Source organism: Pipra filicauda, unplaced genomic scaffold (genome assembly GCF_003945595.2).
Source record: "Pipra filicauda isolate LSUMZ 115617 unplaced genomic scaffold, ASM394559v2 scaffold356_size1356884_pilon, whole genome shotgun sequence".
Classification (NCBI taxonomy): Eukaryota; Metazoa; Chordata; class Aves; order Passeriformes; family Pipridae; genus Pipra; species Pipra filicauda.
Genome location: NW_024104483.1, coordinates 9,049 through 72,571, shown reverse-complemented (window position 1 = coordinate 72,571; position 63,523 = coordinate 9,049). Strand labels below are relative to the sequence as shown.

The following is a 63,523-nucleotide window of genomic DNA, read 5'->3' as shown; positions in this document are numbered from 1 at the left end:
GCTGGTGGTGGGGTTTTTTCAATGGTGTATTCTGTTGTTTCGATAAATGTTACACAATTCCATACTTTTCCTCTTGCTGAGTTCCTTGGTGAAAGTAATTAGTAAATATCTTGATGCACTGAATAGTTCTTAAAGAAATCCAACCAACGAACCAAGCAAATGTATAAAATTTAGCTCATTACCATGGACATACAATTATAAAAACTGCAAATGAAATTCTGCAACACCATTATATCTTCTTGCTCTAGCAGAAACTGTGCATATGTTGTTGTTGAGAGAAAGATTCATTAGAACTCTTTATTACCCTGATACAGTACCACTCACACTGAAAGACTAATGAAGCTTTTAGTCATCACCATTAATAATATTTCCTATCAAACCTCCATACATTTTTACTTTAAAAGCCAAAAAAATTATTTTTACTAGTTCCTGTTTTCCAAAGTAAATCAACCTGTAATGCCAGAACATTCATGTTCTTGATCTGTCTCAAAGACCAATCTATAGAACAAGTTGGTTTGTACAATTGTGTATCTCACCACTTGTCCCTTTCCAAAATTTCTTTTATTTTAATGCTCTATGTAGTTTCTTAGTATGTGGGGTTTTGCATTACAAAGTTCTGTTTGAACCTTTCATGTAGTTGCAATTATTTTGTTTTCCATCTCCCGGAAAAAAAACATAAGAAATATTCAAAAACTGACAATAATTCTTCCAAGAAATAAAACCAGCACTAAGTAAAAATTAATTATTTCACCCTCTCTCCCTATGAGCGCTGCACATGTTGTATGAATGTCACGTTCTAGTACAGAAGAAAGAAATTAATCAGTGTTTAAATTGCAGATATTCCCTGTGTAATAACCTGATTTAATCTAAAAAGCAAGGATTTTTAAAATAGGTCCAACCCCTTTGATGATTTAAACAAATCTTAAGAAACCAGAGAGTTTGCGTTTTCTGTGTAGTCTTTCTTTGTGTTCTACCTTGTATTAAAAAAAGTATGATTTTTGTTGCATATTCCTATAATTGGAATATAATTATGTTGTAAATTCATTAATTTGTGACATAAATGAGCCTAGGCAAAATGGGGGTTTAACCTGTTCTTCTAAATATATTTCCACTGACGACATTATTTCCATTTGCAGTAAGCACTGAGGACTGAAGTAACAAGTGCTCTGAAGGATTCCTTCACGGGCAATACTGAAGAACACTGTTTAGTACATCCAGTTAAAATGTCATAAACATACAATGGTGATGAATTGCTTTGTATTGAACTTTCATATTGAAAAATATGAAATTGTTTTTTCATGCTATTTTGGCAGAAAAAGGGTGAGCAATTATTGTAATTTTGTAAAATCTGAAATCACAGAATAGTTATCTTCTTCCTAAATAAAATGTCACTTTACAGAAAGGTATATCTTGGAAACTGTTCTACTGACTGCATCATTGTCTGTCTTAGCCTCATTTGCCCAACTAGCATGTTTGAGGATGAATGTAACTAGATGCAGTCATCAAGATCACCTTGTTTTCTTCGGACTGGTATTCAATTTGTTTGCAGACAAGAGGAGAAATTGATGATTTAAATCTTCTCAGGCCATCATCTTTATTTTGTAATTTTTCTTTAACCTCTCCATTTTGTAGAGAAAAAGAAAAAGACAATTTTGTTTCCAAACAGGACATGTAACATGAACTACTTTGCAACTCAACATATAAATCTAAGTACCTCTCATATAGCCCTCTTAAAAATGCCAGGTACTACCCACATGAGCAAACCTCCTGCTGCACTAAAAGCAGTCATGAAGCTAATATGAAGGAATGGGAAGACCTAAACGTTAGAAGAAGGGAATTGACTGCAGAAGTAACAGTGGGAGAAAGATGATGGAAAAACAGTGGGAGGAATCTTACAGTGATAAGGGGGAAGCTAATGGGGAAAGGTGCCAACAAGAACAAGACCCAATTGTGTACCAGAGACCTCTTAATATCAAGAGTCTGTATCCTAATCAGAATTTCTTAGGCCCTACTTTAATCAAGACCACAAGCTTTAGTCTTAAGAATCTGGAAATATGGAGTAGAAGCATAGCAAGAAAAGGGGATATTCTGGACATGCAGAACTCATTTCAGTAGCTTTGCTTCTGCCCCACATTTACTTTGGCTTTTAAATCTAATGTACACAAGATTACAGATAGATATCCAGGGACCAGGACACAGGATGACCTAATTTTAGGTATTTCTTCAGTATTGGTATTTACCTCATGCATGATATGAAAGATGAGTAAGGCCTGACAAAAAAAAAACCCAAACCATTTAATTTGTGGTGGCACTGTTCACTACTTGGAAGTGACTTGAATCTGTCTTAATTGGTGAGTTGTTATCTGCAAGTTATTGATTTATTTTATTCTTTCTATGGCTGGTAGCCAAACATCATTCAGGATGTTAATTCGGGATGCTCCCCACAGGACTGAACTGGGATCCCTGAAAAAAAACCTTCACCATGCTCTGCTTCCTGTTCTCTGCCTTCCTTCAGTGACATGGTCTGTGACCCTTCCTTAAATCCAGAAGATCTGTCACAGGGAAATGAATAGTGGATTTCTTTTTTTCCCTGAGCATATAATTTTCTTAACTTATAGTTTCAGTGCTCTATATGAATTTAAAAGGTGCCTTGGGATTTGAGCAATTCTAACAGTGTTTCAGTATTTCTTACTGATGCTAGCATATTTATTTGAGGATTAGCCCTCTAAGTAGTTCTACATATGGATAACTAAGAACCTGTTTGCCTGTTGTTGTCTGCTTCAGTAGTTCATTACTATGAATGAATCTATATCAAATCCAGACATTTAGTCCACCATCAGTCACAAAGTACATGTCACTATAATGTTATTTTGCAAGGGAAAATATAAATAGGATCTGTTTCTGTACAACAGTGATCGTTAGAGAGAGGGAATGAATTAAGAAAAATTTACCTCACTTCAAACAGTTAAGTTAGCAAGATTCTTACCGAGGTGAAGCGTACTGTAGGAGAAACAAGACTTTTAATAAAGGTAGTGTTGGCTGAACAACTGCAAGTAAAAAGGAGACAGGAGATCAGTGTGACATGGCAGTGAATGTGGTACTGGGAGGTTGCCGTGGAGGTTGCTGGCCTGAACACTATGAACTGAGAAGTCACCATCTGGCAGAGACAGTACACGCAAGTGACCGCAAGTAACATGGAAAAGTACCCATGACCTACGTGGCTTGGACTGTGATGGGAGGGTCACAAAGCAAGCAAAATAAGCAACAGAAGTAGTATAAACGCATATGCTGAGGGTCTCTGAACTGATTGACGATCTGAACGCAACAGTCAGTCAATGGAGCTGAGGAGTGCAGTGGATTCCCAGAGCAAGCAGATATCTGTGGGAGAGGGGTGACCTGATCCCAAGAGGGAAGAGGAGAGCCTCTCCTCCTGCTCTGCCACCCACGCTAAGCTAATAAAGCTGTGGATAAAAGTAACAACCTCAGTCCCGGTTATTTTCTTCACGGAGCGGATTCTAGTTGCCCCAGGTTATAAGATTCAAACAGCACCCCAGACAGGTATGTGGACTGCTCAAGTTCGTCTCCGATTCCCAGTTAACTCCTGCAGCGACGTACAGACTGTGCCATAAGCCGGGAGCTGCACACGGAGCCTGGAACCGCTCTTCCCTCACATGGTGACAAACCTTGCGGGCTCGACCCTGCGGCTCCTGGTGCTGCGGGAGGGCAACCCCTTCCTCCTGGATGGCGGAGCGGCCGCAGGACTGGCAGCGGGAGCGCCGGGCTGTCCCGTCAGAACGGGAGCGGGCATCTGCGCGGGGAACGAGCTGCCAGTGCCTCTGAGCCACAGCCACAGCCACAGCCACAGCCACAGCCACAGCCACAGTCACAGTCACAGTCACAGCCACAGCCACAGCCACAGCCACAGTCACAGCCACAGCCACAGCCACAGCCCGCGCAGGGAGCAGCCACGGGGCTCAGCACGCTGCCCCCTGCCCACCCGCAGCGCCTCCAAGAAGGGTAACTTAGTGGCTTTTCCTCCGCTCCCGAGGCAACCCAAGGGCTGCCCAGATCCTCCCGCACCTCCCCCTCCAGCGGTCCCCGCGGCTCCGGACCGCAGCGGTGCCAGCGAGTCCCTCCCCGCCGTCGGCAGCGCCACTAGCACCTCCTGGACGTGGGGGGAAGCTCCGTGCCCGCCACCGGCTGCTCTCCCGCCAGGACACCCTTGGTCGCTCCCCGCCGCCCGGGTGCATCCCGGAACCGCGCGGCGGGGACCGGCTGCTGTCCCGTCGGGACACTCCCGCTCCGACTCCCACTCCCCCCTCCCGCCCCCGCCATGAGGGGGCAACCCCCCCCCCACCGCGGGTCGCGCCCCGCTCGCGCCGCCTGTTGTTGTCCGGGCTCCCCGCGGCCGCCGGGGGGCGGGGCCGGGACGCGGCGGCCAATGAGGCGGCGCCGCCGGCGGCGCGTCGGTGGCAGTGGCGGCCGAAGCGGGCTGGGAGGGCGCACGCAGCGTGAGCGCCGCTCCGTTCCCCGCGCGGGCGGAGCGGAGCGGGCGGGGGGTGCGAAGCAGATCTCGGCTCCGGGGAGTCGCGGCCGGGACATGGCGGCGGCGGCGGCCGTTCGGCGGCGGCGTCCCTGGGCCCTGCTGTGCGTGCTGGCGGCCGCGCTGCTCTACCCCGTGACGGCCGGTGAGTGCGCGCGGGTGCGCGGAGAGGCGAGAGCGGAGAGAGGGAGCAGGCGCAGCGACGGCGCCCGGGGCGGGGAGGGGGGGGGCGGGTGGGGAGAGCGGTGGGGGACTGTGGGTCCCCGCCGGTTCCTTTCAACAACATGGCGGAGGGGCCGGCTGGGGCGGAGTCACCGCCCCCCCACCCCCGGTGTCCGAGCCCGGCGGGGACCGCTCGGCCCTTTGTTGGCCGAGCGCGGCGGCGGCGGCTTCGAGGGAGGAGGGGCGGTGGGAGCTCCCCGCCGCCCCCGCCTCGCCCCCGCCGGGCAGCGCTCCGGGCGGTGTCTGCCCGGGGCAACTTTCCCGCGGCCGCCCCGGCCCCTGCCCCCGTGGGGTCTGTGGCTGTGGCCCGCGAAGGGAACTTTGTTATCGCTGGCGGAACACCTCCGCCCCTCCGGCCCTCCCTGCGGACAGAGGAGCCCTTGAGAGCCCCCCAGCTCCGGCCCGGGGTGCGCCGGCAGCGGGAGGAGCAGCAGCCCCCGGACGCTCAGAGGCGGTGCCGCCGCGGAGCGGAGACAGAGGAGCGGGCGGTGCAGATACGTGTTGAATGTTCCACGTAGCGGGAGTGACAAGAGGCTGCCCCGGCTCCGGTCGCGACACAGCACAGCATGCCCAGCACCTCGCCAGGGTGCTCGGCGAACACCAAGCCGTGAAAATTAAATCCTTGGTGAATATTGTGTGGGGAAGCGGTTTTGTTCCTCTAGCCTTCTTTACCTATGCTCTTTTGCGAGAGGGATCTGATATCAGAGCTGTGCTGTTGCAGAGCTAATGCATGAAACAGGAGCGATTAACAGTATTCATAAGTGCCAGAATTAAAACCTTGTCATTTATTTTCTTTTTTTTTTCTTTTTTGTAAAGGCCACTTCATTCTGCAGTTTGGGACATATGTCCTAACAGGGCATACAACTGTTTGAGACATGAAACCTGATTTAGGTTTCAGTTTCATCTGTATTAAGTTAGATGATGACGACAGATACGCAAAATCTGCATTTTATAAACAATCCACTTATTAATTTCCTCTGTAGTTGGGTTATATATTGCTTTGAGTTTTTAAAGAGGAAGTGAGAAGCACCACAACTTCTTCAGTTACAGCTTCAATCTGGATCTTTACCATGCTGTTCATAATTCAAACTGGTACTCATGCTGTACCAGTTAAAAAAAAAGTTACTTAAATAAAGCATAACTTGCTATACTAAAATATGATTACACCCATATTCTTATTGAAGATAGTGGAGAATCTCTCATGTGGAAACAGTGAAATAAGCTTAAGTTACCCGTGTGTTCTTGAAAAGGTGCATCAGGATTTAATAATTTAAAGCTTTCTTATGGAACACATTCAATTTAGACGTTGACAGAAATTTTACTTCGATTTCAGCTTTGAACTTTTCCTTTCTAATGCCTCTCATCAATCAACAGTTTTCCCTTAATCTCAAGCATGAAATTAAGGTCTAAAAACTTTATGTGAAAACAAGGCAATAGACTCCCGTACAAAAGCTTAGGCATGGTAGTGGTGGTGTGCTACCTTTTGTTTAAAAAGGGAGAAATCCTTTCTGTCCAAGGGGAATGGGGAGGGATCCAGGATTCTTGATTCATAACTCATAGAGAGGCCCTGATACTGGTAAGGGGATTAATTTGCTGAACATTGTGTCTAAGTTGACAAAGTGAAAATAAGCTTTCTGGTTTTCACTGTGTAAGTCTTTATTCTTACCAAAATTCTGGGGAGTCACCTCTTGGAAACTCTTGCAATCATACAATTGCTTCTAACCTCAAATAAAGATAGCAATCTGATTCATATGGTGGAATGAATTTAAAAGTGCAAATGAAGATCTTTCCTATTTCTGTTTTTGTAACACTAGTAAAATTATAACCTAGCCTTTTAATTTTAACTTTGTTCTGGTTTTTTATTTATTTATTTATTTATTTGAACAAAACTCTTCTAGGAAAGATACACTAACAGTTGTTCTGGTATCCTGCTGTAAGAGGCATGAACATACCTGTGGGTAATGTTACCAATGAAAGGCAAAAAACCTGATAGTGCCATTTGGCACCTGCACTACAGAGAATATGATACCACTTTTTTGAAGCTCAGATTCTACATGAGGTTTTATCATTGCTTGCAAGTTGAGGGTAGGACCTTAATAAACTAGTTTGTTTTCTTGAGTGCATCGCTTTGGTTGGTAAAACCTGCTGTTTGCAGTGGAAGTTTTACTTAACAAAGATGGATGAAATGTATGTGAAAGTTTTCCTGCAAACTTGATATCCAGTGCTGTTACTTAATATGAGTTAAACTTAAGAAGTGCATTTGTGAGAAAAATGCATTAGTGAAGGTCGTGAACTATCATGATTTTAAAAACTGTACCTATGTCCCAGATATTTTAAGACCTAAACATTTTTGTATCTTGAGCTAGAAGAGTTCAGAACAGATGATTCAGGTGTATTGTTTGAGGAGATTGAACTAGAGACTCAGAAGCTGACAGCACTGTTCTGTATTATGCTTTTTTGCTTCTAGCAAATTTTATTGCAGAGGAAAAAACTACCAGTGAGCACTACAGCTGTCTTGCTCATCCTCCCAAAATCTATTAGTCTCTTGAACAGCACAGCCATGCTCCTTTATCCCTTGAAACTCTGCATCTTGTGGTACCAAGGGATCTAATTGTTCTTGTGAAGTTCTGCTTCTGGTGAAATTTTTGTTTCAAAAATTGTATTTTCCATGAAAGAAGAGTTAAATTCTTCTCTTGTGATGGAATTTTTTCACCTAATGTTGGTGTTGGGGTACTGAGAGTATTTGTCTTTTTTTGTAAATTTGTAAAACAAAGATATATTATTAAATAAAGTATTAATAACTTAAAATGTTAATTGCTTTTAATAAGTTGTGAGTTGGGTTGTTTGTCGATTTTTTTTTATTATTTTTTTTTTTTTTAGAGCACCTCACAAGTTTTAACTGCTGTAATGCCCCTTGTTAGCATCCTTCAAGAGACAATATTTCAACATATGACTTCCAATTAAAAATTCTTTGGCTGAAGGTGGTGTTGTATGCTAAACTGTCTGGTTGAAGTAGTTCTGCAGGATGTTAACAAACATTACACAGTGATTCACAGGGTATTATGTAATTCTAAACGTAAAGACTTTGTGCAATTTTCTTACTTTAGAAAGACAACAGATACAAAAAAGGCTGTTTCAATAGGTAACTAATGGTACAGACTTCTAAAAGTTAAGTGGATGGGGTGTACCTAATTCTCTTCACATTTTGTATATAGTATTAATATCTGAGCTCTTAGGAACCAGCTTATTTTAAGTCTTGTCAAGCTGTGTGGTTTCAGGGTCTCATTTATGCTGCTCATTTGCTTCACCCTCACCGGGGACTTTCCAAGCTGCAACACCCATGCAAGAGAGACTTCTTAAAGGGAAGACAAAACTGTCACACTCAGAGTCTGAGTAATTACACAAGTGATTGTGTTCATCATGAGAGGTTAATCCATTTTTAAATCAGATTGAGATATGAGAAATATGTTGTTGATAACTTCTATGACACGATATGTGTCATAAACCACACACACACCCACTTTCAGAACTCTGTTGTCTCACTGTTTGCTTTTATGGTAGTCAGTCATACAAAGTAGGAACGATTATGTAGAATAGTCCTAGTGCACTGAGAAAATGCAATAGGGAAGGAACTAGATCACTGTGTTGACCCAATTTTTGCTCTAGACTATGTCCCTGGTTGTCTGTATAACTTTCACTACATTTGTGTAGCTGTCTGTACTGTAGTTTCTCAAGCCTTATATCTCTTAAACAGATATGACCTTTCATTAGTTGGTAGTGGAGCCTCATGTTAGTGGTTCCATCCAAACACTGTTGTAATACTTAAAATAATTCTCTGACATGGAAGATATGGACTAAGTCTTAAGTAAAAACTTTTTTTTCCTCTTCTTTGAATTTAATAGTTTTGAAAGACCTCTAGAGTTCTTTGTAATAGTAGATTTAAAAGGTGTTTTCCAAATTTGTATTGAAATGCATTTTACCTGAAATATATTACTGGCTCTGGAAGATCAGCTTACATCAGAGTTGTCATTCTCTCATCCCATTCTATTATCAATCCATTCTAGAAATGTATGTATTCATTTAAGTGAACTTGGAGACCTGACTAATTTCTGTCTGAGTTCTTAAAATTACTATAGTGCTTCTCTGAGAAGAAGAGGGACTACTTGGAGACAAAGCAAAAATTCGTATCTCCAAGAGGACAACAGTATGCTATTTTTTTCTTTGATATTAGTTAAAAGTGAAAACTCTTCCTTAGAGGAATGATTTAATTACAATTGGTTTTTGACATCTCCTCATCCCATTGATGTTAAACGTCACCTACAATGTGTTCATGTGGTTGTAGTCTGTTGTTTTACCACAGATAACTGGAGAATGACACATGGGCAAAGATACTCCAATTCCATATTCCCTCGTCCTTGTATGGATTGTTGCTGAAGATGCTGAACTAGTTTTCCTGTTAGTAAAATATGGAAATTCTCCTTTTACCTACTTGAGTTGGAAGACATGAGGAGTCATAAGTGGCCAAAGTAGGAGGGGTCTAAAGCATTTTTAATTGTTTTGGGTTTTTTTTTTTAAGATATGCCCACTAGAGAGCAGCAAAAACCTGTATTCCTGGGAGCTTTGGCTTATTCAGCTGATTAGGCATTGTCTTCCCCTTCTGTGGGAGGGGGAGAGTAGCTTCAGAGGGAAGTAGTGATCTATTTGTGCGGAGGAAATCATTCTGTTGTGTGTGACAGTGTACCGTGCCTCGGCAGGAGACTAGAAGGTAGCGGCATCAAACAGGAACAAAAGTGTGTATTGTATCAAATTGCTCTAACTGGGAATTCTGTAGCAAAAGAGAGGTGGAAACCAAGCCAATGAGGAAGATAAGATGCCAATGTGTTACTTAGTCATGGTTGTAACAGTGTGTCTGTACAGCTTCAAGATCAGGAAGATGAATGAGTGTAACAAGGTCAACCCAAACCTAATTTTTTACTTCAAGTAACTTGGCCTCTGTACAGTGACTAAATGTAAATATATCTCACTGAATATCTGTCTTTTGCTGTAGGCATTCAGATACTACACATTCACATGTGTAGTTACGATGAGCCAAAAATACCATTTAGAAAGTAGAAAAAAAGGTCATGGATGAAGCAAGTGAGATAAAGGTGTGCTTGTTAAAAAAGTTGCAAGAAAGTGTGTGAATATTTTAGGAAACTTTTCAAGGTTTTAATGGGTTAAAAATAATTTCTTCAGGTGTAAATTGCCAAAGGCACGGCGACAGGAAAATAAATATTAAATGTTCTCATAGTTAAGCTCTGAATAATAACTTTCCTTGCTTCCTTGGTTAGTGGGAGGTAGAGATATGGGTGGGAAATTGCATCTTCAAAAAGTGATGCTGTTAAGATTCACCTTCCCATGTGCCAGTTCTCATTTCATCTACCTTATAATTACTTTTTTCAATAATCTTCATAATAAATAATTTTGCAATCCCATTTGCGGGTTTTTTCCCCCTCCCTTTTTCTGACTGGTCTATGTGCTGGTGAATCTCTGAAGTCAGGTTATCTTTCCATAGTGGGTCCTTAAAACTTGATCAAATCTTCAGTAACAGTAGAAGATGATTTGCAATTATTTGGTTTGATTCAAGACCTTGCAGGAAGGAGGTGTTTTTGGAAAATGTTTCTCAGAATCCACACTTCGAGATGACGTGTATATATTTGAGAGCAGATCACCATTTATTTAAATCCATGATATACAATGATAGAGAGGGATGTAAAATCCAAGGCAGTCCAGGTGGTTATATCAAACTCTTCCATTTAAGTGAATTGCCAGAGTTCAGATTTGTGGGACCTTTGATTTTGCCGGCTATTAATCCTCATGGTTTTGGTGGGAGTTTTGTATGTACCCTTGAAAGAGACTTTTTTTATGGCTCAGTACATTTTTTGGTATTTTGGTCATGAATGTTTAATGTTTTAAATCTTTCTAAATTTCTGTATTTCAGTCTTTCTTTATGCATGTACACAAGTCCCAGGCTAGCTTTTGGCCTCTACTGGTGAATAAGTGGAGGCAGAGTGTATTGATATTTTTGTTGTTGCCACTGCACTGTTTTCTGTCTGGCTTTGGTCTGGTAAATGCAGGAAAGAATAGAGAAAGAAATTAGAAGTAGTAGTCTTCCTTCTCCAAGAACTTCTGCAATGCAAAGAATGAAACCTGATCATCCTAGAGATGATTAGCCTGTCATTCCTGCTTCCCTCCCCTCCTTTACTACTGCAATTGATAGCTTTAGTAAATCACGAACTTGGGTAATGTAATACAGCATTTTCCTGTGGCTGCATAAATAACAAGTCTAAACCACCACATTCTGCTTCTGTGACAGGATGTGCTCTCAGGTCATGCAAGGTTTGGTTTTTAGTGAGGATTAAACTGTTATATGCCCTTTTGGCGCTAAATGAAAACCATCAAGTAATGTATAAGGTAATAATCTTGGGTAACCAGCAGCATCCTATTTGTCACTTAGAAAAGATGTACCTGTGGTTATTGTGGGAAAAAATGGCATTATTTGTATTTGGTTTGAAAATAGCAGAATAGCGTGCTGTAGAGAATACAGTGCTGTTTAGAAGTTTGATCTTTAGTGTGAGGAACTGTAATGGAACTTATTTCCCCGAAGGATAGGATTTCAACCTTTCTCTTTTACTACATCATTATATAAGGAGAGATGACTTCAGCTTTAAATTTTACTTTCTTCTGCTCGTCTCCTAATTTTTTTGTCCCTTGTAGTGTTGTCTTTCAGTGATTTGGCTCTGTGTCTATGTAACCAAAAAGATTACAGACCTCCTAGCATTTTGAATTTATATTTCCTTAGTCATTCAAGTTGTTTCTCAACTCAGAACGTGTACCAATACTAACATTAATGTTTTTTCTCAATACAGAATTAGAGTGTTACTGCCATCTATGTACAAAAGACAACTTTACGTGTGTGACAGATGGAGTATGTTTTGCCTCAGTAACACGAACTGCAGACAAAATAATACACAATAGTATGTGTATAGCAGAAGTTGATCTGATTCCCCGAGACAGACCGTTCGTTTGTTCCTCCTCCACCAGAGATGGAGTCTTTACTGTGCCTCATTGCTGTAACACGCCTCTCTGCAATAAAATAGAACTTCCAATTCCAACACCAGGTAATGGGGGTTTGGCTGTTTTTGTTTTTCCTTCGTTTTTTTCAAACAGAAAATTCTATAAGCATGGAAGTTTCAGTTTTGAAGTTTGTAGGTAAATTTGAAGGCCTAAAGTACATCTTATATTCTGCAAGTACAATTTCATGGTATTTGAATACGAATTGTAGTCTTCTGGGTAGGAATGTTAGGGCCAGTTTTGAAGACTTACATGCAAGTTAAATGGAAAGTGTAAGTAAGCACGTTGTTTTTTCCTTTGTAATACTTATTTTGATTCTTGAAATGGTTACTGTGCAAAAGTTTTAACAAATACCTTGAAATAATTTGAATACTATAAGTTTAGTTGCATGAAAGGAAAGAAATAGTTTTACCATTTTCTTTAATTTTTACTGTCAGGCCCTACTGCAGAAAAACCAGCTTCTAATCTAGGACCCGTGGAACTGGCTGCTGTCATTGCTGGACCTGTCTGCTTTGTCTGCATTTCACTAATGTTGATTCTGTATATTTGTCATAATCGTACTGTAATTCATCATCGTGTGCCAAGTGAAGAAGACCCTTCATTGGATCGTCCCTTTATATCAGAAGGAACTACCTTAAAGGATTTAATTTACGATATGACAACTTCAGGCTCTGGTTCAGGTAAAGGCACACTTCTGGTGGTTATTACCCTGTGTTTAAGAGCCTTGTAATTCCTCAGGGTTTTTTTTATGTTGTCAAATCTGCTCAAACTTATAATTAACTGGAGAAATTACTAAAAAAGCAACTTCCATGCAGATTCATTCAGTGTCAGTGAAGATTCAATGTATGGAAATAAGTGAAATAAAAAAAAATTGAGTTGTTGCTACTGTTCCTTATCATTCTTAGAGTAGCCTGATATATATATATATGTGTGTGTGTGTGTGTGTGTGTATATTAAATAATGCAGGGAATGTCACAGTCACCTATTGTAAATATTTTGTTTCCTGTAAGGCTCAGCCATTTACCTTTTTATTCTGTGCAGTACAGCTAAACTACCATCTTCTATGGTTTTTAGATAATTTGTGAAGGGTTTGTTTTTTTAGCTTTAAATTGGAAATTCATTTATAGGTGTAGCTATTGGTGTATGAAGAATATTCTGAATTCTGAGTTAATATTTTACGCAGTTATGTTTGTTCTAGGAAGGATATAGGGAAGTAAGAGACTTAGAGATTATGGAGAGTTAGAGATTTACATATCTTGGAATGCAGAAAGATTTTATATTTAATTGTTATGCTATTAGAACCATAAAACTCCCTATTTAATGTCTCCAGATACAGACTTCTAAAGAAGGCTGAAAAGAAATTCTAATTAAAATTCAAACTTAGTTATCAGTTGGTCTTTTCATTTGTTATCAGGAATATTCCTTCATTTTCCTTTTGGCTTTCTTCCTTGTGGTGCTTCTGAACCTCTCTTTGTTTGAAAACTCTGGAAGTACTCCTTCAAAATAAGCTCTTGAAAAGCAGAGAATCCAAGTTAGAAGAGACTTATGATTCTTCTTCTGGAGCAAATGGCTAGAAACTACTGACTATTCCCTTGCCTATTTGCAAATTACCCTTTAAGTAAAAGCAGCAAGCTAGGGAATTAGCTTTCACAGCTGAATTCAGGGCACTCAAGCTGGTCTAGACTCTCAGAGCAGCTGACCTACTATAGTATTTGAGCACTGGCTACTGGTGAATGCATCAGAGGAAAACCAACAAATGTGGTTGATTTTGACTTACTGCTAAGGAGACTCTTTACTAATTTGCTTTTATGCTTGAAAGACAGTCACATTTCTTGTAAAACAAGACTGGATGTTTCCTTTAAAGGGATCTTTTAACTTCAGCTGCAGTGAGTTCCATGTTGTTGAGCTGTTTGTAAGACAAGGATTGGCCTTATTTACTGTTCTGTACATCACTGTGATTATGGCAGTGAAATAGGAGATACTTCAGGTACTTGTTTTCTGTACTGTTGGCTGTGTATATATTTGCAATGACTTGTGTCACTGTCTCAAAATTAGTCAGTCAATGACTATATAAATTCACAGTGCCCTTGCACTTGAAATGATAATTTTCTTGTGTCCTGAAGTAAGCCTGCAGCAATTGAATCTCGTTGAAATGTGTGTTTTAATCCGGAGTTTGGGTACAGCACATTTAAAATTGAGAAAACTGTACATTTATGAAATAAACTGGGGATGGAAAAGAGGGTTGTGGAAGGGAGAAAAGCCACAGCTGCTAGTTAAAACAGTGCTTAACCCTGTCAGAAACTGAACTGTGTGAAAGGAATGGTGTTGGGACAAGAGATTGCAAAAACGCAAAGGATATGTACAGAATAGGCAAAATAATCCAGACCTAAGAGGCACAGCTAAGGAAGTGTCTAGTCTGGTGACACAAAGGCTATGTTCTGCTCCTAAATTCATGCCGAGGGACTAGAAGAGCTCATAGTCTATAATTAAAAAGGATTCTACCGATTTTGTTAATTTGGTGTTCTCTAACGAGAGGTGTATAAAACAGAGAAATTATCAAAACTCTACAATTGAGCTTCCTGTGCAGATCAAAAGGGAGTTAGGATTCATTTGCTGCAATGGTGAATAGTAACCTGCTATTAATTATTCAGTCTTGACTTACGTTAGTGTTACCCTGTTGTTCCATGACGAACAAGACCTGAAACAAGTAGATGCTTCATGAAAGGAATTGATGAAACATCTAAAATAGATCCTTCTGCTGAAGCTACAGCTTCTAAGAGAAGGATTTCAAAGTCTTCTGGAACTGACAATGATTTTCAGATCATGATGTAAATCTCTAAATATCGGCTACATATTGTATAGACAGATGGGGATGCCCATCTGTTACTCTAACTCAGTGATGAAGTAACTTAGTTGCAAAGGAGTGGAAAGAATTGCCTAAAATGGGGGGAAAGCTTTGAATAGTACTGGTAGGTGACTTCAAGCAGGAGCTATTTAGGAATCCAGGGGGTCCCAAAAATCAGTGCAAAGGTGAAGTGAATTTAAAGCTCCTTAAAAACTTCTGCAGTTCATGCAGGCTTGAAGGGAATGAGATTTTTCAGTCCATGGAATGTTGTTTGGGTTTTTTTTTTTTTTTTGTTACTCTTTGGAGAAAGTTTTCTGGGCAGAGACTTAAAAACGGGAACAAAATTCTAGCAGCTGCTCTTGTTGGCTACCTTTAATGCTTTAGAACTTAATTCCTGAATTATCCAGATTACTTACAAACTTCTTATGCATTGAACAGTCATTAGTCTAAACTAATTGGAGTATGGTTAGGATATGGAAAAGAAAAAGAACTTTTTTGTTTTTGCTAGACTCTCAGAACACTTGAGGATACTTTGATGCATAAAAATGATGATGAAGGTTTCAGGAATAAATTGGATGACAATGGCTGAATACAAGGGGTCGAATCTTTCTTCATGCACAGTTAAAAGGAGCTGTATTTTATGAGCCTGAAGTATGGTTGTGCCGAATGTGTGTGTCAAGGGCTGAGGCTGTAGCTGTCTCCTGTGAGCTGCTTTTCAGGCAGTCTGGCTTATAGTACAGCAGATGCTCAAGTTCCTGGTGATGCAGGGCTGTGTTTCCTCTATAGCAAAAGGAGGAAACTGCTCATTTGCAACAGAAAGTCTGTAATGAATTGCTGTGAATGCAAGATAAATATGGATTCTAATCTTCTGGTTTTGTTCAGGAGCAATACTAGGAGAAAGGTCAGTTGCCAAAAACAGAAGTTGAATCTTGTAAATACTGTAAAAATAAGTATAGGAGTAAGTGGATAGATCACAGTAGGGTTTTTATCCTATTGTGACATATTAATGTGATGATTGGGGGGTTGTAATGTGAAATTGAAATACTTCATGTCTGGGAGGTTTAGAGCTTAGTATCTGTTTAGAGGTTGGCTGATATCCTTGGACATATTTTTTAAACAAGGAGGGATGTCTACAGCAAGTTCAGAGCAGCGCATCTGAAACTGAAAATGTACAAATGGTTTTCTGATACAGCTGTGGGAAAAAAGTACTAGGCCCATCACCCATTTCAGGTACATAAAATCAGCTTTGATATTGTATTTGATAATTACCAGTGGACTTTGCAGTAGTACATGAGTTCTAAGGAAGAAGCTTTCTATGGCCAATGAAATCAAATTTTCCATTTTCAGGGTTGAGTTTGGTCCTGTAGTTGTCCTAGCCTTTTCTGCATTTCAAAAGTCTGTCCATAAAGAATGCAAGTTAGGCTTCACAGAAGAGCCTTTACGGTTTGGGCATGCAGCACAATTGACCTGAGGACAGCTATTACAGTAAAAGTTTTAACTTTCTCAGTAGAAATTATTGCAGTACCTGACAATGATAAAGTCACTGGTGCAATGTGCATTTTTATTCCTTCCTTTCTTCATATAGGTATGTTGTCAGCACATATCATACAGAAAATTCCTGTAGGTCTAGGAATCTTGACCTTGGTTGAACACTGGAGTGTTTTAATTTGCACTCCTCAGACTAAGATATAAGCGTAACAATGCTGCAGACCAGATCAGGTGTCCTTCTAGTGCTGCTGTTAGCAAAGAATGTCCAGAAATGCAGAAATGGACAAGAATTAGTTATTTGAGCTATTAGTTGGGATTTATTTTCTATAACATAAGGAAATACAGGTGTTCTGTCAGCTATTGGAACAGCGATTATGGAGTAATAGATTGCAAAGTGTTTGGTTTAAGTGAAATAATCCTGTACCAAAAGAGCTTATTGTAAGCAGATAACCTGGCTGATGCATTCATCCTGCAGTGTAGTGTCAATGCAGAATCCAGTGACAAGCCTTGCAGTTACAACAGGAAGGATTTAAAATTAACAAAAACCCACTCTGGTTGAGGGATGCCACTGCTTGTTTAAAATTACTGAAGCATGTGAAGAGGTGCTCTGTGCTGAAAGCATGTAGATGTTCCAAAGCTATAAAAGCTTCATGAATGTAAACCTTTTTTTCAAGTATAATTACTGCAAGGTGCACAAGAATGGCCTCTAAAAAGGGAAGCTTCCGTTACAAGGATGTTTTCCTATCTTGCAGTGACTTGGGATTACTAAGAGGCTACTGGCATACTTGGGCATGAGTGTAAGTTTTCAGCAGTAAGTGTTGCTGATAAGTGTGGTTTAACTTTAAACTTAGAAATGGACGGTCATATCTAGTGCTAAGTAAATTTAATCATTAGCAACAGTATTCTTAAGCTGCTTTGCCAGGAGAGTTATGGGCAGATCCTTTTTCCAAAAATAAATTTAAAAAACCCAAAAACCCAAACAAACAAGCAACCAAAAAAAACCTCCCTCAATCCTGGTCCTGATCGCTTCATGGTTGTTTCTTTTTTTCATTTAAATAAAATATTATGAATCAGCAAGTGCCCACATTCTTAACTGAAAGGAAGCGTGTGTCATGTTTTTAACAATTGTAGCATAATGTAATGTAATTTGTAACATAATGTCCTAGAGTACCTGTTTTGCTGGCATTTAAGGTTGAAGGCAGAATCCTACCTCTGCTTGTCAGCAGTTCATAACAAGCTGAGAGAATGTGCATTCTAAGAGAAATACCTTAATGGAATAGGATCTCATTTATTATTTGGGATAAGTGCTTGTTTTGCTGGAGTGATATTTAAGGTTAATGTAAAATCCTCTTTTCAGGTTTACCTTTACTTGTGCAAAGAACAATTGCAAGAACTATAGTACTTCAAGAAAGCATTGGTAAGGGTCGCTTTGGAGAAGTCTGGCGAGGGAAGTGGAGAGGAGAAGAAGTGGCTGTGAAGATCTTCTCTTCAAGAGAGGAACGTTCATGGTTTCGAGAAGCAGAAATTTATCAAACAGTTATGCTACGCCATGAAAACATACTTGGATTTATAGCTGCAGACAACAAAGGTTGGTGATACTATGAATTCATTTTACTATTTCTGTACCTCGTCAGAATAGACAGTACATGAAGGGGAAAATAAAGTTGTGAGGATCCTGTTAAGAGTAGCAAGAAATTATTTTGTTACTAGAGCATTTCAGGGTTTGACAGGCTTTTCATAAGTTTAATGAAGGAAAAAGGTACATTGTCTCTTTTCAGGAAAACATGCTTTCTATACATTTGTTTAAAATGCTTTGGTATCAAAAAGGAGATAGCTTATCATGTGAGCCCACACATCTGTTGAATACTTGTACCTGTAATTACCTAATAGCCTAATAATATACATGCTTGGAACCAAAAGAGATCTCATCTCATTGTCCCGATATAAAGCAGGAGGTAGAAGATTTATTTTTAAGGCTGAGTTATGGGAAGTTTATTCTTTCAAAACTCCAGTTAAAAAATAAATTGGAAAAATGAAATTAACAATTTGTTCCTAGCAGTAAAAAACTATACCTGCTTTCTGGAGCTCTCCTGATAAGTCTTTAAATATCCACTAAGAGGAACAGTTTAAACATTTTTTTTCAGCTTGAATTGTTGTGGCTACAGTAGATTAAAGTTTCTTGGATTTTCCTGCAGTCCAGTTTAAGATGCCAGAGTTTGGTAAAACCTAAACAAGTTTTGAATTTCTTACCTTAAGGGGAGCTAAGATGTTACACTGTTTCATTGAGTTACTTTCATCTGAAACTGCATGTTTCACCACAAATGGCCTTTGACTTTTTTGCAAAGAAAGCAGAAAATTCTGTCACCTTAAGGAGGAGTCAAGAATTCACACACATGCTGAATTCTTAAAGGGCTCTCAGTTTTGTGGGAAATTCCTAAATGGTTTTAGTGTAGTTGAAGTATATGTGTAAATAGAGGGTTTTTTTAATTACTCCTAGATTAATTTCAAATTTTTATATCTATATAAATCTGTAGAATTGGGACAGAATCCAAGAGATTATGTGGAACACTTCTCCAGGAAAGGATTACCTGCAGTTAACTTGCTCCTAACAGATATTTGTGCAGCTTGTTATCCTCCAAGAGCTTGCAGATCTATACCATACCAGGCAACTTCTTCCTGAAGCTTATTATGCTTACCATTAGAAACTGTCTTATTTTCATACTTAAAATTGTACTGGCTATTATTAGTACCTACAAGAGCTTGAGTTTTTTCTGGTGGACCTACTAGAGTATCTGGAGCCTGGGTTTAAAATTAGATTAGTTGCATTAAAACCATAAATGAAAAGCCATCGCTGCAGAAGCTTTAGCTTCTGTATGTCACTTAAAAACATGGAGGATGTATTACAATACCTTGGCTATAACTTTTAACAAAATCCATCAGTGGTTAAGTATACCGGTCTCTCGTTTTGCCCAAAACCCTCAGGTAGTTTGTCCCAAAAATACACTTGACTACTCTGCAGAGGAGGTATGGGAAGGCTTCTTAAATGGTTGGCTTTCAAAAATAATTTCTTGATTACTGTTTTGAGTTCCAGATGAAATAGCGTCAAGTTCCATTTGACTTGATCATCATTAGGTTCCTTCTAATATAATGTGATATGAAATTGTTTCTAGTTTCTACTGTTAAAATGCTTTACATACAAAGAAGAAATCCTTAATTGATAGCTCATGCCATTATTGGAGGCTTTAGGGCTTCAAGGCAAGGCTCTTCTATTTTCTTGAGAACTAGTTGGTGACTGGTTTACAAAAAACGGATAAAAACATGTTTTGAAAATGCTGCTATTCTTGACTTTTTTGTAACAGTATTGCTGTCTGAGCAGATGTAGAAAGTTGTGTTATTTTTAACTCATCAATGCAGAATTAATTCTCAGTGTAACCTTCTACCTTCTCTCAGTGGGGAAATATGTACCCACCATTCTCTCTCTGGGTTAAGAATTCAGTCCTGAATATTGAAGGAGGTAAATACTTCAACTCTTGCTAAGAATACTTCAGGCCACCTATATCCCATTAAATGGGAGGACCTAGAGGGACAATTATGGGGGTAGTTCTTTCAGTTTAGCGGGTGTGTTATCCTGGTACTCTGAAAGGGGCAGGTGTATCACAAATTTGCCTTTAGAGACCAAAGGCTTAAGAACACCTGTTAACAGTCTTTCATTGTAGATGCTGGTACTAACTGATAAAGACTTATTAGGTGCTGGGTGCAAGATAAAGTATTCTTTCACAACGATAATATCTGTGAAGGATTTATATCCATTTCTCTGTAGGGCTGATGCCAAATTTATGCCCCAAAGAAGGCGTAGAGAGACTGCTCAGAGACAGAGTTTTCAGTCTATAAGCAGGAGGTATTTATTTTCACGGCCGGGAAGCGGCCAGGTCGCCCTGGACAAACCGCTTCCCCGAGGAACTTACAATTTGAGCTTTTATACACTTTTTGCTAAGCAATTACATCACATATTATGAATATTCATTACATTGCAACATCTACTTTTAATATTCATAACAGGCGGAGTTGAGGCGGAGTTAGAGGCGTGGTCTTCAATTTGGGGAGAACTTTGGTGGTCGTTCCGTTCTTCCTTCATCATGAACCTGCTGTCCTCACCATCATCCTCCTCTTAAACTTTTGAACCTTCCCTAATTTGGGTAGTTTCCTCGTGCATTTGGCAGGGATTTCCAGTGTCTGGCAGAAGTTCCTGATTTCTTGGCTTGTCCCTTTTCTTATCTCCCTTTGTTTTCTTCCATATGTCCTTTTTTGTGTGTGCTAGCATTTCTAGTTCTCTCCGTTCATGCCCATGTTCCCTCATGTCAAAGTGACCTGTATCCTAGTGGATTTATTGCCTCCACTGTTTCCTAATACTGAGCTCTATGTGCTTTGCTGAAAGCCTGCATTTGTGCTTAACTCTCTCTAATCCTTACATTGCTTTACTAAATTCACTTCTCAGGTGTTACCTGGCTTCATTCCCCCCTTTTCTAAAACTTACGAATTCTTTCGTCAAGTTCTAATCCTAAAGGGCGCTGATACGCTTTTACCATCGCCCAGATTATTTGGGTTCTTTTGACCATGGACTTTAACTTACACTACAGGCATATATTCATAAGGGTTAACAGGAGCATAGCCATGGTTATAATTAGCACTGGGTGTATCAGGTAGTGAAAGACTTGTGTTGCTGTTGGGGAGTATCCTGTGAAGATATCCTGCCAGTGATGTTGACCTACTTGTGCGACTTTTGTCAGGATATTTTTATACTTTTGAATTATGCTCTACCTGCCACAACATGCGTTGAGTTGTTTGGTTCACTTTTTGAACTAGCTTCTCCACTTCAGGATGTATGATCATTTCTTTGAGAAGTTTAGTATCTATACCTATCTTTAGCTTGGGTATCTCATGATATAAAGTATACTTAGTTTCGATTAACTGCTGTGTAGTTATGGGAGCAGTGTAGTTAAAGTCACAACCTATGACTTTTGTGAAGTTGCATATGCAAAAGTTAGTATCGTTAGTCACTTCATGACAATTATCTATGGTAACATCATTGCAAGTGGTTCTAATGCAAGCGCATCCATTCCCTATATAGAATACTTGTGATCGTGCTCCATTGTGCGGAAGCATTTCAAAAGTGCATACACTGTTTTCAGCATCTAAGCATAGGTCCTCAGCTTCTACAATGGCATTTTCGCAGATATAACCTAATTGTCCTTTAGGAATACATGCTTCTGTACTAATTGATTGCCACTTGTTCTTAGTACTATCATAATTTGCCCAAACGTTATGGTCCACAGGTTTGACAATGACATTCTGATGCATAGCTCCTAATGTTAAAACAGGAAATATAGCTCTTTCTTCTGCGGCACTAATAGTAAGGACATAGGTTTCAATGTGTTCCTGTTGTGGATCATAAGTAAAGTTAACTAGTTGCCACTAAGCCTGGTGGTCTTTTTCAAATCGTGTAGTGGAGCTATCTCTTAGTATTGTTTCTCTTATTTCTTGAGGCAGTAAGCCTGACATTCCTTCTCTTAATATTCCTGCTGCTACTGATTGTATCCATTGTTGTGTCTGAACACACTGGATAGCAAGTGCAATTTCTTTGCTAATATCTCCAGTATAGTCAGCAATTTTAACAAAATTTTCAGCAGTGTGGTTGGCTACTAAGGTCATCAATCTGACTACCAATGATTGTGTCTCTGCTAAAGTTAGCATAGATGAGCTTAAAGCTTTCCCAAATTAGAAGTGACGGTACTTAACTTATTCACTAATACTTCTTGGTCTATAGTGTTTAATATGCCAAACCGCGTGCCAACCCATCCACTTATATCTCTTTGTGTTTGTTTGCGGTATGACCTAGTTGTTAACCAGGCATTCCAGCCTTTGAGGCTTTGCTGTATAAACGGTTGACAATCTTTCTGTAAATGTGTAATGTCTGTCTGAATGTTTATCTGTACTTTGTTCAGAGAATATGTAGGATCTAACAACAGCTTTAGTTCGTTCAATTGTCTTATTACTTGAGGCCCTATAAAGATTAAATTATGTATCTTTTTACATTCTAAAGGTGGAGTGGTTTCACGAGACGGGCTCACGATTGAGTCTGTTGCTAGTCTAATGATTCGCTTAAAGGTTCTACCGGTTACAATGCCTTGTTCACCAATGGGTTCAAGAATCTTGGCTTCTCTGCTACATGAAAACGACATTGATTGATCTAGCTTGAATATAATTTCACACTGTGCTCTACCCCCTTCAATACTACCTCATTGACATGAGACTGGTTCTTTTCCATTGAATCTAAACAATGGGCTCTTCATCTTTTACTTGGCTATAAGTGATTAAATTCTGTCTAGAGGCTTCTTGCCAAAATTCAATTGTCAATACTAGTTTATCTGTTTTTCCCATTAAAGCCTCGACCTCTCGGCACCCTACTTGAATTTGGTCTCTCTTTTGTGCTATGAAATGGGTTCTGCTATCCCATTCATCTATCGTATAAGGTTGATTATTATGTAAAACGTAAACCTCAAAATCTGGGTTTTCCTCAGAGCGTGGTAGTGTGCGTGCACTAGACTACGGCCCTTCTGGAGTAGGGTTTTGGGATAAAACAATACTTATCAAGAGTCCAATGGTCAGTGTTGAAAGGGTTTGGAAGGGAGTCGGATTCATGATGTTGGGTCTTCTTGCTTATCTTCCGGAGCTCTCTTGACTCGAGAATAGTGAATCCATGTAGGTCGCTCCTTGATCCTCACTGTGGTGAAGGTGGTCAGCAGCACTTGGAAAGGTTCCTCCCACTTCTCTTGTAGGGGTTTTCCTAAAAGATTCTTAATATACACTCAATCACCGGGGTTAAACGGATGCAGTTTACAGTTAGGTTGTTTGGGCTGGTGTTCTATTATTACCATGGTGTTTTTATCAAAATGTTTCCCTACAGCAATTACATAATCATATATATATTGATTACCTATTTGGTCTATAGCATCGCTATTCACAATTTGCATAGTATAAGGTCTACCATACAGAATTTCAAACGAGCTCAGCTTTTCTTTTGATCGAGGTTTGACTCTCAATCTAATCAGAGCAATAGGCAAAGCTTGATACCATTGGAAGTTAGTTTCTTGGCATATTTTAGCAATTTGTTGTTTGATAAGATGATTCATCTTTTCTACTTGCCCACTGGCTTGTGGCCTGTAGGGCATATGCAATTGCCATTTAATCTGCAATGCTTTGCTTATTGTTCTCACAACCTTCGCACAAAAATGTGAACCTCTGTCTGAAGAAATACTTCTTGGTACCCCAAACTATGGTATAATTTCATTTAGTAAGACTTTAGTTACTTCTCTTTGTTTGTCCTGCAGGGGAACGCTTCAGGCCACCCAGAAAATGTATCAGTTAGCACCAATAATACCGATACCCCCCTTTTCTTGGGAGTTCAGAGAAATCAATTTGCCATACTTCACCTGGGAATTTACCTCGATTTATTGCTCCTTAGTGTATCTTGGTCCCTGTGTTTGGGTTATTCTTCAGGCATTGTTTGCACTGGGATGTAACCTGTTTTATGGTAGTGAATAATTTTGGTCCTGCTATTCTAGTTTGTAAATACTGATAAAGTGGATCTAAACTCCAATGCACTTTCTCGTGTTCCGTTTTTACGAATTGCCACGTTAATTTTTCTGGTATTATTAGCTGTCCTGTTTCCAATTGACCCCTTCCATTATCTAACAATTTGCTTTTGTTCTTTTGAATCCACCTACGGTCTGATTCCTGATAATCTGGTTGAAAGTTAGGATCTAGCTCTCTTGGTACTAAAGCTGTTACAGTCACTTCTTCGGTCCTTGCAGCAGCTAATTTAGCTTCTGCATCAGCTTTCCTATTTCCTATTTCTGGAACAGTGTTACCTTTCAGGTGTCCCTTGCAATGCATTATGGCCACTTGTGTTGGGAGTTGGACTACTTCTAACAATTGTAGAATTTCCTCTGCATGTTTGACTGTTTTCCCTTGAGCAGTTAGCAGTCCTCTTTCTTTCCAAATTGCTCCATGAGCATGCACGACGGAGAAGGCATATTTTGAATCTGTCCAAATATTAATCCGTATGCCTTCTGCCAATTCCAGAGCTCGGGTAAGAGCTATCAGTTCTGCCTTTTGGGCTGAGGTTCCTGCAGGTAAAGGATTTGATTCGATTACCTCTTCCGTTGTGGTTACTGCATAGCCTGCCATCCTTACTCCTTGCTTCACGAAGCTACTGCCGTCAGAGAACAAGTTGTCTGTATCTTCTTTGAGGTCTGGGTGGCTGGAGTAGACAGCTTCGATGGTCTCTAGACAGTCGTGTTCGATTGATTCTGCCGACATTCTTCCTTCTAGAAATGAGGCTGGATTCACAATGTTAGTGACTTGAATGGTTATATCATCTGACTCAGCTAGGATTGCTTGGTACTTTAGGAATCTGGAAGGCAACAGCCAATGACCACCTTTTTGTTCTAGTACAGCAGACACAGTGTGGGACACTAACACAGTCATTTTCTGGCCCATCGTAAGTTTTCTGGCCTCTTCTATGTTTATGATCACTGCGGCCACCGCTTTCAGACAGCTGGGCCATCCTTTGCTTACTTCATCCAACTGTTTGGAGAAATAAGCCACGGCTCTTTTGTGTGGTCCCAACTGTTGTGTCAAGACTCCTAAAGCCATTCCTTGCCATTCATGAGAGAACAGCTAAAATGGTTTTGTTACATCGGGCAGGCCCAAGGTTGGGGTTTTTATGAGTTCTTGTTTCAGTCTCTTAAAAGCTCCCTCTGCTTCGGGAGTCCAGACTAGGACACTCTTAGACTCTTTCAGCAAATCATACAGTGGTTTAACGAGTATCCTGTATTGATAAATCCATAAACGGCACCAACCTGTCATCCCTAGAAAGGCTCGTAGATCTCTCACCGTTTCGGGTTTAGGCATTTGGCAGATGGCTTCTTTTCTTGCTGTTCCTAGGGATCGTTGTCCTCTGGAAATTTCATATCCCAGGTACACTACTTTTTCTTGCACCAACTGCGCTTTCTATTGAGAGACTCGATATCTGCTTAAACCCAGGAAATTCAACAGAGAAATAGTCCATTTAACACATTCTTCTTCTGTCCCAGTTGCTATTAGCAGATCATCTACATTAGAAGAGTACCATCTCTCTGTGGCCTTTGACCTTGAGGTAAAACTGTCCAGGTTAATTGAGTAACTCTCATTCTAAAAATTTCTCTATTATCAGTTTGATTCTCTTTCTTATCTTTTAGCTTCAGTGGGTATTGTTATAAAATCTATAATCTTCTATTTGTTTCTTAATTTTATGCTTAAGAGGTTTTAAAAAATAGGTTTTTTTCTGGTTGGCCTGTCGCTCCCACAAATTTGTCACTTTTGGCATTAGTTCCTGATTCAAAACTAAAATATAACTCCTGTGTTGATTAAAAACTCTAATTCTTTTTCACTCTTAAACTTCCTATTTAATTTAGGACGGTCTCGTTTTCAGTGACTTATTTGCAAGCAATAGGAACACTGTTTTGACTTTATTCTGGTTTGTTGGGAAAGGAAACCTCCTCTTTCCTTTTCAGGGTAACCACGACTTCTGCCTCTAGTATTTATCTCCGGGAATCTTGAGCTTTGGGTTGCTACTGCTACCACTACAACTTTAACAACTTTCTCATCCTTTTTTTATTTTTTTTTTTTTTTTTTTTTTTTTTTTTTTTTTTCTTCTCTCTCTCTGTGGTTGTAATTTTCCAAGCTTCATTCATTACTGTCTCTAAATTTTCATCTGCAAGATGCTGGAGTTTTTGCAGCTTCTTTCTAATACCTGGGTTACTCTGTGCCATCAATACTACTAGTAATTGTTGTTTGCCTGCTTTTGACGCAGGATCTAAGGGTGTATATTTTCTCATGGCAGCTCTAAGTCTGTCTAAGAATTCCGAAGGCGTCTCATCTCGCCCTTGTCTAACATTATAAAGAGCTGCCCAGTTAATTATTTTTGCTTTCTCTCCCTCCTTGTCCTTGGTTTTCTGTTCAGCAGTCCTGGTACAATATGAATAGCCAATCCCTTCCTCTTGATCGTTCTCTAAGCTTTCGGTATCTGTTTTATCTTTATGCTTTCTGTCTGCTTTTCTTTCATCCTTTCCTGGTTTCTGAGGGTTACTTTCTTCCCTATCTCTTTCTGACTTTTTGCAGGGTGCTCTCTTTCTCCTCCCTTCCTGATTCTAGCAGGCTACTTTCTTTACTTTGCTGGCAATTATGCACTTAGCTGGGATTTCTCAATCTGTCCCACCACGTCATACACAGAATATCTATCTATAATGTTCTAGTTACTGCTGACAAATGTTAATCTTTCAAGGACAGATTCTCCCTGGACCTTTCAATTATTTGAGCATCAGTAATATACCAGTTGATCCAGGAGTTGTGTTCTTGAACTGGTTTCCAGTTGCAAATATTTTAAATCACTAGAGGTTGTACTCTAGTTCGTCTCTTCTCTAAATTGATTGTCTGATAAATTCTTTTACACTATCACAGCAAGCTCACACTTTTCCTAATTTACTTCACTGTCTTAAAATACCTTTTACTTTGTCTCAGCACTTCATACATACAACATCCAGCTGCTTTATCTGTTTCTAGCTCTGCAATCGCTTCACGGTGATGCTGCATCTCCAACACTCACACACACATTTGCACACTTTTAAGTTCTTTAAAGTTTTCTATTGAATTACCACTTAAGAGCAGAATCAAACAAACTACAATTTTAACACAGACCAGAACAGCTTGTAAAAAGCAGCATATAAAAATGAAACATTACGAAGAAATCACAGTACATTATCTCTAGCTACCGCATTCCAGGAATTCTTCAGTAGGACTAGAGGTTTCTCCGGGTCCTAGAGCCCCTTGTCTCAAGAAAATCAGAAGGAAACACTCTCAAATCTTGAGACAGCTTAGAAGGGAATGTTAAGGACCATTAGTCTCCCAAATCTTTAAGTCAGACGCAACTTTAAATGCATTACTGGACATTATTCCACACAAAACAGAAAGCGGACGAGAAAACACAAAGCAAAAGCACTTTGAAGAAACACATTACCAGACAATACACAAAAGCACAAAAGGTACATCACTTCTCATATAGAACTCTAAACATTTAGCAAAATAGTTGAGCAAAATAGTCTATGACACTCACAATATTTTACAAAATAGTCTATGATACACAAAAGGCAAACAAAACAATACAAATAACAATCAGAATGCCACAAGTAATAGAACCTCTCTTTTTTTTTTTTTTTTTTTTTTTTTTTTTTTTTTTTTTTTTTTTTTTTTTTTCTCTGCTGTGTTGGGACTTTAACCCTTTTCTGGCAGGCCTCTAACCTGCTCTCTTTGCAGGACTCTAACCTGCTCTCTTTGCAGGACTCTAACCTGCTCTCTTTGCAGGACTCTAACCTGCTCTCTTTGCAGGACTCTAACCTGCTCTCTTTGCAGGACTCTAACCTGCTGCTTCTAATACCTGGGACTCGAACCCAGTTTTTAGGGCTAATGCCGAGGCGTCCCTCCGGCTCCCTTTTGGGCGATAGCGTCCTATCCCCACCAATAAAGCGCTTTTACCTAAAATATAAAAGATCAAATACCTCTTAATTTGGAGCAGGAGGTTCTTGTCCACCGTTGCGCAGATCCAAGGGGTCTGGGAGACTCTACCGACAATAATTCAGTCGGGGGGCCCCGAGAGCGTCCCGGCCCCTTGGGTCCTGGCTCAGGAAGACCCCCCCGTCCTGCCGCGGTCGCCAAGATTGATGCCAAATTTATGCCCCAAAGAAGGCGTAGAGAGACTGCTCAGAGACAGAGTTTTCAGTCTATAAGCAGGAGGTATTTATTTTCACGGCCGGGAAGCGGCCAGGTCGCCCTGGACAAACCGCTTCCCCGAGGAACTTACAATTTGAGCTTTTATACACTTTTTGCTAAGCAATTACATCACATATTATGAATATTCATTACATTGCAACATCTACTTTTAATATTCATAACAGGCGGAGTTGAGGCGGAGTTAGAGGCGTGGTCTTCAATTTGGGGAGAACTTTGGTGGTCGTTCCGTTCTTCCTTCATCATGAACCTGCTGTCCTCACCATCATCCTCCTCTTAAACTTTTGAACCTTCCCTAATTTGGGTAGTTTCCTCGTGCATTTGGCAGGGATTTCCAGTGTCTGGCAGAAGTTCCTGATTTCTTGGCTTGTCCCTTTTCTTATCTCCCTTTGTTTTCTTCCATATGTCCTTTTTTGTGTGTGCTAGCATTTCTAGTTCTCTCCGTTCATGCCCATGTTCCCTCATGTCAAAGTGTCCTGTATCCTAGTGGATTTATTGCCTCCACTGTTTCCTAATACTGAGCTCTATGTGCTTTGCTGAAAGCCTGCATTTGTGCTTAACTCTCTCTAATCCTTACATTGCTTTACTAAATTCACTTCTCAGGTGTTACCTGGCTTCAGGGCAGACTGCTGAATACATTCAGGAGTTCCTACAGCCTATCTGGAATGCACAAAGTCATTAGACTGCAAGATGTAACTGCATTTCTGAGACGTTGCAAAGATGACTACAAGAGATACAGCAGTACAAGTATTTTTAAAGTTGGCAAAGGACTAGTACAGCGGAGCTTTGAAACAAAGTCATGCTGCGTTTCTTGCTACTGCTTAAAGGCATTGTTTAGGTCTGTCCTCTTACTGCAACTGTATGTTTTTCACAACTGCGGGGGAACATCTGTCTGGCCATCGTAGTGTACAATTGGTGGAAGGGGTTCCTTTGGGTGGGAGGGTGTGTGTATAGATTAGAGCTTGTGACTGTCTTCACTTCTTGTTCTACTACACCATTTAGACAGTCCTCATGCCTTAATGGCACATTCTCTTCCTCTTCTTCCCCAGAGCTGCATGTTCAGAAGGCTATAGGAACTGGTCCAATCTATCCACTTCCCGTCCCATAATTTACTGGGAAATAAATGCTGCTGTTAAGCCAGCTTGAGAGCTGAGAAGCAGTGAATGATTTTTAACTGCAGTTGTGTTCTGTCTGACAAGTGTTTGTGTTCTGGATAGCTCTGTGCTTAGCCACGAGTATACACTAACTTTCAAATACTGCTAGGTCAGAGAAATTACTTTCAGGGCCATGTGTTGTCTTGTTATGAACCACCTAAACACACAGTTTGGGTTTTGTGGGTTTATTTTGTTCTCTCTAACCCAGATATTTAAAGGTAAAGTGTATCAGGGACTACTTATCTATGCTATTCTACTAACGAAAGAGTAGTGACAGCAACCTACAGTACTAAAAGTTTCTCTTGATTAGCTGTCTGTAACCATAACTGTGTAGTCATGGTACAAGTAAGGCAAAGTCTTGTACTGCACGTTTCCAAAGCACTAAAGTACTTTGACCTCCCTTCCACTTAACTGAAAGCTGCACTTCCCTTGGTGGAAGTTTTGTTCAGAGTACCTTTAATGGTAAGCAGAACCCCAGGAATGATGTTAAGCAACATGCTGCAAAGAAGTGAGCAGAATTCCTTCCTCTTGAGAAAAGTAATATTTGAGCCATTTATTCTTTTGAAGCTCTGGCTTTAGCCTGAGAATAAGGAATTTGACTGGAAGGTCTTGCTAATCTACATGGTTCAAGTGCTTTTCATCAATTTAATCAGATGACTATCTCAATGTAATAGAGTAAAGCTGTTTTGCTAACAAAACACCGATCATCCTCCAGTCACTGACATCTCCCTGAATATCTCATTTCTAAGAGTTTTCTCATTACACATTCCATCTGAATCTTATATTTTCACTGCTTTTTCATGTTGGTTTTTTTTTGTGTGTGTTACATTATCTCCATGCCAAAAAAGGCTAAATCTGTGCTTTAAAACACTTGACACATGACATGACACTACTGAACACATAGAATTAGGCAGTTTCTGTAACAACTTCTATACATTCAACTTGTAACATAAATGTATGTTTGAAAACCCTTGTGCCAAGCAATACTGTCACGGCTTAAAACCTAGTATTTGATTTAAAAACAAACATGTACCAAGTCAGAATTTTTGCTTTGCTAATGCCAATGTGAAAGAAGCACTTTTCACTTAAGTGAATTCAGTCAATTGAATTTTAATTGAAACTTGATTATATATTTGATAAAGCAGTTGTTATAAATTCCTTTTTTCAAGAGTCAGCCTGACTAAGGTTGATGTTGCTGACTAAGGTGTTTCTCAAACTGTAATCAGTCTCCTGATTAACAAGAAATCTAAAAGTTTCTTTACTCAGAATTTCAGTTTATTTTTTTTAGAATTGCAAAAGGAAAGCTTTTACCTCTGAGTGATTTTGATGGTCTAAAATACTTTTGGGTCTCTTGCAAATAGATGAAATAACCATAGTTAGTCTCTTAAATGTATTTCTAATAACATATGTAAATTTTTTGTAATTTTCTTCAACATTCTGAAATTGCTTGAGATTCTTGATAGTTGTGTGTATATAAACCAAATTAGATTACCTTATCATGGAAGGCTGTGCTACTGCATTAATTACAACTGAGTGTAATTACTTTTTCTTACCTGATAATGCAAATCCTGTGATTGAAAGCTTCATGGCAGATGCTGTTTACTGTGCAGCCAAAAATACTCAGGGTCAGATTAATTATTACTTGGTAATAATTAACTACTGTCAACAGTATAAAAAGACTTAAGTTTATCATAATGTGTTCTGCTTCATGTGCTAAAAAATTTTGTAGCTTGTCAAATACAGCAAGGCAAGGAAAACATAGTAGGTCCCCTGTGATAGCTGGACACTGTATCTATTGCTGCATTTCAGCTTGTCTGTAATTAATATTCATGTAAGCTTGGATGCAACATTGTCTCTTATTAAACTCTGGTTGAAGGGCCACAAATACAACATATAATACGAAAAAATCATGGCTCCTTTCAGAATGGATGGTAAGGCCAGCTTTATATTTTTTTCTTTGGAAGGAAGGTAAAAACTGAATATTAAGACTTGCAGGTAATAAATGAGTTAAAACTGAAGTAGAAGTCTGTAATCAGCAACATATTCTCCTCTTAGGTGGCCATGTAGAGTTAAGAGGGAGGAACTTTATGCAAAGGCACCGTAGTCTTGATTCAGAGCAGTGATAATTATTCAGAAACTGACGTCTTTTAAAGAGCTTATATAAACACAACAAATCTGGTAGATTAATTAAAATTAGTTTATTTCTCTACTTTTTGTTGTCTAATTTAGACACCTGCTGAGGTCTCTCATTCATAAGAAAGAGGAGAAGAAATAAAATACAGGACCAAGCAATGAGTGTGTATGGTGTTAATGCCTAGGAGAGGATTATTTAAGGCAGTGTAGGGTCATAACTGATGAAACAGTAGGATAAAACTGAGTGAAGAGAATATTCTGAAGTGATTAAGTTAGTTTACTTTGGACTTTTGCAGCTCTTTGGAGCTCTTTGATTATATGTATTTGAGAGTCTCTCTTATGTGGCTGTGAACTCATACCTGTTTCTAATGGGTCTATAAGACTGCTTTTAGTGAAGCTAATGCTGTTAGATTGACTTTTCAGAGACCATAATTCTCTTTGAGAAAAGTCACATTTAATACTATGCTGAGTTAAATGAGTTCATGCTTGGATATTGCAAAGTAGCAAGAGAAGGACCAGTTCTAGAAAATAATTGAAGCTATTTAAAAAAATCTTTAATTTCCTTATTCTTTGTTAAAAGACAAAACTCAGGCATCCCTTCTGTGCCCAAGTCTGGGCATATTATAAGACTCTTCCTGCTGCAATAGCAGCTTTCAAACAGCCCTTTACAGGTTAGAGCATGTGACTGCTTTCTTTTGGCTGTTTAAATTAACAACTTAGTTGAGACTATTCTGTGAATGTAGCAAGCCAGAATTCTCTTTCCGTTATGGGAATTATTTGAATGTAGATTAGCCTTTTATTTCCCTACTCTGAAGTATTTGGAGGCCTTTTTTTTTTTTCAGATTGTTTTTAGTGGCGTCGTCGCTGGCCTCCCTAGGAACATCCAAGTAAAAGACATGCTTGCAAATTTTCCCATACCCGCTGAAGTGTTCAGTTAAAGATAAGCATAAGTGCTTTCGTGAAGGTAGTTTCTGCCAATCTGTAAATCAGGCATTTTGTGCCTCTGACTTTCATGAGGCAAGTGTGTTCTTTGGAAACTAAAAATTTTTCAGTGTGTTTATGATAGGAACTAACTCCTGAATTGACTTCTCTGCTTCATGTTCTTTGTATTTAGTTCCTGAGTAATTCTTAGGGACTAATACGTAATGAGACATCTTTTTGACTTCTGCTGAGTGTTCTCACTTGTTCTGAGCACGTGGGGGCTGTATAATTCAGGATAGAAGTCCAGTTGAAATCTTCTATGGGATAGTTAGTCTTCAAAAGAGATGAAAGATTCTTCTTCAAAAGTTGCTAGCTATAAAAGCACTTCTCAGGTCTGCCACAGGAGAGTTGCTTTCATAACAAAACAAAATTGGAAAACCTATTTGGTGGCAGAATTGTTCTTTTCCGAGTGTGTTTTTACATCTTAGGTAAAAAATCCTTTTGCCCCTCTCTTGATTTGGAGTGCTTTAATAGTCTCCTCTGTGTGGCTTAAACATCAAGGTATTTTGTGTCCAGTACTTTACAATGTGAACAACTAAGTTCTTATCTGTCATTTATATGCCCTGGAATATCTACACATGTATTATGGCCTGTCCTGTTTTTCACAGTTCAGCAAAAGTCATGCAGCAAACTGGTTTTCTCAGTGTTTTTCTTTACTCTTGTGCCTCCTGGAAATCTCAATTTTGGCTAGCAATTTAGAGGTCACTAGAGGTGGGATTTAACTTTATTCTTGAAGTCATGTGTCCAATTGCTGCTTGTAAGCTTCTACTCTAGGAAAAAAAATCCACCAGCTGCTGGTAACTCTGGAAATTGTCTCCCAGGTTGAGGGCAGATTATGGGAAGACTGAAGGAGTTAGGAGGCATAGCTTGAAACACTTTTTTTTTTTTTTAAATTAATGGTTAGCCTGGACAATATTGTACTAGACTGATAGTGACAGGATTAGTTTTATGTTGTGCATTCAGCACTGTTTCCTGCCTCCCCACACTCCAGCAGAACAATTGGGAGTGGCAGGGCCTGGCTAATAACCTGAATAATTCACTCTGAATGTTCACCTCAGAATTACAGTGACATGAGTTTTCTATGGTTTGTCTTCTAGTTTAAATAAAAGAATACTTACTAAGATGTTCAGAAAGCCTCCCATGATATTGTCAGCCCTTACAGAGGTGTTTAAATGTTACAGGGATAGAAATAAAGATTTAAGAATCTAACTTGCTGAGTTAACTTGCAAAACATAATTTGTGCTTCATAAACATTGTATAGAATTGGAATATGTGGTTTACTCGTCTTTCGTGTGTGTACGTGTGTTATTCATGCCAGTGTTATTTTGCAGACAATGGTACATGGACTCAGCTGTGGTTGGTGTCAGACTATCACGAGCATGGATCACTCTTTGATTACCTGAACAGGTATACAGTAACAGTGGAAGGAATGATAAAATTAGCTTTGTCCACTGCCAGTGGTCTTGCTCATCTGCACATGGAAATTGTTGGCACACAAGGTAATCTTACAATTTTTCAGCTTGTCACATGGATAATACTGATTGGTTTTCTGTTTGTTTTTTTTTTTAAATGACACATCAGTAGTTCATTCTACTATGTGATAATTTCTTATTAATAGAACTTAATTTGGACAGCTCTTTGTCTTTTTTTCTATGGCATTATGATGTAACAATCATTCCTACAAAAAAAACTATTAAAGGGCACCAACTAAAGGTACATGTAGTGTCTTCTTAACTTCAAGTTGAGACAGCACTAAGGGTCTATTTTCAGAAATGTTAGAAACTTTTTTATGGGAAGCAGTATGTGTGTGCTGTAAATATTTGCAGGAAGAGGGAAAGGAGCAGTAGAGTGGTGTAATATGGTAAATGTGAGGCCCTTTCCTGAACAGCCAGACAATCCACAATGAATGATTTCAGGAGTTACCTTGATACACGTAAAGTGTCAGAACTGGAAGGAATTCTGTAACTTCAAACAAAATTTGCACCAGGCTTAGAATAAAAGCAGTTTGATTTTTTTTATTTCGTTTTTTTTATTTTTTTTTTTAGATATGTTATTTCTATTTTTTCCCTTCCAGGCAAACCAGCAATTGCTCACAGAGATTTGAAATCAAAAAATATATTGGTGAAAAAGAATGGAACATGCTGCATTGCAGACCTGGGATTGGCAGTTAGGCATGATTCAGCTACAGACACAATTGATATTGCCCCAAACCACAGAGTGGGAACAAAAAGGTAAAATCATTTACATGATGTGCCAGGCGATGTCTGCTTTTTTTTTTCTTGTCCCATATAGGTTTTTGTTGATATAGATATAAGCAGCAGGGAAACGTAATGGCAGATATAGTTAGAGAGTAAGAATTTTAAAGCATGTTGACTGTTGGCATGTGTAAAATACTGAAAACTTGCAAAATATTGTAGGTACAAGTATGTATTAAAACAATTAAGAGACTTCAAGACTGATGGTTTTAGAGACTTCAGTGCTTTATTCTTGCCTTGTGTTGCATGAAAATGTTACTTGCAGCCCAGTCAGGCAGGAGTGTAAGACAGGATATTAACACTGAAAGTAAAAAGCTGAGGTTTTCCAGTGTGAAGCCTATATGGTAGAACATAAAAGGTGCAGAGTCTTGGACACGTTCTTTCCTGGAATCACATTTTTGAGAGAAATACAAGAACTTAAAACAGCAGTCCTCTTTGTCATCTAATGCATAGATAGAATCATCAATGGATGAGTCTTCTAAAAGACTACTTTTGCATTTGGAAATACGGATTTTTCTTGCCCTCAAAAGAATTTGAAGCTATTTAACTCCATCAGCAAACTGCAAATAAACTTACTGGCTGTAATTTATCATTGCTGAACCATCAGACAATAATAACTGTAAGCTGTTCTGAAGATAAATTTCCTTTAGTAAGCTGTGCAGCTATACAGCATACAGAGATAGCAACACTAACAGTGAACCATAGCAACCATTGGGGATGTCGGAACGTTTTGTTCTTTTGATGCCTAAAAGTTCAGTCATATGGCAAACTGAAGTTTGGACACTGGTCATGGAGAAATGTGTGACAGCCAAGCCTATATGCCTTAGCAGTGTTAGAGAAAATTCTGTGTTGGATGTTGCCTAGTTTCCAGTCCACATCTCTATAGGTAGTGATATTGCAGGGGAGCGGTGCGATGTGCGTTTTACTGTGAACTAGGATGCCCCTTGAGCTGTGTCTTTTTGGAAGGAAAAAACCCCAAAACATTATTTTAAGGCTCAATTAACTAAAGCTTTTAGAACATGTACTGAAAATTTATTTTTCTTACAATTATATTATTGAAGTTACTTCGTTCTAAAGCTCTGCTGTACTAGTCCTTTGCCAGCTTTAAAAATACCACACAAATTGTCAGATAGGATTTATTTTCTGAACTACTGCTACATTACAAGGTACTGGGCATTATTCCTTCTCAAAGTCTCTAGTAATCATTGGTAGTGAAACAGCAGGCTAACTTTGGAATTTGTCATTGCAAACTTAGCTGCATGCAGGGCGCATACCACGTGTGATTTTGTATTTTCTACTACACCTACGTGCCAAGAAAAACAGTGTACAAATGGGTTACTCTCTTTAGTCTAGTCATTGGAGAAAGCATCCTTTCAGCTGTGTCCGTAGATCCCACTTACCAGATCTCTTCTTGCATAGGCATTATTAAATTGCTTGTTCATCTGCCTTATGTTTCTTCTCAAGGGTAAAGCTGTAGCAACTCTTGCTTACTGCAGTGGGCACCTGCAGGACTAATATGTTTCCCATTTAAAAGACATTAGTCATTTCTACCTCTCTGAAAATTGCTTATTCTTGTAAAAGGCTTGGTCCCCTCTTCCTCCTTCTTGTGCATTCTTAGGTAACTTGCTCTGCACCTCTGATTAATTTTTCGTAGTACAGGTCAAATCCTACCTGCTCAGTGACAGTTTTAGCTCCCATTGATTGCCACTGCTGGTAGCTCTTCTGCACGTTGAAGCTCTGTGTACAAGTTCAGGGGGATTTGACAAAGTTTATATTTCTCTAATGATTGTTGTAAAAAATGTATGGTCTAGGGAGCAAGCAAACTCACTCTTGGGTGAGTGAATGAGGTGTTGAGTCAAACTGATGATCCTTCTTTTCTGACTTTATTTCTTTTCTGTTCAGAGGCTTAGCTTTACCAGAGGGTGTGAACTGTGTGCTTTCATAGCTCAGCCTGCAGCATAAAGCAGGGAACATGAGCTTTAAACTGAGGAGGAAATAGAATCCCTCTCTCACTCCCTGAGGCAAGTAAAAAAGCCCTCATTCTCATTCTCTTTTTATTTCTTTTAGAAGTGTGGCCTAGCTGTTACTTTTGGTAGTTCAAATAGGCTGTGTTTAAAAGACATTTGGCAGAAAATTCTTCCTTTACATGGGTGCTTCTCTGAAGTTTACCTGAATCAAATATGAGCAGAATTCTACCTTGTGAGTATAGGCTTGATGGAGATGTCACAGTCAGTAGTGTTGTGTATGGGTCTTGTTTGATGACACCAAACTCCCTCTATGTTGTACACGAAATTTAGGCAATTAATACTGAGCTTTTGGGGTCAGGAGGCACCCAAAGTTTGGCAAGACCATACTCAACAAATCTGTATATTTGTGCTTTCATTCTTGGATGATACAGAGCTGCAAACCTTGTTCAGAAGGTCAGAGTTAGTCTGTGTAGAGTAGCTCTCTCCAGAACCTAAAATACTGTTTCTGACAAGCAATGCATTTCCAGTGCATAAGCTGACAAGGAGATGCCTGCTTCTCTCCCTTTTGTGTAACAGCCATGAATGGCTCTTCTGCTAACCTCACTTAGATGACCTACTTGCCTTTCGCCTCTCCCAGCAATAATCTCTCAGACTTTTTAAGCAATCACCATTCAGTGTTATGGAAGCCAAAGTCAATCTAAATGCATTGATTGAGGATCATGGTAAGAGGTCACTTTGCCCATAAATTCAGTGGAAGTCACACTGGGGGGAGGGAGGGAGGGATTTTTTGCCACATTCAGGTCTCTTATGGTCTTGCCTGTTAAACCCCTTGTCCTTAGGATGATTTACAGAAGCTGAGACAATCTCCTTTATTGCTTGTTTAAGTGATTCTGGATGACCTCTTGCACCATGGTTGAGGTTTTTGGTTTGGTGTTTCTTAAGGTCCATCACTCTTCTCATCCCCATGTGATCTTAAGATAGAACAAATATGCTTTGTGCTAGGTTCCAAGCTGATTACTATACTGTCAAGCACATGAAGTAGCACAAGAGTATTCAATAATGCAAAATCCTTGGAGAGCATTAAAACACTCACCACAGTCTTACATTCTTGATTAAGATGTTTTTGATATGGTGGACCAGAACTATTTGAGCCTTGTCCGTATTAAAGCTTGTGACATGTAAACTTAACTTGACTCAGCTTCCATTCAATAATTACTATTAAAGTAAACCTTACATTCTACTTCAGACGGTTGTCCTCTGCTTTGTGCTGTGTTTATCAATTGTGAAGAACTCTCATGTCAGCAAACCTTGTTCTGGGTAGTTAGAACAGATGCAGCTACTGGTTGTGGTTTTGCTCCTTTTTTTGATAACCCTTGCTTCCTTGTGTCTGTGTAATTTCCGTAATACACAGTAGTGCTGAGAGAGTTCTGAAGGGTGTGATAATCCTGAAATTTATTTTAAGTAGTGTTTCTTATATTCTCTCTACCATCTGTGGTTCTGCAAAAGAAAGAAAACCCTAGTATTATGTGATTAAATGAAATTGTGCCTAGGCTTCTGTGGCTGTTCCAGGCACTGTATTCTACTCCAGTAATCTATAGATGTTGCTTTCCTACCAGTCAACAGTGCTCTCCAAAGCCCTGGTGCCATTCTTTGCATGTTTCATTTATGTCAGCCTGAGGCTGATGGGGCAGTGATGTGGAGAAACACACTGAACTCTGCTAAACACTGCATACTGGATTTAGCTGCCAGAGCCATACCAGAATGAGAGAGCAAATACTGCAATTGATGTTGACTTGATGCAGCAAACACCATTCATTCTTTCCAACAGCCAGTGAGGATGCTGCTGTCAGTAAGGTCCACACTGACATTTTGCTTAACGTTCTCACATTAGGCTTAGTCACTAAACAAGGTAACAATCGCTTGGATACCATGACCAGTTTTCAGTCCTTGTTTCTCAGTTGAAATTTGTCAGTTTTTTTTTGGTTGGTGTTTTTTTTTTTTTTTTTGCTGGGAATGTGGGTAAAGTAAGCTTGTGAGCACTTGTTGAAGTGTAACCCAAATAGAATTTACTATTATGATGAAGAATGAGCTGCTGCAATGGTAGGGAGCACTTCACACCTATTCCCTCTCTAGTCTTGTTAGGGGATGTTTTAAGTGGCTGCTATAACTTGTCAGATTCCTGGAACTGGGGCTTCCTCCTGCCTGCCCTCTGGAGCCCAGCTGGTGTGTCCTCTGTTCATCTGAGGCCCATGGTTGTGGCTGCTGCTTGCTTTCTTGGATTCAACCAGTCATACACAGACATATATACAGTAGTGACAGGGCTGATTACACAGATTGCTATGCACCATGTGCTGTCTTCAACACCCACATAAAACACTGTCAGAACTTGTATAAAACATAAGTATAGACAGCCAAGTCTCCTTCCTTCTCTTCAGCTGATCAGAATTGAACTTCGTTACTGAAAAGCACACACTCCCTTCTGCAGCCTCACAAGTCCATGCATGTTTATGAATCCCTCAACCCTCCATACAACACTCTCTGTGTCTAATGCTCTCTTTGGTGCTCCGTGGGTCTCCTACTCATCAGCTGGATTAGTGCACAGTAGCAAACAGGTGATATATGCACCCCTACATGCGTGGATACCCCCTCAAATACCAGTGTGGGCACCCCCCCTGTCAAACATCCCTGCCTAGGCCACCTAGTTGCTGGTCTAGACCAGCTTGAAGTTTGCTAGAGAATTACAGCCATGTACACCAGCCATGTGTACAAGGTTTGGGGAAATGCAAACCACCTGGCCTACCCTAGCAGCTGGCACCCAGGCACATAGACCTGTGACTCCCACTCCAGTTGCTGGTGCTCGGAGACCCTTACTCTGCTTTTCTTATCCCCATTCTCTCCTGTAGCTGGTACATGTAAGGTGTAACCGTGAAACCTGTGACCCATGGTCCCACTTCAGTGGGACTGAAGCAGAGACCCTCATTTACTCTAGTTGCTGGCACCAGAGGTTCCTTCACCTGCTGTCTGACTACAGTTGCTTGCCTAGAATTTATTCACACTGGTCCCCTCGTAGTTGCTCCAGATATTTGGTCTTAACACCTGTGGACATGTACTCCTAGGATCTGCATTTCCCCTTTCAGCTACTGATGTTGAGACCCTCCTTTTCTCTAGTTGCTGTGACCCCAGGCCTGAGGGCACCTTCATCCCTTGTCCCACTCCAATTGCTAGACCTGAATTCACTCATACTTGCCTCCAGTTGCTGACATATAGTTCTTAGAGAACATGTGCACATGGGGTTGAGAGTGAGATTGCACAGAAAAATAGTATTTAATAAAATAGGGTACACTGGGGAGCACGTGCAGACTGGCAACCTTTTATGCAACTGACCCCTTTGCTACCCTTTTCTGTCTATTGCCCCACTTCTGTTCCCTTTCTCCTAAACATTCCTTGATGAGCATTGCATAGTCCCACAGGCCTCCCTTGAGTATCCGCAGTCCTCATGTTCCTCTTGTTTTCTATTTATTAGCATTCACAGTGTCCAGACTGGGCCTCTCTTTAATCTATGAATTTCTTAGTAGCCTATCAATTAGCAACTGGACACTTTTGGTCTTTGTTGTTGTCTCTGTTTATGGCTCTACTTGTTTGTAGTTTCACATTTACTTTTCCCCCCCATTTCTTTGCTTATTCCTCTCAGTTTACTTATCCCCTTTGCACTGAAAGGTCTGTGATTGAATAACCTTAATGAAGCAGATTTTCCTTCGTCCTCTTTTCTGCATAAACATTTTAATTTGGTTTTGAGCTGATCAGTAGTAGTGAACTTTCTCTGCTCTAAGTGTTTATGAAATTAAATGGGTTTTTTTATTGCAAACAGGTACATGGCTCCTGAAGTTCTAGATGATTCCATAAATATGAAACATTTTGAGTCATTCAAACGAGCAGATATCTATGCAATGGGATTAGTCTTTTGGGAAATTGCTCGGCGATGTTCAATTGGTGGTACGTGACAATCTTTACAAAATTGTATATACTAAGAAATTTTAAGTAACGTACTCAAACTTATTTAGATTCTGATAACAGTTTGCTCTAAAAACAGTGCAAGGTAATAGCCAGTATGTCTCAGACTTTCTAATTGTTAATGCTGTAAATGATGACTGGTCTATTCAACCTCATTCTAAACTGATGAACCATACTTGTTGAAGAAAAGAGGAAATATTCATGTCTATTCTTTTTTTATAAAACTTTACATAGAGTGGAGAAAAGGGTGAAGTTAAGTGTTCTGTGAGCAAGGGGCAAACACTACAAGTGAGAACTAGCTAAAATGTGTCCAGATAAAATCTATACCTTATTTAAAATGAAGCATGCTGTTATTAATTATATGCTCTGAAGAAGCATGTCTTTAGTATAGCATATGAAAGATTTGACGTAGCTTATATCTCTTCCAATTTTATAAATTTTAAATTCTTCAAGGGTAATGTAAATGCTCCCAAGGTATGGTTAAGGGTTTTTTTATTATTTATTTATTTGTCAGTCATTGTAATGTAAATTTTAAAAATAAAAACAAAAAACTGGTAGGGTACTAATAAGGAAGACAGTAAAAAATAGAAAATATGTCATCTAATGTCAGCTAAAATAAAGCCATTTTCAACCCATTACAGGAATCCACGAAGATTACCAATTGCCATACTATGACCTCGTTCCTTCAGATCCTTCTGTTGAAGAAATGAGGAAAGTTGTGTGTGAGCAGAAGTTAAGGCCCAATATTCCAAACAGATGGCAGAGTTGTGAGGTATTAACTAACCTTGTTAAAGCTGCTTTAGCAGACACTAGAGCTTTTAGTGATTTCAGTGGCTTAAAAACTGTGCTTGTTGTTGAATGGAGAAGAGCTGCTTCTAGGAGAACCTAATTAATTTCATTCTGATCATTGTGGCTTTATTAAATGTCATTGTTCCTTGGTTATACACTAGTATTTAAATGTATTTTCGTAAAAACTCATAGCTAACTCTGCATGCAGGATTCTAGGATCCTTCCTGTGAAGCATAGGTGATGCTATTTAAATTAGAGCTAGTCTGAATTATATTATGCAGAAAGCATCATTGCAAATAAATTTTGCAGCAGGGAGTTGTGCTGTGTCTAAGTGGAATTGACTTAACTTCCTTCATAGCAGCCTGTACGGTGTGGTGTTCTGGATTTGTGACCAAAACAGTTTGATAGCACACTGATAGCTATTGCTGATCAGTGCTTACACAGCTTCAAGGCATTCTCCATTTCTCATGTGAGTTGGGGTTGGACAAGAGTATGAGAAGGAACACAGTTGGGACAGCTGACCCAAACTGGTCAGAGGGAATATTCCATTGCTCTGGGAACTCAGCTAGGGCTAGAACAAGTGCTTTCTGATTCACAGCTTAGGAGAACAGCTGTGGTAGGCTACAGGAGGAGTAAGGGATTGATAAGATATGATGTACATTAGATACATTAGAGGGAACTAGGTTGTGGCACGTGTGAAATGAATGCATGGGTGAATGCCTGAGGTAGGCGATTTTGGAAGAGAACACAGGAAGGAGAGAAAGGTGATGATATTCACTAGCAAGCTGTGGAGTTATTTTTTTAAATGATGACACTTCAATCCTGATAACTTCCTATCAGTGTAATACAACTTTCAGTGTAAAATTTTGGAACATCTTCAGTTTTTGTGATTTGCTTTGTGAATGCTACTACACAAGTAACAGACTTCAAAGAATGGTTGTTTAAAGGATACAAGTACTCCAAAAATTTTCAGTCTCATTACAGAGGTTCGATTTGAGGAAGACAGCTGATAAATTTCTTAATTGCTTTGTACTGAACTAACTCCTTAACTGGAGGTACAATTTAAAAAAGCGTATTTTTGTCTAATATGAAAATTCAGAAAACAGTTACAGACAAGCTACTAATTTTTCATTAAAATATTTTTTCATGGGCCAAAAACCTGCTGTAAAATACTGGGTTTGCTCTACAGTATTTAGAGAGTTTTGGTTTTCTGTAAATAAAGTAAGAATTTGATTTTTTTTTTTTCAGGCAGCACACTCTTCCATGCAGCTGTAGCACTGGTAGTAGACTTCAGAAATGCTTGAAGATGCTAAGGCAGAACAGTGGTTCCATGGGCTGCATTGGAACAGCAGTACATATAATGACTTGTCTTTCTTTTGCAGGCATTGCGAGTAATGGCAAAAATTATGCGGGAATGCTGGTATGCCAACGGAGCTGCCAGGCTGACAGCTTTGCGCATTAAGAAAACATTATCGCAACTTAGTCAACAGGAGGGGATAAAGATGTAATCCTGGATTTGCTACCGAAGAACACTGTAAAAATCCCTATCTGCACCAGAGTGGCGTGTTAAGATGGTTAATTGTTCTACCTCACTGGGGGAACAGAAGGATATTGCTGCCTTTTAGTACTTCATAGGAACGTCACGTATTAGGATTTTTGTGGATGTGCTAAACAGTTGTGTTGGGTCCTTTCTGTGCACTATGAACCTCTTTCCCAGGTTACTTACAAAACATCATGTATTCTAGTTTTATTAACTTGTAATTTTTTATTTGGAAAGTTGATAGCTGGTTTTTACTAGTTAACTGTGCTAAAAGTAGGAGGTCATTTCTAAAATGGAACTGGCTCACTATATTGTTCTAAAGTGCATCAATGGCTCTTCAGGCAACTTTATTCCTGGCTGGTACATTGACTATTCTGAACCACTGTCTCAATTCCTTGATTCAGATTGTGAATGTACTATTGGAGTATACTTTGCTTGCTATTAAGGTAGTGTATCTTTTGGACTCTGATCTTGACTTACAAATTGACCTCATTCAGTTGTGGGAACATAACTTATGCAACTATACCTTATACATGATTACTGGGTTTTTTCCACTTTTTCAGAACATTACATTGCCTTCAAAATAGATTGTATCACACCAGTAAGTGCCACTTTTGAGTCTTTTAATGCAAAACAGTAGGAACATATGAAGCCTTTGGTACTTTTGGTTTCAAAAATACAAGTTAAAAATCAACTGTTCCTTTGCCTAGCTAAGATCTAATTCTCACTTGTTTCAGCAACGTAATTCATGGAATGTTTTTGATTTTACCAAAATCTGACTCTTGATACCACTGTAGGAGTTTTAAATAGTGTAAGATAGTAAATTCAGTCATATTTTGTAATTGTCAAGTTATGAGTCATAATCATGTAGATGATTTTTTTTTTTAATGAAGTGGTACTTCTAAAATGCTTAAAGTACCTCTTTACTTCAGAAAAGTAGCAAGAAGAGTAAAATGTTCTTAAGGGAGACTTTGTTTCATTAAATCAAACATGAAAAGCATATTTTCTGTGCAGTTCTGCTGAGTCTTAAGGCTCAAAGAACAATATTTGCAATTAAATGAGGATCAAGTGCACCTGTAATTAGAGAAAAGTTATTTGGGCTTTTGTACTAGAAAGTTCAAAGCTGCTTAAAGATTTTATGTGCATATATGTTGTGTGCCTCATACACAAAGTGGTGAGCTGCAGGTCTTTGGATAAAAATACCAGAGGATTCCAGCAATCCTCTTCATAGTTAGAAGAACAAAGCTTATGGTGACTTGTGTTGTCATAAGAACACAAAAGAATATGCATGGCTTTAGTCAAGATTTCCGTGAGATTTTAAGGGTATCATAAAATCTTCACAAACCTGTATAGAAATGGAATTGCTTCCTGCCCAAATGTACAACTTCTGGAGGGGATGGGAAGAATTAAATGGAAAATTGTCCCTAAAAAACTGCTGTTACCAGGATATTTTAATTGCAGTTTTAGGAAGAGTCTGGTTGACCTTTGGTTTCATCAATGCCCAAAACAGTCCATAGTATTTCAGTGTGTAAATATGCCTGGCAGTTAATATGCCCCCTCACCTCCTACTCTCAGAACACATCTTTACCCATCCCGTTACACAACAGACATGGCAATGTTATCTTTGCTTCCCTTTCATCCCTCAGCCCACTGAGAGTTGATCACAAAGCTGGTAGCAGTGATTGCTGACAGCAGCATAGTCTGTGACGTGGTAGCTAAAGCAGGAAGATGAGTGGGGCCTAGTAAGAAGAGGCTACATAGGTGACTTAAGCCTTAGCCAAGATAAGCCTTTGCACTTCACTAACTTCTGTGTTGTTGCCTGCTTGGAGGTCAGTTTGGTTGATTTGGGAATTACAGACCCTCAGAGGTTGAACTGCAAATAATGAAATGCTTTATTTGGCCACATTTATGGATGAGTTTACTCATACTGGAAGACAGCATTCAGGAGAAAAGGAAAAACTAAGGAAAACAGTTAGGCTTAAACATATGTACAGCTGTCACAGTTGTGTTTGTTTGGCACTATCTAACAAGTCAGGCTTATGTGCTTCAGGCCTCCATCAATCAAAGCTGAATTAAAAGTTACTTCATGTAGGTATTTAAATACGCTATGCCTGTGTGCACATGGACAGCTGTGCACCACAGCATTTTTCAGTTATGAGTGTTCAGAAAAAATCACAGAATATGTTGAGTTGGAAGGGACCCACAAGTCCAACACCTGGCCCTGCACAGGACCATCCCTAAGAGTCACACCATGTGCCTGAGAGTAGTGTCCAAATGCTTTTTGAACTCTGTCAGGCTTGGTGCTGTGACCACTTCCCTGGGGGAGCCTGTTGTGGTGCCCAACCACCTTCTAGGTGAAGAACATTTTTCTAAAATCTAACCAATGCTTGAATATAACTTAACTCCAAAACCTATCTACCTGGCATGCCTCTCTAGTAAGTTCTATATATTTAGGCACGTATTTAAAGAAAACAGATCAGTGTCAAAGTGTGCCTTATTGTATCTCCATGATAATGTCATAGGCTTCCTATTTAGCTTTGTTAGCTTTTTTTGTAACTTCGTTACATTTCAAGTTTTCATAGACGTAGTTGGGTCCTTACCATTGATACAAATGATGTAGATCATACTTTAGAAACATCAGGCTCCTGTCCTGCCTCAGATCTCTATAGTTGTCTTGATGGTATCACGAGGTGGTAATATAATTCATCAAATAATTTTTAGTGGCTTTTTTAGCACCTACAAAACTTTATCAGCATAATGTTTAATTTCCTAAAGTATAAGGAACAGTTCTGTGTCATTTTAAAGGGGATCTACAGCAGCTGAACAGCATCATGGCATGTGGATTATTCTGTCAACTGTAGAGGTTTGTTACATTGTCTCAACCACCTGCAAATCTTCATTCTCCCGAATTGCTAGCAACTATTTTTACTTTGTTCTAATATTTTGCTTTGTAATAGAACCTTGCAAAAACAAAGCACAGAAGGATGCTTGACACAGTGTATGACATTAGGAACAGTATTTTGGAACAACCTTATTATTCATATTGGGCTGCAGAACAGGAAAATTCTGAGTAGAGCTATATGTATCCTCAGTTCTGACACCACAACTTCAAGCTTTGTTCTTCTTTTCCATTATATCAACTGAACACCTTTTACAAAGGCTGTGTCTGTATATATTATGTAACTTTAAATGTTACCTGTGTAAGATCATATCTTATATATATGGACACAGGTACACATAAGTATTTTTTAAATTAAGATTGTAATATCACCAGATCTGCTCTTGGAAATCCAGGGGGACCAAAATATTTTAGCATTCAAAATATTAATTTTGTATCATTTCAAGTATATACCAAAACAGTTTCTGATTAATACTGATGCAAATGTTTATTGTAAATATTACATACATTATACATCACTTAAGTTTTGTGGATTTGATCAATTTTACATGTTAGTAGCATTGAAGCCTCAGTTTGGTTTACAGACTTGTGACCAGGGGGATGTGGACATGGAAAACAAGGAGCATTTGAAATGGTCTGATGCTGAAGAGCCTGAAATGTCATTTTTGGACTGCTGGAATTCTTCAGGGACGTTACAACCTTAAAAGCTGGAATTCTGGGAAGTTTCTCAAGCGGACTTTCCAAGTATGACACACTGTCACCCTCCAATGGTTCCACTTGTAATCCTAAGAAAGACTTTGTATATAGGTAAAGACATTGGGATTGACTGACTGTATGGGGATGTGAAGGTGTCAAATGAAGTAAGAGGCTATTTTATTTTTTCAGTAATGGCTCTGAGTGTGATTGCCATGAAATTCACCTTTTAGTTAGTTCCTCGTTTACGTTGTGCCATTGAAATGATTGCAAGGTATTAATCATTGTGTTTAAAAAACAAACAAACCCTTCACCATATCAGTTGCTTTAAAGTCAAATTACCTCTTAAAAGACCAAGGTACATTTACCTCATGTGTATATAATGTTTAATATTTTTCAGAACGTTCTCCAGGTTTGCAGTTACATGTTTCTAGAAATATGGGTATTTCTAAATTTACAACTTCAGCGGTACTAAGTATATTATCTGGTGCCCCAAAACACTTTAATTTTCTGTATTTTATTGTATTAGCAAGTTTGCTGCTTTGTCACTGTAGCACCTGCCCTTACATAGCTGTGTGGATACTGCCTTGTAAATTTTACTTTTTTGGATGATTTGAGGATCCTGTACAGATGCGTGTCACTTTTCTAAACCTTACCAAATTGTGCATTTCCCTTACATTTCTGAAAATATGTATTGTATTTGTAGAGTATACATTTCAATGGATTGTAAATAGGGTAGTAGAAGAGTGGATGCTTATCTTAAGTGCTAACACTACAGTAGAAAGATTAAAGCAGTGAAAATAAATAACTTTTTTTCAAAATGCGTGAGTTGTCTTTCAGAGCAAGAAGTTGTGGGTAGATATGGGTTTACATGTAATATTCTTATCTGGTAAAATGGGGGTTTGCTGTGAATTCCTTTCCTCAGAAGAAATTTCTGCTAGCGCAAAAATGATACAAGAATTTGTTAATGCTGAGGCAGTCCATCTCATCTGTGCTATGCAGATAATGTGCTACTCTTCCTTGTGTCCTACAATAACAGTTGAATAAGAATCTTTCTGGTGTGTCTCATCTCCTGGACAAAATAACTCATGACAAATTTTTCTGTCTCTACTTTTATGTATGAGTAGAAATAACAGAGCTGCTGAGGATTTCAGACTACTTAAAACAGCTCCATGCATCCTCCCAGAACAGCAAGTTAAGTTAGCTTGTGTTGGAGTGGATTGTTTCTGTGCAAAACTCTGGTTTAGGCTGCTGTTACATTTCTGAGGGAAACTGAAGATTTAGACATGACAAAAATAGGACATCTTACCCTTCCATAACTTTATGTGCCTCCCTTAATTTTGGCTTAGAAACAGCCAGACAGAATTATGAAAAAGTACTTGTTCCAGCAACCTTTCTCCAAAAGGGGAAGCCATAAGGTGTCCAGAGAAGGCCAATAGCTCTGTCAAAACACTGTGTTCCTGTTCAAATACTTTTACAGGAAATATGATTATTTGGCTGAAAATGCATCCCTCTCCTGTGAGTGGCTAAAGGAAGGCCTCTGCTCCCACTGCAAGCAACCAAAACTCAGTAAAATCCTGAATCCCTCTCCTGCATCTACTAGTTGATTAAATGTATGGTCTGGAAATAGCATGGCAGCGTTGCTGTTGACCACACTTAGTTTTTATTAAATAGTCTCCTGTGCTTCATGCTAACCACTGAAAAGCCATAAACAGCAAACAATTACCTCAAGTAACTTAAATGTAAAGATGTTTTAAGATCATTTTAGAGGAGACACTGAATTTAGAAGGTCTGCGTGCTGGTTTGGATTGCAAGTCAGCATGAAGAGTGGCAGACTTTCAGATGAATTTTTTAAGTATGGGACTGTTAAAATGGCTTCTTTTTAGTACCCACTGCACTGAAGTAATGAATATTTTCTGTAGGTGTAGCTAACAAGAGAGTATATAAACAAACCACTTCTATGCAGTACCAAGTAAGTATTGCAATTTTCCTTTTATCAATTTTTGTGATATTTTTAACTGATGTACAGTAATTGATGAACCTAGTAATTGTAGTATAGCATAAAGGTGGTCTTTGTGCAATACTAGAAAATAGTAGAAAATAGATTCCTTTTAAAATAGGAAATAAAAATTCCAGATTTCTCATTCAGTGCTCTTACTAGCTTTTTTTATCTATCAAGCCAAGTTGTGATGTTTTAACTGGAACTAACAGTGTTCACTGTTTCGCTGATGAAACATCTACTAGAACCTTACACTGCAAACCCCTTTACCCACATGATTTGCTGCTGTGGTTTTGAGTCTCAGAATTCTGTTTTGGAGTGGCTGGAGTTATTCCAGGTTGTTTTCTAGGTTGGAAAAAAATGTAGGCACAGCATTTCCTTTGTTAACTTGAGTAGACTGCAAATAAAGTGTCCAGTAATGCTTGGGAAACCCACAGCCTTGAGTCTTCCTGAGAGGTTCTTGAAGATTTAAATCCCCAGTCTCCAAGATGTAATGGTACCAGAAATCATTACCTCTCTTTTGAAGAGTAAAAAGCCAGAGCAAGCTGTGCTGATAGGTTCCTATGCAGGATTGCTGTGTTTATTGGTATTAAAAGAGCTATATGGAGATACTTTCAAATTGTTTTAAAAAGAAATAATTTATGCTAAAGGCAGTATATTCTCTACATTTCTAATTTAAAACAGATGGTTTCTTTAGGCCATTTGAAACCTGGCTCGAGTTAAAGAAACTTCTTTAATATGTTATTCAGCTGATATATGTTTAGATACTACTCTTTTTCACATCATGTCACTCAATTTTAGAAAGTGAATGGCAGCTTGGATCTTTTTTCATCCAGTGGATCTTCTCTGCTGGCAATAATTATATTGGTATTTTTGTGTTGCCTTTTCTGTGTATTTAGTGTTGTAGCATGAAGAAAGACAATTCCAGCGCGCATCTTCCTTTCTTACTTGCTTACTTCCCCTCTCTGCTTTAGCTAATGCAAAATTCTGCTTGCTAGCATGTGTGCTGAGTCACTGGCACTCGGCTCACCCCATCTCCCCACAGCTGCATTTCCTGCTCCATGTGAGAAAGGCATTTGGAAAACTGGGGGCGGTTGGTTTGTTTTAGTTCATTTGAAGAGGTACTCTTTCTCTGTGATTTCTCAAGCTTTTCTTGCTTTTCTTACAGCCTGGCTCTTGGAGACTTTCTTCTCAAGTAAACTTCAGTGAGAAATTTTATCCCAGTAGTAAGTCTCACTCTCCTTGAAGTCCTACCTTTATTGTTATGAGGGGAGAAGAATTTTCACAGGCCATTCCTGACATGAGCTCCCTTACTTGTGCACGCCTTCACACAGAACACAGGTCGTTGTTTTGCTTTTGCTTTGGCCCCTTACTGTTTGAAATTTACAGGATGAAACATCTCTATTGTGTGCTTGAAGTTTGCAGAATAAAACATCTCTGTTGATATGGACTGTGACTCCAATATGCTTAATGTTCAAAATCTCTCCTAGATTTTTTTTTGCATAAAGCAGTTCAAAAGTATACTGTAAAGTACAGCAAACTGTAATGCTTTATTTCTTCTGTAATGATGTTCTGGTTGAAATGAGTTGCTATTGCAAGACTTCATTGAGTGACTTACAGAAGTACACCTCTGTATTGGTTTATGATACCATCCAGGGAAATATCTAAACACTACCTAGATATAATTTAATGGAATTACTTGGGAGAAAAAGAAGAAGGGTTACGAGACTAGAGATCATTCAGTGCTGTCTTGAGTGAAAGGATCATTATCATGTTATCCCTATTTGAACTGTAAAAAGATAGAAAGCTGTTCTGGTTGTAATTCTTAAAACCTATGCTTTAAAAAATACTTTGTTTACAGTAGCCCTTAAGAAAACCAAAAAGATAGAAATAGAATCGAATCAAAAGACCAGTGGTGTCACTTTGAACTCGTTAGCATATATATCAGCATGTGTTTCCTTCAGTGTGTTATCTGTTAAGTGATCGTCCTCTCATGTCCCAATACTAAGTACAGACTCAGATGCAATTAAAAGGCAGTATTAAAGTGACATAAAGCAGCTTAAGGAGTCTTCTATACTGATCATAAATATTCAGTTTTCATGCAACATTGAGTATTGGAGATTTATATGTCAGAGACCTGTTAATGTTATGACTACTAAGCTCCTACAAGACTCAAAGCTCCTACAGAAAGCTGAAAAGAAAGCTAAAAGATTTTGAAGAAAGGTGAAGAGGTTTTTTTTTCCTTTTGCACTTTTGAGGGTTTTAGTTTCATTCACATGCTTTATCTCTGTGGTATTGGAAAAATTAGCTGGGGTGCCCAAGGCAAAGACATGCACTTCTGAAGCAGCGGTAGTGTTTAAGGAGCTTCCAAGACAAAGTTCTATGTTACTGATTCCTAAGGCATAACTGCTCTGCCAGCGGTCTAGTCGCTGGGGGTTTCATGTGTTTTCATGCATTTGTTTTTCCTTACAGTCATGAGCACTATTGGAGGTGATTTATATAGGCCAAAGGTCAGGAAGGTGTTGTCTCTCGAGACAATCTGTTTACAGTGTCTGAGCTGGAGTACAGGAACTTTATAAATTATTACAGATGTTTTACATGTGAGTGACTGATCCCTCAAATGCAGACCTTTGTGCTTTTCTGGCTTCCTGTCAGCCTCTTTCAAACTGTCTCCCTAGATGAATCCTGACATTTGGGAAGTAGTCCTTGCTGAGTATGTGATCGTGGGCCTGAAAAAGGTGGTCAGGCTGAAGGAACATTGCTCATCTCAGTTTTCAAAAAGGGAATACTTTGAAGACTTAATGGAAGAAACCAAAGCTGATTCTTAAGCAAAATTCTTCATGCCAGGCCCTACTAAAAGACATGCATTGGAAAATTTCTGTAAAAGCAAGGAAACAGTATCTAAAGCCAGAGGCAATCACAGAGAAGAAAGGAGGTGAGATAGCTGGACACCACTTGGTGTTACTTGGGCACAATTTAGTATGGATTGATGGCTTTTTACCTAGCCAAGCATTTCCATTCAGGTAAACAAATATCTATCTATTCACAACACCACTGAGATGGTGAAATGCCCACCCTGAGAAATGAAGTCATCTTTCTCAAGGAAAGCTTGGGAGTTATCTGACAAGCTAAAAATAATTATAGAAAGAAGAACATCATAGAAGAACATAATGCAGGTGGTTTTGAAGCTCTCTATTAAAGAAATAGCTGTGCAAAACCATGAACATGCTCTGATGCAATAAAAATTCAGAAGACATAAATACGATAAATCGAGGATGAAAAATCAAGGCTAAGAAAGTGAGAAGGAAAGAAACAAAGCTGTATTGCTCACAGTTCTCATACCATCTGTGCATACGAGGAGGTGCCAGACAGAATTTTGCTGACACATCCTATTTTGAAGGGGATGTTGAAGATAACATAAGTAGTGCATTGTCTGTACTGTCAGTTTTGGTCTTTCATACAGAAAATCAAACCAGAATGAGTTTGTTTTCATATATGCTTGAACAACAGCAACAAAAGCGCACCAAAACATGGAGTGTTGTAATCTGGGTAGCTAGAACACTGAGATACAGAGAAAGTACAGCTCTCCCATAGAGAAAGGAGGAGTGAAACCATAGGCACTGAAGGAGAACATGCTCCTTATCTAGAAGGAAAGCCATGATTCTTTTTATATATCAGATAGCTATAGTGAAAAGACATAAAACAAGCTGGAAAATAGTGATGTAGTGGATTATGTTTCTGCTGTGAATGTAGGGAAAAAGTTATCCCTGATTATTCCATTCTGCAAAGGGCATCTTGCTGATAGCTTCAGGGAGCCAGAAAAAGCAGTGGGCTTTATTATCCTTGTCTGTGATGAGGCTTCTTCCCTTGCTTTCTCAGAAAAGCAACACATAGCTTTATCCTGTAGCAAGTAATATTAGGCAACTTTAACAGTGTCTGCAGACTCTGTATTTTAATCTCCCACTGCACACTTGATTAGCCCTGTGGTTACTCAGGAAAGGACCACAGTTAATTCACATGGGACAAATACATAGTGAAATAGCAGCCAAGTAGTGTATCAGGGAATGTAAAGACCATATCTGTATGTAGGACAAAGATTTGCTGCAGTCAGGTAAATTCTAGCATTGCTAATGTTTCCAGACTCCCCACAATTACAGTTGTATCTTCATGACTGGAAAAAGTAAGTTTTCCGTTCAGGTGTAGTTTTGCACATGTGCAGTAATGTCATGCTGCAGTTAGCAATCTCTTGGATCTCTTGGGAAGAGGAAGATTGTTCTGCCAGCAGATCTGCAACTACTGGGGTTTTGCCTGGGTTTACAGCACAGCACTCTCCCATCTCATTCCAAGAGTGAGAGAAATGACATACAGGACTGCACCCTCAATAAGTCATGTAGTTGGATGTTGTTATGGCCACTTCCATAATTGGAAGACCAGTGAAAAGACACTATTTTCAAGGCACATGGTTTTCAATTTTTATTATTCTGGTTAATGTAATTAATACACAGATTAATAAATATGAAACTTTTCATATGTTTGTTGTGTAATTACAGAACTGACTGAATACAGCAAGAATTTTGGTGTGGTTGCCATGTGATTTATTGTCTCTATGCTGTTGAGGTGTTTTGGTGTTTTGATTCTGGTTTTATTGCAACTGACTGTGCTGTTTAGATGAAAACAGGCTGTTTCCTTGCCAAAAAAAAACCTCTTATCTACAAAGACACAGTACTATTCTGTGCAGGTGATCACAAGCATTCAGTTCTTGCAAAGTATTTTTATAAGTCTCAGTCTAGTTCTTCATACAAGCTTGAAGTTTGGCATCTCCTGCACTCAGTTTTGTATGTGTCTTATTAACTGATAAATTAAAAAAAAACTTTATAGAGAAGGAGGACTCACTGAACAGATCAAGAAATCAGGTTGTGGAGAAAAGTTTTTCCTTTATTTTTTAAAATGCCTTTATTTTCCTTGATGCAATACCTGGAACTTTCTGTCAATGTACTTAGAACAGAGGCAACAAATACATGTTGCCTGAACACGGCAGTCAAAGAAGAAAATGTATATTGTTCCAATTTTTTACTGTTTTTTTTCTGTTTCCTTAGTTTCAAGGGCATGAGCTTGACAGTCATGTAGGTAGATTGATTTGGTGCATGGAAGAAACAAGACAGGCTACTATGTAATTATGTCTGTCTCTGGTTTATGTGGCTACTTCTGCTAAGCTGCTATCAATCAGAGGCAATTAATTTCTTTGCAATGAGTCCTCAAGCTTCTACAAACTTCAAAACCTCTACAGACTTGGAGAAAGTTTAAGTTAGGTGAAGTAAAAGCAGGTATGGAAACTGTCCTTTTCTTATTTGTCATAAGCCCTACTGTAGCGCTGTTAATTCTGTCACTTTTGGCTATCACAGGCTGTCACAAAATTGATCAAACTCAAACACATCAATTGTATGTGCACATTGATGCTGGGCATGTAAAATAAAATATTTCTTTTCTAAATATTGCATTTAATACTCAATGAAAAATCTAATTGATTTTTGGAAAATAAGGTTTTCTTAATACTGATGGGGGAGAGGGAGTCAATCTTAAGAGCTGCCAGTCAAGAATTCTGAAATTCTTTAAAAGCTGTTCTTTATTTCACTGATTTCTTTGTTTTAACTGGAGAAAAAAATCTCTCCCCATGTTTATGAATTGCTAGATTATTCTTGCACCTCAGGAAAGGGCTCAGCACTGCTATTTTTACTGCAAAAATGCTAGTAGATGTAGGTAGATCAAGAGTTAATCGTATCTTACAGCAAAAATGTAAAAGCGCCAAATCAAAACACTTTGTCAAAACTTGCATCATACGTCTGAAGCATTCACACCTGAATTTATGAACTTTAAAAGTCTACCTTTAAATAGTTTGATACACATTTGCCCTGTTGAAAGGAACATTGGATTTGATAGTTACTCAGCTGTTTTTAGTGGCCTGTCTATGTGTGGTGCCAAAACAGCCATGCTATTTCACATTTAAATGCAATTGTAGTTAGAGTCATAGAATGGTTTGAGTTTGAAAGGACCTTAGAGATTATCTAGTTCCAACCCCCCTGCCATGGGCAGGGACACCTTCCACTAGACCAGGTTACTCAAAGCCCCATCCAAACTGACCTTGAGCACTTCAGGGATGGGGCATCCACAACTTCTCTGGACAACCTGTTTCAGTGCCTCACCACCCTCCCAGCAAAGAATTTCTTCCTAATATCCAATCTAAACCTACTCTCTGTCATTTCGAAGCCATCCCCGCCTTGTCCTATCACTGCATGCCCTTGTAAAAAGTCCCTCCCCAGGTCTTTTGTAGGCTCCCTTCAGGTACTGGAAGGTGCTCTAAGGTCTCCTGTCTTCCATATTCTATGCATCTATATCACATGTGATGTACAGCTGCAATTTAGTTTTAGAAACCACCTCAGTTTCTCAAGTCATCTTTTATTTTAAAGTATTCAGTAGTGTATCATTGTCAATTGACTGGAAGGGATTACTAAACATGCAGTGCATTGTGTGAGTTATTGTACTTAATTCATTGAGGTAGAAGGTGGAGCTAAGTGTGGGTGATACTCTGCTTTGTACACAGCAATGAAAGAGTTTTTCTGTTGTGCTTTTGGGTTGTTTGTTTTTCTTGTCAACTAATGCCGCTTATCATTTTTTCATTCCTGTGAGTCTGTTTAGGGAACCACTTAACTCTTTGAGCTTCTTGTTTGGACCTGTGAGAATAATAATAACATATTTGCTACAACCTTAATTAATTATTCTGCTGCAGTTGAATTAAATATTTTGGATAAGATCATCACTGTTGGAAGAGGGAGAATGAGAAAAAACAGTTGCCAGCTCTGCTTTCCCTGCTGAAGATCAAAGCCACCAGAGAGCAATAAAACTTTAAACTGAGAGTGGAAGTCTACTTCTTATGAGTCTTATTCTTTCCCAAAACTGAACATTTTTGCGTCAGGCATTGGAGAGACGTTTTTTCTTAAGAACTGAACAGCAGTGAATTTGTTTACAAAAATCCATTGCAATGTTGCAGCTAGATGGTCTACTGTCCAGATCACTTGCATCACCCCTTTAAAATCCTGACACCATCTCCTCTCTTTAATCATGTTATAAATGCTAAAAAACTGCAGAGAATAATAACCTTAGTCCTTAATACACATCTACTTAAACTGTGCCCAGCACTGAAAAGAAAAATATATAATTATTAAGCAATTTTTTTCTTTTTTTTTTCAAGAAGAGGACAGAATGGAGAAGCTGGAAAGCCCAGTGTCAAGCAGAGAATGTTGCTGTGAGAATCTTTTCATGAAGGGATTAAAAAATTCACTATTTAATAAGGCTGACATTTTTAGTGCCATACTAGTTCAACATGAGTGTATACCAGTACCATTATTTCCAAGTTAAAAGAGCTGATTTTTTAGATATTTATCTCTTAATGAGAAAATCTTAGTCATGTCCTTTTAGGGTTCTTTTTAGGGAGGAAAGGGAGTTATGTTGTACTTCATTTTTGTTCAAGTCTATAATTTACTTGAAATTTTTGATAAAGAACTTTTGAAGTATCTGAATTATATGGCTTTGAAACATTTTTTTCTTACAAGCCTGCAATTTTTCAGATAGTTATCTCTGATTTTGTTTGCTGTTGCTTAAGCAGAGGTTAAGAAAGAACATGCCCTGTATGATACAAAGGCTTTTCATTTCCTTTTTTCAAACTAAAGCATAAAGCATTCAGGCTCCCTTACATGTTATGGGACCAGAGGAGAGTGCCAATTACCAATCTGTCTAAAATTTTTTTCATAGTTTATTCACTTACTAAAATCCTAATCAAACCCAATTTTACTTAATAAGTTCGTGTACTGGTTTTGACTGGGGTACAGTTATTTTTCTTCACAGTGGCTGGTATGAGGCTGTGTTTTGGATTTGAGCTGAACACAGGGATGATAATATAGAGAAGTTTTTGTTGTTGCTGAGCAGAGCTTACACACAGCCGAGGCCTTCTCTGCTTTCCATACTGCCATGCTGGTGAGGAATTGGGAGTGCATGGGAGGATGGGAGGAGACACAGCTGGGACAGGTAACCCAAACTGACCAAAGGGATATTCCACACCATAAGACATCATGCTCAGTATATAAAGTAGGGGGAAGAAGGAGGAAAGGGGGGATGTTTGGAGTGATGGCGTTTGTCTTCCCAAGTAACCAATGGGGGGTCCCTGCTCTTCTGGGGATGGCTTAACACCTGCCTGACCAGGGGAAGCAGTGAATTAATTCCTTGGTTTGTTTTGCTTGCATGTGTGGCTTTTCCTTTCCCTGTTGAACTGTCTTTATCTCAACCCATCAGTTTCCTGTCTTTTACCCTTCTGATTCTCTCCCCACTCCTGCTGGTGGGGGAGTGAGTAAGCAGCTCCATGGTGTTTGGCTGCTGGCTGGGGCTAAACCACAACAGTCAGAGAAACAGAAAAATAATCTTTACAATAAGACCTAGAAGGAACAGATTTCCTTTCATAGAATACAACACTTACTGATCAGTGAGTTCATAGTCATTGGCACAAAAAGGATGGTTGATAAGAAACAAGGAATGTGTTTTGATTTTTTTTCCCTTAAAACAAATGCTGGAGTTAATTAGTAGCTCTACTGATAGATTTAGCAACCCACTCCTGCCATATCAAATTATTATCAAATGCAAGCATAGTAATACAAGTTAATGAGAAGAATTTTCTTTTTTTTTAGGGTTCATTGCATCAGACATGACTTCAAAAAATTGCAGAAAAAATTCAGCCTTGCTACCACAAAAATCAGTCACTGTTTACCACATGCAGTTCATAATTTATAGTTGTTTAAATTTTATACAAGTGGTCTTGTATATCAGTGCATTAAAATATTTGGATCAGAGGGTAAACCAGCAACAATGCATAGGCATTAAAAAATCAAAATATGTTTGTTAAGAATTGTGCCACAACATTGCTGACCTCGATAAGGAATTGTCATTGTCTGAAAAAGAATCTCCTTCATAACAAATCTTGAATTACAAATAACATGTTCTTCTTTTAGTTAGTAGATCTGTTGTATATTTAAATGAGGAAAATGTAGTAATTATTGGACAATAATCCTATTGCATACAAAACACCATACGATATTTAGTCTCTGGAATAACATAATCTGATCAGAAGTCCTACTCTTTTAACCTAATACCTCACAAATGATAACACATAGTTCATTATTCATTCACTTGTACATAGAAAATGCTAAACAGAATAAGACTGTGATGAAAATCCTTAATGTCTGTTTCGTTGCATTGTAATTCACAAAGGAATGTAGGTCTTTTACTTACCAATGTTGATAGTTGAAGTGATTAGAAAAACAGTGATACAGAAGTAAGGCAGAAACCTATCAAGGATACCCTCTCAATAGATTATAAATATTACTAGAAACTATTCTTAATCTAAACTGCCTTTATTTATAATGTTTTTTGAAACCTTCCTGATTTTTGCCACCTGAGATTTAGGATTAAATAATAAAATCACTGAAAAATTATTTTAACAATAATTTAAATGATTATGTAAGTATTTTGATAATTCAATTTAAATAATTCAATATTTATTTATAATAATTAACGTAAGTAGGGAATAAAATAGTATCTAATTTTGTAATATTCTACATTTAAAAACCTAAACTACTGCACATCTATTCATAAGTGTGGAAAACGAATGCTTTTATATTTTGGGGGATTGAGGTAATTTTGTTCAGCTATGTATTTTCTGCTCTGTGCTTTCTCAGACCTCTGCCATACGTTCTTCTGAAAAAAATAGTTCTATAAATATATTTAACACGAAGAACAGATTTTGCCAAGATTTACTGCTGTCAGTCATACACTCAAGCATCTGCAGAAGCAATAGAGAGAGGAAAAGATATAGAACTAATTTTCTTTAAATTAATTCTACAGGCTTATTTCTCACTTCTTTCATAGTATCTCTAATTCCTTTGGTTTTAATTACTAAAACAGACTGTTTTCATTAGCTTTTCTTAAAAAATCCCTTATGGAGCAGAGAGCAGTGGTGTCAGGAGGTTGCTGCAGTGGTTGTGAATACAGCACTGCAGCATACGATGTGCCTGCCCAAGGCAAGAGCAAACAGAATTTCTCCTGCACTTATAAGTGAAAAACATTCTCATCTTCAATCTCATTTGAAACATTTGAGGCCATAATTCCTATGATATGTAATACTAGTTTGTTTCTACTATATCTTAAAATACAGGAGGAATATGTCACACAGAAAATGAATGGAACGGATAGACAATAGGAATTTTGAACTTTGTGCTAGAAAGAGACGAAAACTAGGAGGTTTTGAATGTGGGAGATGAGTCTTGACATTTAGAAAATGTTCTCAAACGCAGAGCATTTCCTAGAGATGAAATAGTTTTGTTAGTGCTGTCTTCTGTGGTGATTAGGTCTTGTTCAGATGTTGAAAATGTAACATTTGGTTTTAATCCCCAGAAAGTGAAAAATCTCAGCAGCTCCATTTGTTAGGTTTATCTTCCAGCTCACACTTACAGGTGGTCACTCTCAAAGGTCCAGCCAGAAGAAGGGTGCTTCCAGCTGCTCCAAGTTTGTCTATGAGAACCTTCAGATACGTCCTTGATGCCCAAAAAAGTCCTTTACAGTAGTCTCTGCCCTGTTAGTGAAGGCCCCATATATAGCCTGGAGGTCTTTGTGGAGATTCAGGGAAAAATAGGCCTGAAAAACATTCTGGAAATCATCAGTTCTTTCACAGTCCTCCAAAGGGAGATAAGTCATATGCATGTGCTTGGTAAATGTTCACCTAGACTATTTCTGAAAGATTTTCCAGACTATTTCTGTTGGATATTCTACAACTTCCCTGGGCAATACATTCCAGTACTTCACTAGCCTTATCATTAGAAAGCGGGGGGGTTTTTTATGTCAAATCTGAATTTTCCTTGCTTCAGTTGTTGTGAAGGGAAATAAGCTATGTTTCCTTCAACTTTTTCATAAGAAAATGCTTGCTGACTCTTGCTTTCTGTCATAGTAGTACTCAAAAATAATGTTGGATAACTCATTTCAAGGTGTTGGGTTTTTTTCCGAAAAACATACAAAATAAAATTGACTGGTGTAAAAATTCTTATTTATTTCCTTTGTCCTTCTTCAAGAGAATCACTGCCCACCATGTCAACCTTCCAGCACATTTCCATCCTTCACAAGCTGTCAAAATAACACCAAGTCCCACCATTGCTTCAGCTGTTTTTTTTGATTCCTGTGATAAGCGAACCACCTTGAAGTAATTTGAAGGCAATATTCTATGTTTCACTTTTTCTCACTAAGTGATATAGTCAGCTAGCTAGCAACTTCCAGAAATTTGGAATTAATTACTTTGAATAATTTGGAATCAATTATTTTCAGTAATTTGGGCATTGGAGCTTTGATGATCCTTAAGGTCATTTGCAACCCAACCCGTTCTATTATAATTTCAATATTTAATTAACATAGATGAAATCATCTGCCACTTCCTGTTAGACCATTTTTACTTCACTGTAGCACTTTAGCCTTTCTATGTACCTGATTCGGTATTAAATAGATAATACTGATCAATTAAATGTGATAACTGCTAATTTCAAGTCATATTAATTAAACTTCCATTTTGAAGTATTTTTTACCTTAATTTTAGGAATTACAGTTATGCGTTCCCAGACAAAGACCTGATGGGACATTGGAAACAGTCTTAGACTTGGCACAAGATGGTACATGGCACCAAAATTTCTTGATGACTTGATTTTGGTTGATGGCTTTGATGCACATAAACATACTGACATGAGTGCATTTGCTCTTGTTCCATGGACGATAACAAGAACATTCAGTAATGGAGAGTTTAAAAAAAAAAAAAAAGAAAAAAAGAAAAATTAAAATGAGAATTTTTCTAAACCTGTAAGTAGAATTATGAATGCCTTGTCAATGAATTAGTGTTTTAGTGACTAATTAGAAATACTACAATTGCACTACTAGTACAGAAACTGTTTTGTTGAAATAATAAACAGAGAAAAAATAACAAACATTAACTTTGCCAACCATCCAGAAAATCCACATGCCAGAATGCTCTGTTTGCTTGCCTGCATTGCACCCGGAAGGATGCCCTCGATGCTTTCTAGAAAGAATGAGTTTGCTCTGTTTGCTGCATTTTCACCATTTTAGGAGCAAGATGGAATCTTCAGGCATTTTGTAGAAATAGTACCTTCAAAATCGCACACTGTTCCTTAAGATGGCATGTTTTACTCATATGTAAGGTATTCAGAAGCTGCAGTGCACTTCACAGGGATACATGACTGATAATATGCTCATCTGGGAAAAATTCAGGGAATGTAAGAGGAAGGGCAAGGAATGCAAAATTTCTACAAGATTTCTTAATTTGTTTTACTCCCACTGTTGCAGACCTTCTTCAATTTATATTCTGAGTGTCTTTTCAGTGGTAAGATAATTTATTTTTTCCCCATTTTGCTTTCCTACCATAAATGTAAAATCCTTCATGTCCTTTTCAAAAAAGAGGATCTCAAGCTGGCTATTACAAGGCTAGTAATCCAAAGACAACTAGCTGATTATGTGTCCTGGTTATTTTGGTCTTGCCAATAACACATCAAGAGATCAAAAAGTGGATTGTATTATTTTGTTCAGTGTTGGTTGATGTGATAAACAGCTCATCTCCATAAATACAAAGGAGCACAGAGGCAGCATGGGGAATCCCTATAGCCCAGTAAGAGGAATGGAGACCCTGTTCCAATGCTGCCTTGGGAAAGCCATCAGCTTTCTGTCCAGCTATGAAACCCAGGCAATGAATTTGCTGCTGGAGAGGCTTTCTGGGTCTGGTCTCTGCGTGCTGGACTTGCCATAGCATATTTAGGGGAGGAACCAAAGGTGGGGAAAGAGAGGGAAGGAACAAGCATAGGAAAAGAGAGGAAAGTGGGATAAAATGGACTGATTGGGTATGAACAGGTGGTTGGCCATTACAGCTAAGGTCATTATGCTTTGGTCATTACATGAAGTCTGCACGCTCTCTCCTGTCATATCACGAAACTTCATTTCTAACTACTGTAAATATACTTTCATTTAAAGACAGCTTTTTCTTTAGGAATCACAGAAGAATTTAAAGTACTATTTAGGATTATGTTTCACTATTTTTCTCATATCTTCAAAGCTAGGAGGTACAGAACAGCAAAAACCACACCAGAGGGCTTTCAGACCCTGTAAGTTGTTTTACAGATAAAATTTTGGTTCTGTTTTTGAAAATACTCTTGCACCTCTAAATGATAAGGTACAATTGATAATGTTCCCCTTCCCCACCTTTCATCTCACTAATGTGTCTTTCATATTTGCTATTTACTGAATGAAAACATAAGTAATAGTGTAAGGTAAATAGGTAGGCATAAAGAGAATCACTAATTTGTGACATCACTAAATCATTACTTGATTTTCCTTTTTGTTAGTAGCAAGAACCCTTTTAAACCAAGCTAATTCTTTATTTTCTCCTTTTAAGATGCTATTTGATGGGCTTCATTACATTTTTGAGAGGTTATTTATTCTCAGGCTTTCCATGAGAATAGTGTGGGCACACAGAAAGGTTTTGTCTGGGATGTTGATACCCTCACCTGCCTCTGTTCCACGGGAGGAGTTGAGCTTTGGAGGATGACAATCCACCAGGATAGCTAAGGATTTAGGAAGAAGCGGATGGTGAAGGAACTCGGGAAGGTGAAGTATGAAGTATATACAATGCTTATGTGTTTCCAAACAGTCAATCTTCCAATTTCAATTACAATTTTACATTTCTTTATACGGCTCTTGCTCTCGCTACCCCACTGCCTTGTCCCAGTGCATGGCTCCCTGTCTTACATTTTTCTCAGACACACGTGGCTTCTCTTTTCCTAGCATCAGCGTTCTTTAACAGCTTTCTTCACTCTTAAATTTAATATGTAAATTTTGCATATATTTTTTTTATTACAAACAGTTACAGAAGTTGAAATAAATAAAGCACTTTTGACATTTTTATTAAGGTGTTTTGAGAAGCATTCAGAATTAATGTATACTAGCAAAGTTCTACCCTAATTCACTCATGTCACTCAAGCACAGGTACAAATGGGAATAGGCATTGATCTGTAATTCATATAATTATAATGTCATCCTGACAGAACTTGCTCGGTAATGTATGAAATTGCAAGAATAAAATAATTTTATTTTAGTTAAACTGATTAGTTTTATTGAGTTTAACTAAAACTGATTTAAATAATATGACACAAACTGGTTGCAAAAAATGGAATTTTATGCCTTCCCCTTCCTTTTTTATTTAATCTGTCACTCTGCATTGATTTTTTTTTTCTGTTTAAAACTAGAAGCAACTGCATAATTGTCAATTAGCAGCATAAATGATTTCATACCGCCCACACCCTTTTTGCAAAGCTTGCAGACTGTGCTCATACGGAAATATATGTATAGCAGTGAATGAATTATAGACAGGTCTTCAAAGATTACTAATTGAGGGAGAATTATAATTGCTAAAATGTGGAAGAAAAGGAATAAAGCTCTTCGGATGCTTTAAAATATCTCACTGTATGTGCGGGTTATGATGTAATTTTTAACACAATTTCATAGTACAAAAAACCATACAAATAACCCTTGGAAAATATTCCAGCAGCAATTTGGTCCTTAAACACCATATGGAGGAGTAACTAATCCTATACACAACTAGATGACTCAGTGGGATAATCCACAGAAGAATTTCCATATGGCATTCTCAGTGTTCTTCCAACACATCCTTTTCTGTCTCCAGCCCATGCTTATGATACGCAGATGCACTGCTGCTACTGAAGCCTGAGTTGAAAAGCAAAATAAATAACCATTTTATCTGCAACCAAAGACATAGATGTGTCATCATTTGCTAAATGATGTTATTTGTCCTCTTGGATGGTGAGCCAAGGCCAGAAAGAAGATAGGATTTCAATTAGCAAAAGCGC

At 38.6% G+C, this 63,523-nt stretch overlaps 1 protein-coding gene across 1 annotated transcript; it reads left to right on the top strand.

Annotated features, from left to right (window-relative positions):
- The first annotated feature begins 4,418 nt into the window (after nucleotides 1–4,418).
- Nucleotides 4,419–45,125, top strand: TGFBR1 (transforming growth factor beta receptor 1). The gene is made up of 9 exons (XM_039384450.1): nucleotides 4,419–4,688; nucleotides 11,674–11,925; nucleotides 12,316–12,558; nucleotides 17,569–17,799; nucleotides 33,694–33,861; nucleotides 34,437–34,593; nucleotides 40,453–40,577; nucleotides 41,237–41,367; nucleotides 42,767–45,125. Exons 1-9 carry the CDS (start codon nucleotides 4,442–4,444, stop codon nucleotides 42,890–42,892), a joined length of 1,680 nt encoding a protein of 559 aa, XP_039240384.1. The 5' UTR covers nucleotides 4,419–4,441; the 3' UTR covers nucleotides 42,893–45,125.
- The last annotated feature ends 18,398 nt before the right edge of the window (nucleotides 45,126–63,523 follow it).

Bases quoted from the DNA above. Each gene is read 5' to 3' on its own strand.
- TGFBR1 (XM_039384450.1), top strand. From the start codon at position 4,442: ATGAGGCGGCGCCGCCGGCGGCGCGTCGGTGGCAGTGGCGGCCGAAGC. The intron at 11,926-12,315 runs GTAATGGGGGTT...TTTTACTGTCAG, and splicing joins ACTTCCAATTCCAACACCAG to GCCCTACTGCAGAAAAACCA. The intron at 41,368-42,766 runs GTATTAACTAAC...TTTCTTTTGCAG, and splicing joins ACAGATGGCAGAGTTGTGAG to GCATTGCGAGTAATGGCAAA.